A 60,948-nucleotide genomic window follows, 5' to 3' on the forward strand; every position below is an offset into this window, starting at 1 on the left:
GCCTTCCCGTGAGTTCGCAGCATAATCCCACCATGGGTACCAGCGTCATCCTGCCAACGGGCAAGCCCATGCTCGTGAAGTTGCCTGTGCCAACTCCGGTGGACATTGGTGCCATGGTCCTACCATTTAAGCGCAAGCGTGGCCGCAAACCCAAAGGCAGCAGCAGTAGTAGCACCGAGGCAGCATCTCAACCGCTTCCACCTTTGAAGAAAGCCCGTCTGGAAGCTGCAACATGGGAAGCGCAGGCTAGGCTGACTGAGACCACTGAGGTTGCACAGACGATCGTAAGCAAAGCGGTGTCTGTAGTAACTGCCGTGACTGCTCCTGTGACTGCTCCTGTGACTGCAGCCATAACTACGGTTCAACCCGTGGTTGAAGCTAGGTCCGAGAGCACCGTACAGAGTTACCCACCAGCAAGCCAGCCTGAGGACCGATTGCCCAAGGTAAATCTCAAGTTTTACAAGCAACGCTCGATAAGCAGAGACGTTTTGGCCGAGAAAGGTAAGAAAAGAGAGGAGCCAAGGGTCTTGGTTTCCCAACCCCAACAGCAGCCACTGCCACTGCTCTCCGCAGCCAAAGAACAGGCCAGGATTGAATCGCAGCCCTCGAGTCAATGGGCGTCGGATGGAAATAAAGCGAAGCCCGTCATCGTGATGCGTGCGCCTGCCACAGAGTCGGCCGTAGCAGTTCCGGACAGCAGTTCGTCTCCGTCGCAACCCGACCAGGGACGTATCGTCGAATCTCGCGCGTCTTCCGAGGGTGATTGAAGAGCCCCACAGCACAGGCACGGGTCGGCACACTTCAAAACTGAGCCCGGAGGGGCGTAAAACTCTCCTTTTTAGTTTTCCTTTTACTTACAAAGGCAACTGATTATTTTAGCCATGTTTGTTTGTTCGTTTTTTTGTTTTTGCAAGGGACCGCTCTCCCTTTCTTCCTCGTTGGGCCGCACGAGTCGAATCGGTCTGACCGACTCGCTCCACTTCCATGCTCCGTTGGTGAGCCTTTATCCCGCAGCACTTCCTGCTCGTGTGGTCTCGCAACTCTTCATCTGGAGACGTTCTCCACGCATCTTGCAGTGAAACGTGCCAGTGTTGCAATCAATCTTCCAGATTAACCCTGTACTTTTGCGATGCAGTTACCGGAAACGTTTCTCCATTTCTCCAGTGTCAATCTATTTAACCAGTCTTTCAGATATGTATGAAATTGCTTGAGAATAGCAACTGTGTACCCTGGCAGTACTATTTTAAGTAACGTTTTCAATATATATATATATAGCTCTGTTACATTTTATGTATTTTGCAGCTTTACGATAACACGTGCTAGTTGATGTCCCGCCTTCCATGTGCCGCACACCCATTGCCCGCGTCCCCCATGCCCAGTGTGGAACGCTGTGCATACTGTGGCCTTTTACGCGCGATGGTTATTTATTTGTGGAGGTTTTCCCCAGATCCAGTGGAAAAGAATTTTTTGGGGGGGATTTGGGGGGAGAGATTTTTTAAATAGGTCTGTCACTCGTGCAATGAAGAATGTTGCTTTTTTATGTTGCACTCCAAGGCGAAATTCGGCTTTGTTAAAGCTTCGTCCTGCCTATGTTAGTGAAATGTTTTAGACAAAAAGCACTGAATACAATATATATAAATATATATATATATATAATATAGTATCAAGTGATGTGTCCAAGTTTTCTGAAGTTTTTGGGCTTCGCTGGTACAGTGAAAAAATGCTGCTTTGTGTTTTGCTGTCAATAATCACCATGCAATGAAGTTGTTAATACGTGCTTGCTTTTAACAATCGTTGTCTTTTGTTTAATGCACCAGTTGGCGGTTCCGTTTTGAAGTAACGTGCGTTTCCACCTTAAATACACAAATATTTGCTTCGGATGATGTGTACGGTTGCTTTTATATCTTTCTGGCACATATGCCCATCGAGGACCGGTGGTGGGATGGAACACCGTTCAATAGCACGGGAGTGCCGTAGAGCGACGACGATCCCACGATGAATGGAATAAATGCAAACAGCAACTATAGTCCAAGCCATTTAGCCCAAATATGGGGCCAGATAGGAAAAAACTGCAACACTACATATCAGTGCGAAATTGTATGCAGTAATATATACCAGATAACATATCAAAAGTCTAAAGCTCTAAAAATATGGGGTGTCTGTCAAAATCACTGGTACATGGACCCCCCTTTTCATCCTTTTGCGGTACGATTTGTTCACATTTTGCGATACATTCCGAGCACATGGTATATAATTATACTTTTAATATCAGGAATTACAGCATGTTACAGCCCCAGTACGGCCCGTACGGAACAAAAAAATAAGCACGTAAACAAAATTCCCAATAGCTAAATACTGATCACTGATATGCAAATACATGAATCACTTGTCATGACTGTTTCAGAATTATGGCACATTTTGTTGATTAAAATCACAAACTCATAATAAAATCACATATAGAGAAACTAATAATACTGACTCATAAAATACTGTCGGAAGTCAAGGATTCGCTTAAAAGTAAAAAAATGTCCACAATTAACTAATTCAGCTGCATGTAACAGTCTATAACAACAGTCCACTATCTAATCATCATTTACTACCAAGAGGATCAGACAGGAGGAGTGCATTCAGGACAGCATCCAGGAGGATGTGTGCCCGTACAGCCCTGGAAATTGCTTTTCCTGTTAGGATGTGATCCACTGCATTTGGTGCGTATATGAGTTCTAGCAGCTCCTTCAACCCAGAACCACCCATGAGGTGCCCTATGCTGCCAAGGAAGCTCATTTCCATATGAAAGGCACCTAGCCTTACCACAATACGTCGCATGGGGCTTCCATCTGGCTCCGAGAGAATGATCGACAATGCCTTCCACCATAGTGGCTGATCAAAGGTGATGATGGTAGGTACATCATGTTGTTTAGCATGTTGCGCAATGTAGTTGAGAGTGGAGTAGATGCATGTAGTGTCGCTCGAGCTCAAATCAATCATTGGGAGAAACAGGACAGACGATTTTGAATGCTGGACACCACGATGTAAGAGTTGCATCATCCTGGACCATGCAGGTCTTGGTATCTTGAACAGCAGTGACGTCTTCCACAGTACATCAAGGTTGGCTGTGGGATCATGGGCTCTCATGATAGGCACGCTCCCATAAGTCAAGGTTGCAAGTGCCTGGTCGTCAGCTCTATGGTACTGTATCTGGATTCTTCCAGTTGTTTCTATGTCGCTGGCAGTGACCTGAGCTCTAGGAATCGGATGTCCTTGTGTTGTTCCAGGGGTAATCATGGCTATTATCCCCATGCCATGGAAGGTGTTGTGTCCGTCTAAGGTTCTAATGTTGTGGTCGACGTTGTCAGCTGCATATTGAACAAATTCTCCCTTGTGGTTGGGTATGTCCGTAGCCTGGTATACAGCTGCATTTTGGTTGAAACGTGTGACTTCCTTGTATGAGCTGCAGTACCCATGTGCATGCAGTGAATCAATAAGGAAACGAGAGGCGAAATGGTGCTGCAGCTGCACCCCTAGTGCAATTTGCAGTGGAGCAATCAGGACACGTGGTCGTGCAGCTTGCATTATAGCCTGACCAATTGAAGCTATCTTCAGCTCTACATCTTTTGCCTTCAAGATCTTTCCAAGAAAAATCTTCAGAGTATCAGGAAGAAAGTTGAGGCTGGCGTCTTTGAACTCAAAGTCTTCCGATGTTGGGTATGTTTCATTCCCTGTTTCCACTTGCTTTATGTCATCCAGTATGAATTTAGCGGCAGCTTCCAGGATTATTTTCTTCTGAATCATAGGATCCTTAGACTGGTTTGCATGAAACTCCAAAAGTACACTGTCAGCTGTTTGCCTCATCGTTGCAACATTCGATTTGCCATTAACTGTTTGTGACAATGACTCTGTCGCCAAAGTGTTCAATCAGTCTGTCTTTCATATATCTTTGAGAATAGGACTCGGCATTTGAGTCAGCAAGATACTCGGCCATTTTGTCCACCAGATCATAGATTGTGTTTTGTTCGTCGTCATTTTCCTCAAGGAATTCAGTCACCTTTATAAATGCCTGACATCTGTCATCCAGAGCAGGACGACCGCCTTCGTGTGGTGATTTGTATCGTCTACCCAATTTCTGTTTCTTCTGTACTGTTTCTTTATGTACAAAATTCAGAGGGATCAGTTTCCCTGTCCGGAAATTTGAACTGCATACCTGGTGATACACGGCATCTGCCGCTGGAAGGTCACACACAATGAGCAGTCGAGCCCGAACAGTATCGGCCCATGCATCGTTCCTTGTTGAGCACTTTTGCAGAAGACTATCTTTACATTCTGTAAATGTGATAGAGTGGACATCTCCTTGTTGTTTCCTGTTATCAAAGTTCACCTTTGTACCACAGAAGAGGCAATCTGCTTTGAAGTTGAAGGCTTCCTCTGCTGATCGGAGCGATACACTTGGGCCTGGTCTGTGTGTATCTCTGATACTCTGTGCTACCTTTATTGGATTGCAGTATACACGTCGGCATTCTTGATGAACAACTTGACCTGGAACAGTCTGTATTGGGTCACTGCGCTGGTCACTAACAACATTAATAGTCCGACTTCCCTTTTCACGAAGTGTCACTACTGGATTATCGTTGTTGGTGGATTCATTGCAGAACACACACGAATTGGCGCCATTCTTCAGGGTTGGATTACCTGCAAATATAGAAAAGTTGAATATACTATTACTGTATGTTATTGCCAATAGACCTAAACATACTAAATACATGTCATTGATGGGATTAAAAACTAAGATATATATGGTTCACAAACAAATAATGATGTACCGTCGCTTGCTGTGGAGTGAGCAGTCTTTGTAAAACGGGGTGTGGTTAAATAAGACACTAAAACAGTAAAAACTTCACTTATATATACAATATTTGTACAGTATGATATCCTTTATTTATTATATCGTGCTAGTGATTAGGTCCAGTGTATAAAATAAGCAATAGAAGTTCAGAGAGCGACAATAATCATAGCATGCGGCATATGTACGTCTTTTAACATGGGGCTAAATGGAGAAAACTTGATTGCATTATTTGAGAGTCACCCCATATTTTTAGACCTTTATACTTTTAGTATGTTATAAAGGTACCTTGAGGGTAATCAATACTAATGAGATCGGTAGTGTTGCAGTTTTTTTCCCCGTCAACATGCTAAATGGCTTGGACTACTAGATGGTATTCATAGAATACTTACTCCGCGCAGTCAACTCAGCTTGTTTTTAAGGGGTTGTTTTTTCGTTGAGCCAATATGGCTGCCCAGACCACGTGACTGATGACATCATAAATTTTCATTCTCCAATGTAATTGTTGCGAAGATAACGCTTGAAGAAATTTCAAACTGATCATTGTACAATGTACATTGTACTTGTTGAATTATGTCATGAATGAGGCACGTTTCAGTTTTTTCCATGGAGCGGTTTCGGAAATAGAGGTGCAACGGTTTTCGGTTTTTCCAAGATGGTGCCCGTACCACGTGACCTCTGACGTCATAACTATCATTACATATTCTTTCTACAGGAGGAGGTGCTGCTTTGGTGGAAATTTCGTGTCAATCGAACCAGCAGTTTTCGAGAAAATGATTTTTACTCCCGCCAGGGAGTAATTCATTCGATCGTGTGTGTGTGTGTGTGTAGTGTGTGTGTGTGTGTGTGTGTGTGTGTGTGTGTGTGTGTGTGTGTGTGTGTGTGTGTGTGTGTGTGTGTGTGTGTGTGTGTGTGTGTTCGTAAACAAGATATCTGGAAAAGTTCTGAACGGATTTGGATGAAAGTTGGTGGGATGATTGCCCTTGGGATAAGGAAGAATTTATTAGTTTTTGGTGAAGCTCAGGATATTATTCCGGATCCAGGAATTTTTTGGGGAATTTTTTTTCTGTTTTTACTGCTTTAAAGCTTTTATTCTTATTCTTAAATTAAATGTACTCATTTGTTATCAATTCTAAATGTTCTCATCAATTAAATGATCTCATTCCGAGATATATCAAAATAAATTCTCTGACAGTTAGGGCCTACTTTCTTTTTCATTTATTGTTTTGGGGAGAGGGGATGTTAAACAAAACGTATTATTCCAACTTGACCCACGGCGGGAGTATGCGCTCTACTGAGTGGCGTTCTAGTTTAAATTGCAGACACATGTATGACACAACACAACATGCATTTTAATGCCATTTTCCCTGCGAGAGCGGGGGTTAGCCTAGCGGTCTCCATGACGATCTTCTCCATCTTGCCCTATTTTCTGCATCTTCTATCGACTCCTCTCTGGCCTTGCCCCCCCCCCCCCCCCCCCCCCCCAGCTCTCTCTGGGCTCTGTCCCGCAAATATTCCTACAGGTCGCACAAGATCTGCCTGCAACCCTCTTATGGTTAAACTGCCAAAATCAAGACTCTCTGCTCACCTTCACTCCTTCATTCCTCTTTTCTCCCACCTCTGGAACAAACTCCCTCACTCTCTTCAATCCCACTCCTCCCTCCAGGTCTTTAAAACAGCTGTTCACCACCATCTCTTATCTTCCCCCATCCAAAACCTTGATCTTTTCTATTCCCGCTAATTTCACCCCAATTCCCACTTTTTTTGAAATACCAACTTCTGTCCTGGAAGTCCTTGGTGTCCTTGTGTTTTATACTTCTCCCCCCCCCCCCCCCCATTCCCACGCCTCCTCCCCCCAAGCCCTCTCCCTCCCACACATCTCCCTGCTCTTAAATGTTGTGTGCTCTCAAGTGTTTGTGTGCTTCCCCTTCTCTTGTCTTCCGCTCCCTCTTTTCATATATTTTGTTTGTCTGGTTGATTTGTTTGTGAACTGTAAATGTCAGCTCTTTCACGAGCCTCGATTCAGTATACACAAAAAAACAAAAAAAAAAATCTCCTTGTTAACCCCCTTGCCCGCATTTCTTCTTCCACCATCTTTAGCCAAGTCTTTCTTGGTCTTCCCCATCCTCCACTTCCTTCTACATTCCTTTCCATCACTCTTCTCAACCAGTCACTTTCATCCTTCCTCAACACATGACCAAACCATCTCAACCTGTTCCTCTTCACAGCATCAATCACAGGCTCTATTTCCATCATTTTTCGCAATTCATCATTTGTCTTACTCTCTCTCAACGATACTCCACACATCCATCGAACCATTCGCATTTCCACCCTTTCCAACCTTCGTTGCTGCTCTTCGTTCATGACCCATGTCTCGCTCCCATAAATCATAACACTTCTCACACATGCAGCATACACCTTTCCCTTCAGCTTCAACGACACTCCCCTCATCAGCACGCCACTCAGTTCCCGAAACTTCTTCCATGCACATCTCACTCTAGCAACCGTCGCAGAGTCTGATCCACCTTCTCCATTCAGCATGTCTCCGAGGTAGCAAAATGTTTTCACACCTTCCAGCTTCATGCCATCTCCAAGATCCAACTCAACATTTCCTCCATGTGCAGCTCCCTCTGTGCACACCTTACATTTGAATGAAGCTGCCACACTGGTTAATGACCCTCTCAGACCACTGCATTTTTGATGAACCCACTCAGCGCACATTGTACATTGAATGGAGTTCACTCCGACACCCTTCCTGCACACAGCACAGGGCCACTTCCAGTTATTTCCACCTCACCACATGCTCTTACCACTTGCCATCACCTTCGTCTTTCTGATATTCACCTTCAGACCTTTTGTCTCCATACATTCCTTCCACTTGTTCATTTTTTCCTTCAGTCCATCCGTACTTTCCGCAATCAACACCAGATCTTCTGCATACAACAACTCCCACGGTAAACCCTCCTTTACGTTCTGAGCCCAGCACCTCCATCACAGCTACAAATAGTAGTGGACTTAGTACGGACCCCTGATGCACTCCCCACCTTCACCTCAAACTCACCACTGTTCACCGTCCTTCGTCCTTACAGCTGTGCGCGCTCTTTTGTACATTGCCATCACCACTCTGATCAACAATTCCTCCACTCCTAACTTCCTCATTACCCATGTCAATACTTTGCGTGGAACCCTATCGAATGCTTTCTCCAGATCAACAAAACCAAGAAACAACTTCTTCCTCTTCTCCATGTACTTCTGCAACTGCCTCACAATAAAAAGCGCGTCTGTCGTTCCTCTTCCTGGCATAAATCCAAACTGCATTTCGTCGATCTTCACTTTCTTCCTTATCCTCCTCTCCAATACCTTCATCCCATGCTCCAATAACTTTATCGCTCGGTACGAGCCACACTCTAGAGGGTCACCTTTCCCATTGTATAGAGGTACGAGGGTACTCAGTTCCCAATCCACTGGAATGCGGCCTTCTTTCACCGCCAGATTACAGATCTCTGTCATTCTCTTCACACCCCAACCTTCCTGCTGCCTTCAACATATCTCCCACAACTCCTGTCGGCCCTCCCGCTTTTCTACTCTTCATTGCTTTTATCGCTTCCTCAACTTCCTTCTCAGTTATCTTCTCTGCCGGTCCTAAAACTGGGTTACTCTCTATGTTGCCATCCCATTCATTCTCTGTATTCAACAGCATTCCCATATATCTTTTTCCATCTTCCTTTAATTCCATCTGGGTCCACAACGATTTGTCCCACTTCATCCTTCAAGCACCTCACCCCCATCACATCACACCTCTCTTTTGCTATCTGCTTTGCAATCCTGAATACTGCTCTCTGACCCTCTTCCGAATCTAAGCGTTCTCCGAACATTTTCCTACATGCCTCCTGCGCCTTTGCTACCTCTTACTTTGCAGCCTTCTTGGCTCCTTTAAAACTTTCATGCTCTGCTGTTTCTGCTCCCGTATCCTTCGCCTTCTGCCACACCTTGAACTTCTTTCTCTTCTCGTCAATCCTCTTTCCAATTTCATCATCCCACCACCATGCTTCCGAGTGCCTCGTTGGTCCTTTTGTCCATCCACATACCTCACCAACGGCTCCCAACAGACTAGCTTTCATTGACATCCAACCACTTTCAAGCTCAACCACATCATCCTCTACCCTACTCAGCCTCTCTTTTAATGCCTCCCTTACTGTCACCTCTTTCAACCTCCACACCTTCATTCTCGGTTGGTACTTCACCCGCCGAGCTCTCCTCGCACCTTTCACCCTTATGTCGCAGACAACCAAGTGTTGCTGTGAAACAGCCTCCTCCCCCGGGATCATCTTTGTGTCCCGGAGATGCCCCCTATCTCGCCTACGCACCATCAGGTAGTCAACGGTTGTCGTCGACCCACCTGACGTGTATGTAACAAGCTTATTATCCGCTTTCTGGAACTGAGTATTGCAAATCAACAAATCAGCTCCATCAGCAAACTCCAAAATCCTTTCACCTTCTCCATTTCTCACACCATATCCGTAACCCCCGTGAACTCCCTCAAAACCATCGATACTCCTTCCCACATGTCCATTTAGGTCTCCTACCACAACAACTTCCTCATCTTTCACGTTTTCCATCAGCTTCTCTATCGCACATCAGAACTTGTCCTTCTCTTCATCGCTCCGACCAACCTGCGGAGTATATCTCGAGATGACATTCACCAACAGCTTTCCAATCATCATTTTCACCATCATCAACCTATCACTCACTCTAGTCACACTCACCACACTGTCTACAAACTCCTCAGAAAACAGGACACCAACACCATTCACGCCCTCCAGGCACCCTTGCCACACAAACTTGTATATCTGTCCCTGCCTACCCTTCACCATTCTCACACCACTTCCCTTCCATCTCGTCTCTTGCACACAACATATGTCCACTCTTCTTCTGACCAATACTTCCACCACTTCTCCTGATCTCCCTGTCATTGTCCCTACATTCCATGTCCCAAACCTCAGAAACCGATCTCCACTTCGGGCTGTACCTTGCCCATATGTAGTTGTCATTGTCATGGTTCTCTTTTTTGAGGCAATGTTTTTATGGCCGGATGCCCTTCCTGAGGCCAACCCTCTTAGTCGTCTCTTACGGCACGCAGGGATACGGTGTACCTATTCTAATCCAAGGTACACACTTGGAAACGTTTAAAACATGGAAATTCTGGGGGTCGGGTAAGGGGGGGGGGCATCACGGCTGCGGGGGCCCCGTCAGCACCACGCCACGTCGGCCCGGTCAGCACCACGCCACGTCGGCCCGGTCAGCACCACGCCACGGCGGCCCGGTCAGCACCACGCCACGTCGGCCCGGTCAGCACCACGCCACGTCGGCCCGGTCAGCACCACGCCACGTCGGCCCGGTCAGCACCACGCCACGTCGGCCCGGTCAGCACCACACCACACCACGTCGGCCCGGTCAGCACCACACCACACCACGTCGGCCCGGTCAGCACCACACCACACCACGTCGGCCCGGTCAGCACCACACCACGTCGGCCCGGTCAGCACCACACCACGGCGGCCCGGTCAGCACCACACCACGGCGGCCCGGTCAGCACCACACCACGTCTGCCTGGTCAGCACCACGGCGGCCCAGTCAGCACCACACCCTTGGAAAGGACTTCAATGCTGTGGAGAGATTGAAGCAAGCCTCCTTACTCGAGTGGACTGGAAGCAGAAGTCCATATATATAAGCACATCTATCTATAATTCCAGTAATCTCTGTGTGTTTGTTTGTTTGTACGTTTGTACGTTTGTTTGTTTGTCTGTGACCGCTGTTTCTCGACAACCACGGGTCCGATATACTTGCAACTTGCCAGGTATATTGCTGGGGACCCGAGGATGTGCCTTTTCAAGGTTTGAAATTAATCGGACAAGTACTTACCGAGCTATGGCGATTTAGCCGTTCGCCGTTCGCTTTGGCGTTGCGAATGGACCAAACCATTGCATGTAAATAGAGGGGGGGGTTCTGTGGTCGTTGCGAATGGACCAAACCATTCATGTAAATAGAGGGGGGGGGGGTTCTGTGGTCGTTACTGCCACGTGGTTTCAAAGTTTTTTTTTGTTGTTGTTGTTTGCACGCATGTTTTTTTGCACCCACGTACGGGCACGCCCTAGGATGTTGACACACACACACCCCTACACAAATTTTTTTTTTTTTTTTTTTTTGGCAAGGAACGGGCACCCACGTACGGGCACGTCCGAGCTTATATATAGTACGGGCATGCCCTAGTATATATAATGTGCACATATATATAAGGATATAATATATTGTGGGCTTTCACTAAAAAAATACTAGCAAATAATAACGGTGGGGTAGCAGAAAAGGAGGTGGGGTTGAGAGGTTGGGGTATTAAATCAAGCCTCTCAAAATATCAGCACCACACACACCACGTCGGCCCGGTCGGCCCAGAGCCTGGCGCTAAGTCCAAGGACATCAGCACGTCATCCGACATGACACACATGTATGACATGCACCTGTTATTCAAAGTTCATGAATGAACCAGGAAGCAGAGAAAGTTTCGTTTCGGTCGTGCTCGGAAACGCAAAGCTATAGTTGAAAAGGGGGCACGTGGCCTCATTTTGACCACACCCCCAACGATTGACACAAATAGATCAAGTCGCAGTTTGAAATGGGGTTGTGGTTAGCATGTGGTTGAAGTAGAAGTAGCCACAATGAACCCAGAAAGGATAACCGACTGAAAATATTTTTAACCTTACAAAGCACGAATAAATAGGAATAATATTTCCAATATTATTTATTTATAATACAACAACAACAGGCATTTTAAGGCCATTTTCCCTGCAAGAGCGGGGGTTAGCCTTGCGGTCCCCATGACGATGTTCTCCATTTTGCCCTATTTTCTGCATCTCCCCTTGTTAACCCCCTTGCCCGCATTTCTTCTTCCACCATCTTTAGCCAAGTCTTTCTCGGTCTTTCCCGTCCTCTACTTCCTTCTACATTCATTTCCATCACTTTTCAACCAGTCACTTTCATCCTTCCTCAACACATGACCAAACCATCTCAACCTGTTCCTCTTCACAGCATCAATCACAGGATCTATTCCCATCGTCTTTCGCAATTCATCATTTGTCGTCCTCTCTCTCAACGATACTCCACACATCCATCGAACCATTCGCATTTCCACCTTTTCCAGCCTTCGTTGCTGCTCTATGTTCAATACCCATGTCTCGCTCCCATAAATCATAACACTTCTCACACATGCAGCATACACCTTTCCCTTCAGCTTCAACGACACTCCCCTCCTCGTCAGCACGCCACTCAGTTCCCGAAACTTCTTCCATGCACATCTCACTTGAGCAACCGTTGCCGAGTCTGATCCACCTTCTCCATTCAGCATGTCTCCAAGGTAACAAAATGTTTTCACACCTTCCAGCTTCACGCCGTCTCCAAGATCCAACTCAACATTTCCTCCATCTGCAGCTCCCTCTGTGCACACCTTACACTTGAATGTAGCTGCCACACTGGTTAATGACCCTCTCAAACCACTACATTTTTGATGAACCCACTCGGCGCACATTGTACATTGAATGGAATTCACTCCGACACCCTTCCTGCACACAGCACATGGCCACTTCCCAGTTCTTTCCACCTCACCACATGCTTTACCACTTGCCATCACCCTCGTTTTTCCGATATTCACCTTCAGACCTTTTGTCTCCATACATTCCTTCCACTTGTTCATCTTATCCTTCAGTCCATCCATATTTTCTGCAATTAACACCAGATCATCTGCATACAACAACTCCCACGGTAAACCCTCCTCTACGTTCTGAGCCAGCACCTCCATCACAGCTACAAATAGTAGTGGAATTAGTACCGACTCCTGATGCACTCCCACCTTTACCTCAAACTCACCACTGTTCCCGTCCTTCGTCCTTACAGCTGTGCGCGCTCTTTTGTACATTGCCATCACCACTCTGATCAACCATTCCTCCACTCCTAACTTCCTCAATGCCCATGTCACTACTTCATGTGGAACCCTATCGAATGCTTTCTCCAGATCAACAAACCCAAGAAACAACTTCTTCCTCTTCTCCATGTACTTCTCCTGCAACTGCCTTACAATAAAAAGCGCGTCTGTCCTTCCTCTTCCAGGCATAAATCCAAACTGCATTTCGTCAATCTTCACTTTTTTCCTTATCCTCCTCTCCAACACCCTTCCCAATACCTTCATTCCATTCTCCAATAACTTTATCGCTCGATACGAGCCACACTCCAGAGGGTCACCTTTCCCCTTGTATAGAGGGACGAGGGTACTCAGTTCCCAATCCACTGGAATGCGGCCTTCTTTCACCACCAGATTACAGATCTCTGTCATTCTCTTCACACCCCAACTTCCTGCTGCCTTCGACATATCTCCCACAACTCCCGTCGGCCCTCCCGCTTTTCTACTCTTCATTGCTTTTATCGCTTCCTCAACTTCCTTCTCGGTTATCTTCTCTGCCGGTCCTAAAACTGGGTTACTCTCCATGTTGCCATCCCATTCATTCTCTGCATTCAACAGTATTTCCATATATCTCTTCCATCTTCCTTTAATTCCATCTGGGTCTACAATGATTTGTCCCACTTCATCCTTCAAGCAGCTCACCCCCATCACATCACACCTTTCTTTCGCTATCTGCTTTGCAATCCTGAATACCGCTCTCTGACCCTCTTCCGAATCCAAGCGTTCTCCGAACATTTTCCATCATGCCTCCTGTGCCTTTGCTACCTCTTTCTTTGCAGCCTTCTTGGCTGCCTTATAACTTTCATGCTCTGCCTTTTCTGCCCCCATGCCCTTCGCCTTCTGCCACTCCTTGAACTTCTTCCTCTTCTCGTCAATCTTACTTCCAACTTCATCATCCCACCACCATGTTTCCGAGTGCCTCGGTGGTCCTTTTATCCATCCACATACCTCACCAACGGCTCCCAACAGACTATCTTTCATTGACATCCAACCACTTTCAAGCTGAACCACATCATCCTCCACCATACTCAGCCTCTCTTTTAATGCCTCCCTCACTGTCACCTCTTTCAACCTCCACACCTTCATTCTCGGTTGGTACTTCACCCGCCGAGCTCTCCTCGCACCTTTCACCCTTATGTCACAGACAACCAAGTGGTGCTGTGAAACAGCCTCCTCCCCCGGGATCACCTTTGTGTCCCGGAGGTGCCCCCTATCTCGCCTATGCACCAGCAGGTAGTCAACGGTTGTCGTCGACCCACCTGACGTGTATGTAACAAGCTTATTATCCTCTTTCTGGAACTGAGTATTACAAATCAACAAATCAGCTCCATCAGCAAACTCCAAAATCCTTTCACCTTCTCCATTTCTCACACCATATCCGTAACCCCCATGAACTCTCTCAAAACCGTCCATACTCCTTCCCACATGTCCATTTAGGTCTCCTCCTACCACAACAACTTCCTCATCTTTCACATGTTCCATCACCTTCTCTATAGCACACCAGAACTTGTCGTCCTCTTCATCGCTCCGACCAACCTGCGGAGCATATCCCGAGATGATGTTCACCAAGAGCTTTCCAATCATCATTTTCACCATCATCAACCTTTCACTCACTCTCGTCACACTCACCACACTGTCTGCAAACTCCTCAGAAAACAGGACACCAACACCATTCACGCCCTCCGGGCACCCTTGCCACACAAACTTGTATTTCTGTCCCTGCCTTCCCTTCACCATTCTCACACCACTTCCCTTCCATCTCGTCTCCTGCACACAACATATGTCCACTCTTCTTCTGACCAATACTTCCACCACTTCTCCTGATCTCCCTGTCATTGTCCCTACATTCCATGTCCCAAATCTCAAAAACCGAACTCCACGTCGGGCATCAGACGTTTCGCCGTCATAAATGGAATGATTTCCACCCTTGCTTCGATCGGGTTCCCCACCTTGAGTTTTGATGAGAGGGAGTGGGGTCACCCACGGGGTACTTCGGGCTGTACCCTGCCCATATGTAGTCTTAATTGTCATGGTTCTCTTTTTGAGACAATGTTTTTATGGCCGGATGCCCTTCCTGACGCCAACCCTTTTAGTCGCCTCTTACGACACGCAGGGATACGGTGTACCTATTCTAAACCGGGGTACACACCGGTATTTATTTATAATAGATTTTAACTATTTATTTTAACAAATTTAAGAAAAAGTATTGTTATGTCGGGTGGGGTCGTGATATGTAGAGCCAGGTAGATCTGAGTAGGCAGGTCGCGTCTGTCTGTCTGTAAGTCTGTCTGTAAGTAGCCAGTCTGTCGCGGTAAGGAATCTGCCTTGTAATTTTCATGTGTCGGCGTTTTGTCCGGTAAGAGTATATTTGTGAGCATACCAGGATGTTCGTGTGATAAGTAGCGTGGGGATTAAAGAGTAGCGCCCCTGGCGTCACACCTGGTGTAGTGTGTCACACCTGGTGGCTAAACCTTTGTCCCTTATGGCAATGCACACCAACATAGACATGTAGTTCGGTCCCTAGTGCAACACTAAACAATTCCCTGCCCTGACATGACTGAAAGACGAACAGGCAAGGAAACCAGGCCGAAGCACCGCCGATGATGGCCGCCGCCAATTACACCTCCGACAGGCCTAGCCACATCGAGTGCCATGCGCTATGACCACGGAACAGGGAACGAGTGAAGGGGCCGCGCGGTAGGCACAGACCTCCAGCCGGCGAGTCGGTGGAGGGCACTGATTGGGTGGCGCGCCAGGGCTGACGCCACCACCGCGGGAAGGTTATTTAAGGGCGCGCCAAAGGAAATTTTCGGGTTTGCTCTCTTGCGTCTCTTGCGGTTCGTGCTCTGGAGATTCCTGGCCCTGGCAGTCCCGGTGCGATCCTGAGTGGACAGTCCTGTCCCTGGTTGAGTTGGCTTATCGATCGTGTGTGAAGATCGACCTCGTTGTGCTTGGAGTGGTGCTGTGGTGCTGGAGCGGGGGACCTCGTGGGTGCATCGGGGCCGAACGGAGCCGTGTTCCATGCCGGAGATTGAAGAAGAGGGACAGATAAGGCCAATCCCCATTACATTTTACACGACGAGACAATTATTTTCCTTTAATCTATTCCTGTGTCTGTATTTGACGTCTGTGTGGGATCCCAATCTCGGAACTTTATTTATTATCGCGTTTCCTGTCCCTGCGTTTCTTTTTAATAAACCCTTGTATTATTTTCCATCCCCTGTTAAACCTGTGCCCGTTTGAACTAATTTTCCTGCACGTTCGAAGCTGCCGTGGGTTCGTTGAAGGTAAGCGCTTGCGCAGCCTTCCATTTTCCTTCTTCCTCCCGCATTTGATAGTCAAATCCGTGTTTGGTCGTCGCCTCAATTAAAACCGTTTATGCCTATCCGTGGTCTCTGGTGTTAACCGGAGTCGCACGACAATATCTAATAATATAAATTTTTTAACCCTGCTGCCATTGATTTGTGAAGCTCACCTAAATATGGGCAATCTTTATGCGACCATCAACCAATAAATTCAGCTGCTGCCCCCAGGGGTGATTATATCTTCTTCTTTTTGTAACCTGCACGTGTCTACAAGAGTTGTGCCTGGTTGTTGTGGTGGTTCCTGGTGGGGTTTATTTTTGAAACGTGTACCCATTGGTCGGACAGCTGCTGGACTCTCCGCCTACATTTGTTGCTTGACTCCACCCACGATATCGCTGAGATGGTGATATGGCCGCCATCTTGGTTTTCTGATGGATCTAAGTCTCTGAGACATTAGGCCTGTAGGCCTCTGGTGATTATACACCGCCTGGGTTTGTTGCGTCAGATTTCCATTGGCTTTGGTCGAGTGTTATTCACGATGAGGGACCCCGAAAAATGTAATCGTATGTGGAATAAAATTATTCGTAAGGTTTAATCAGGCCCGGCAGGTACGTCAGAACGTTCGGTAATCCGGCGTTACGTTACGTAAATTACGAGAAAATATATCACGTAATTTTTTGAATGGCCACATGTGGGGCTAAAAAACATCCGTGTACCGTCGATCATGGTAACCATGTCCATGGTATCGGTTAGCATTCTCCCCGCCACAATCACGTGACACGTGATGTCGAGACAATGCAGATTCGATGGAAACATCCTTTATCCAAGGAATGTAAGAGGCGGTCTTACCCTTGGCACGTTACAACCACCTCACGACCCAACACCCGCGCCGACCTCGCAAACGAGTTTTGTTTGTAACGTCCAAGTTTAGCGTCCCTGTGACGCCTAGTCGTTGCGACGGGACATGGTGCGGGACAGGGCGACCGAGCATCCCGAACCACGCGAGCATCCCCGACCACGTGAGCATCCCCGACCACGTGTGCATTCCCGACCACGTGAGCATCCCCGACCAAGTGAGCATTCCCGACCACGTGAGCATCCCCAACCACGTGTCCCCGACGCTGCGCCCACCCATGGTCCGTGGCTGGACGAGCGTCTCGGGTCCCGAGAAACAGCTGCTCGTTGGCTTCATGGAAAACCCACCAAGACGGACATTGAGTGGAGAGTGTACCGAGGGCGAGGCCTGTTGCGTCCAACGTGAGGCGAGTTGGTAAGAGCTGTCTTCAGAATAAGATCCAAACGTTTTGTTATATTAAACTCGCATGAACACCAATGGTGTACCTTGAAACACTACTTCCGTGCGCTAAACACAATTTGGTCCTGGATGTGGGATCGCCCGGTTTACTTCCCAATGGATTCATGAAGATTATTTAATTTTTCAAACCTCCTTCTCTACCTCCTCCTCACTCCATCTTCCACATTCTTCTTCCTCCCTTTTACGCTCCTTACCCTCTTCTTCTTTCCCCTGACATGAAAATGTGACATTGATGTCACACGAGACCATATACGAGTTGTTATTGGGACCATGATACCTATATATCACCTTGCACAACGTCGTTCCCATTTAGACCATGATCTTCACCAACCACAGCTGGGTGCTGCTATGATCATGGAAAGAATGGCAATTCCCATATTAAACATCCTGCTGGGATATGTCTGTAACATGGAACACTAGCCAAAGGTCACGGATTCTCACAACTTTAAAAAAAAAAAAAAATTCGTATACAAGATCGAGGCTCATGTAAGAGCTGACATTAATCACAAAAAACAAACTGACATAAAACATATGATGAAGGGAGCGGGAGACAAGATGGGTGCAGAGAGGGAAGCACACAAGTACAACAGTAGAGAACAGGGACATCGGGAGATCTGTGGGAGGGAGAGGGCTTGGGGGGATGAGGCATGGGAAGGGAGGTGGAGAGTGAGAGAGAACTTTATGTAAACGTCACATGAGGAGTCATTTATTTATTACGTACACAAATAATGTCGGAATTTGTGACTCTCCCGACCTCGGTTTCACATCCTGTTACTTCATTCGCTCCAAACCTCCCCGTTCTCTACTCATTCCTACCACTCACCTACCATCTCTTAATGGTGAAGAATCACTTTTCTTTTCTTTCTTTTTTTTCTCGGACCCGGATCCAGATCTTCACCAAAATCGAATCAGCATGGTCTTGTCACACACCCAACCCAACCTTGGGTGGCAGAATTACCAAAAAACCTCCCCTCGCTCCTCTTTTCCTCTTCCTGTTTTCCTCTTGTATTTTTGTGAATAGAAGATAGTTCTTCACGGTTCTGTTTAAATATGTTTAAACTTTCCCCTGCAGTGTTTTATTCAGTGGTTTATTACAACACGCTGTTTTTCTTCCTATTTAAAAGGCTCCTTTCAATTTCCTCTTCAACTCATTCCATTTCAAAAAAATATTCAATCTCTTATAATTCTTTCTCAATACATGCTCTAAATTCTCATTCATTCCACCCCTCCTCCATCGTTCTTAAACGGATCGCTAACTTGAAAATCACAACAAACCCAATTTGTTATAAATGTTCATCTTTCATTAATCATCCACTTTCTAAACGTCCCCCTTGCGCCTCCCCTCCTTAACTCCCCCCTTGCCCCTCCCCTCCAAATCTCCCCCCTTGCTCCTCCCCTCCTAAACTCCCCCATTGCGCCTCCCCTCCTAAACTCCCCCCTTGTCCCTCCCCTCCAAATCTCCCCCCTTGCCCCTCCCCTCCAAATCTTCCCCCTTGCCCCTCCCCTCCTAAAGTCCCCCCTTGCCCCTCTCCTAAACTCCCCCCTTGCCCTTCCCCTCCTAAACACCCCCCTTGCCCTTCCCCTCCTAAACTCCCCCCTTGCCCCTCCCATTCAAAACTACCCCCCAACCCCTCCCCTTCAAATCTACCCCCCAACCATCCCTCCCAAATTCTCCCTCCTCCCACCTCCTTATCAAAGCCGCCTCCTCCCCACTTCGTCTCCCTTCTATCTCATACCTCCACCGCCCCCAACCTTCGACCTTCCTCTGCCCCCCCTCAAACAACTCCTCACTGTGCCTCATCCCATCACCATCAAACCTTTCGTCCTCCTCATCCTTCCCTTTCTTGTAACTCTTCTGTAATCTCTGCCACACTATCAACTGCTCTTCCTACCTCCCCCTCTCATCCTTCATCTGACCCTACCCCTCCCCTCCCCTGTCCTGTACCCGATGCTCCCCCTCTCTCTTCATTAACGGTATGGACCTCAAATATCCAGGGCCTTCGCTCAAACCTGATTGATCTCTCCATTCAGGTTGCTTCTGACAATCCAGACTTGATCTGCTTAACAGAAACTTTCCTCCTTCAAGATGTCTCTGATTCCTTAATATCTCTTCCTGGTTACTCCCTCCTCCGGTATGATAGACCTGAGCCTCGTCCTGGTGGTAGGGTGGCTATCTTTATCAAAAACTCTCTTCCTCACTCTCCTTGCACTGCCCTCTCTCCACCCCACCCCCAGGAGTACCTCCAAACCCATCTCTCTCTGTTCCCACCTTTCCCAGTCGAACTCAACTGCTCCTGGACTCTGTGTCCTTCTCTCCTGACAAGGTTGAGAAGTTTCTGTCAAACCTCGACTCTGATTCTGCAACTGGACCAGACGGCATCAGCCCACGGGTCCTAAAATCCTGCTCTGCCGCTCTATCTCACCCTCTCTCTGTTCTTTTCACCCTCTCTTTTGCTCAAGGTCATCTGCCAGCATCCTGGAAATCAGCAAACATTACCGCTTTACACAAAAAAGGTGCAAAAACAGATCCTTGCAACTACAGACCAATCAGCCTGCTCCCAATTATCAGCAAAGTCATGGAATCCATCATTGCTTCGGATATGAAATCTTTCCTCTTCTCCAATGGCTTGATCTCTGATCATCAATTTGGTTTCAGACCAGGTCACTCTACTCTGGACATGCTGCTTCTGCTGTCTCAACAATGGATGGAGGTCCTCAATGCCAAACAGGAAATCAGAGCTGTCTCACTTGACACATCACGTGCCTTCGATACAGTCTGGCACCCAGCTCTGCTCATCAAACTCTCCTCCTATGGTATCCATGGAAATCTCCACTCATGGCTTGCGGACTTCCTCTCTGGTCGAAGGCAACGTGTGGCCCTGAATGGATTTCTCTCATCTCCCCTTCCTGTTCTGGCTGGAGTTCCCCAAGGTAGTGTTCTGGGCCCTGTGCTATTTCTGGTCTTCATCAATGATCTCTCCGACTCTCTGGAAAATCCTCTCTATCTCTTTGCTGATGACTCCACTATCTGCCGCTCCATTCCTCATCCCTCAGTTCGGCAGTCTGCAGCCTCATAACTCTCTGCAGACCTGGAAAAAAAATCATAGACTGGTTAAACAAGTGGAACATGTCTTTCAATCCTGACAAATCGCACACTCTTACAATGTCTCTCCGAAAGGGCCGACTGGAAAAACCCTTCCATCTACTTTCTCAACAATCCTCTCCAAGAAGTTCTGTCGCTCAAGCTTTTGGGTCTCACTATCTGCCATGATCTTTCTTGGGAAAACCACATTTCCAAGCTGGCCTCCAAAGCCAGTCGCTGACTGGGCATCCTTCGTCGTATGAAGTCCTTCCTTGGCACACCTGAGCTCCTCACCACATACAAGGCTTTCATCCGCAGCTCAATGGACTACTGTTCCCCCCTCTGGGCTGGTGCTCCTACCTCATACCTAGCTCGGCTTCACGCTGTTGAAACCAAAGCTTTCAGAATCATTGGAATCTCCTGCGATGAAGTTAACTCCGAGGGCCTTTCACTCACTCACCACAGGCAGGTTGGTGGTCTTTCTGTCTTCTACCGACTCCTCTCCGGCCTTGCTCCCCCAGCTCTCTCTGTGCTCTGTACCCCCAATATTCCTTCAGGTCGCACAAGATCTGCGTGCAACCCTCTTATGGTTAAACTGCCAAAATCTAGGCTCTCTGCTCACCTTCACTCTTTCATTCCCCTTTTCTCCCGCCTCTGGAACAAACTCCCCCACTCCCTTCAATTCCACTCCTCCCTCCAGGTCCTTAAAACAGCTGTTCACCACCATCTCTTATCTTCCCCCATCCAAAACCTTGATCTTTTCTACACCCGCTAATTCACCCCAGATACTTTTTTTTTTTTTTTTTTTTGGGGAAATTCCAACTTCTTTCCTGGAAGTCCTTGCAGTGTTCATATATTTTATACCTTTCCCACCTCCCCCAAAGCCCTCCCCCTCCCACATTTCTCCTGTTTCCCACCTCCCCCAAAGCCCTCCCCCTCCCACATTTCTGCTCTCAAATGTTGTTTGTGTCCTTCCCCCTCTCTCCCCATCTTGTCTGCCGCTCCCCTTATTTTTTTGTTTTGTGTGTCGGTTTGACTTTTTTTGTGATTAATGTTAGCTCTTTCACGAGCCTCGATCTTGTATACAAAAAAAATTTTTTTTTGTGTAGATTAGTAAAATTGCATGCGTAATGGTAAAATTGCATATGTGATAGTAAAATTGCATACGTAACGGTAAAATTGCATACGTAACGGTAAAATTGCATATGTAACAGTAAAATTGCATATGTGATAGTAAAATTGCACACGTAATAGTAAAATTGCATACGTAATAGTAAAATTGCATACGTATAGTAAAATTGCATACGTAATAGTAAAATTGCATACGTAATAGTAAAATTGCATACGTAATAGTAAAATTGCATACGTAATAGTAAAATTGCATGCGTAATGGTAAAATTGCATGCGTAATGGTAAAATTGCATGCGTAATGGTAAAATTGCATACGTAATAGTAAAATTGCATACGTAATAGTAAAATTGCATACGTAATAGTAAAATTGCATGCGTAATAGTAAAATTGCATACGTAATAGTAAAATTGCATACGTAATAGTAAAATTGCATACGTAATAGTAAAATTCCATACGTAATAGTAAAATTGCATACGTAATAGTAAAATTGCGTACGTAATAGTAAAATTGCGTACATAATAGTAAAATTACGTATGTAACGTGACCCTTGTGATGCCACAGCGAATCACAGCTACCTGAGAAATATTTCTGAAGTGACAAAATACCAACAAGATAATGATGTGAATGTGAGTTTTTGTTGTGATGTAAACAGTGCCCCAAACCAAGGCAAATCCCAATGGCACATTTGTCCACATAGTTTAAAACTCTGGCATTGGCCCGATGTTCAACGCTTCCTCAAGGTGATTTTCAAAGAAAGTGACGCCCCGTGATATTCTTCTGCAGGTGTCTCAATAAAATCTACGCACTAGAAACACATGTATGTATGTGTCCTTGTGCATTTTATTGAGACATCCTGCGTTTGCTAGAAGCCGAGGTTTCCTCATAAGTTCTTGGTTTTGTTTGAGCCCTCTTTGCATAAAGATTTGCGATCTTGAAGGTTTCTTGTAAAAATACTCTCTTTTTCTTAGTTTCACGCAAAGAACAGTTTTCCGGACTTTTTTTCTAAACTCTTAATGCAAATGATTTCTAACTTGGTACATGGTTTCCTCATGATAAGTTACAGATCAAGTTCGAACTTCACGACGTTTCGATCATTTTTGACAAAGTTATGGCACTTTGAACTTTGGGAATTCTGATAATTCCGATGATCCTTAACTCAGTGCCATTTTAAGTTTTAATTTCCTTTAAAAAAGATTTTCTCTGCAATAATAGGACCGATTGAGATCAAATTTTCACCGTAGGGGGGACTCGGTCTGTAGAATATTTTACTGGTAATTATGACGTCACAGATCACGTGGTTCGGCCGACATATTGTTTTTCGTGAAAACACGAAAACCCATTTTTCTCTGCAACGGCTGAACAGATCGAGGCCAAACTTTGCAGGCAGAATCGCATACCCATAAAAAAAACCACCTTTAGAGGTCATTTTTCCTCGCAAAGCGGGGGTTGGCCTTTTTCAGGAACCGTGGTTGTTGTTGTTTTTTGGTCCCCTTTTTAGCCGCCTCGCAGACGCTGCTCATAGAGTGCCCTCTGCTGCTGCTGTTGTTGTTCTTCTTCTTCTTCTTGTTCTTCTTGTTCTTGCAGAGAAGACAAAACCTCAAAGCTCCACCCATTCTGGGAACCATAGCTCCACCCATTCTGGGAGAGCCTTCATATAAACAAATATCCACCATTTTATTAACTCGCATAGCTTTGAGGCCTGTTTTGTAGGCCCGTGGTGTCTTCCTCTCTCACACAGTTTTATTTCAAATCAAATTCGATATATCATTTCATTTTTCACAGTCGCTAACATAGTTTTAGACTCAGTTGAAAAAAAACGGGAAGAAAATCCGATGAAAGTTGCCCTTTATAGAACGAAATGAATTCTCAAAGGCCTGTAACTTCAAGTCCATTGCGATATATTTTTTTTCAATCGCGGCATGGTCAGTCATACACCGCCCGAAATAAGAGACGGGAAAATGCTGAGATATATATATATATTTTGTTTAAATCGCGGCATGGTCAGTCATACACCGCCCGAAATAACAGACGGGAAAATGCCGAGACATATTAAAAATTTGTCCATTTGATGACAATCGTCACGATGAAATATTTAATTTATACGTCGTCACAATAATGTGGAGAGAGGAGCATAGCTTCGTTCACGTGTCGCCACACACCGGAAATTGCCGAGATATATTTTTTTTTAATCGCGGCATGGTCAGTCATACACCGCCTGAAATAACAGACGGGAAAATGCCGAGATGTATTAAAAATTCGTCGCCACACACGGGAAATTGCCGAGATATATTTTCACTTTGCACAAAAATAACATCAAGTAATCGAATCATTAGGAATGTCCTGTGCCTATAACATCGACGTTATAGGCACAGCTGCATCTAGGCATTGTGTAACATCGACGCGGCTTTTGTTTTAATTAAAACTTTTTGTACTTGTTGAAGCAATGTTTTACGGCCGGATGCCCTTCCTGACGCCAACCCTTTTTGCCGCCTTTAACGACAAACAGGGAATTACCAGTGAACTGGTACTCAATTAGCCGACCTCGGAAGGATGACAGGCTGAGTCAACCCCCCTGGCGTTAATTCAGCGATCGACCCAGAATCGCATACCCATGACGAACAAAAAAAGTCAGCGAGCATGACGTCATGCATCACATGGTTTCAGAGTTATGACGTTTTTAACCATGAACCTTTAAAACCGAGTCGCTCCCTCATTTGTGATCCAATCGAGGGGAAACTTCACAGATTTGTTCAGCATGTCAGTCTACTAAAATGTCCTTTTGGAATTTGCGATGGGGCATGTGGTTTGGCAGATATCGTTAATTAAACGAAATTTTTTTTTTTTAAATGGATATCTCTTGTTTATTCTAGAGTTCTCCTCAAGCCCCACCGTGTTCTCAGCCTCGTCTCGCGAACGTCAAAAGCGCGACACAGTGCGCGCTTTCGGGAGGGGCGGAGCCAAGCCGAGCAACATATATATATATATACACATCGATCATTGATCGTGAACCGGAAAATATAATAAATTACTGATATTTAGCGACTCGAAAGGTTCTTTATCAACAACTTATTTTCTCGTGCTTCTGCTGACCTGTCTGCAAGGTGTATAAATCGAAGTCCCGAGTGCGAATCACAGGTGAGCCCGTCCTGAGGTAATTAGCGATTGGGAACGATTCAGAACCTGTGGGTAAATAACCCTTGGTAATTTCCCCAACAGTTTTCCGGAAGACAGACTGCCGGTAGTGGACATGTATTGCAGCGCAATACTCAGAATGCTTGTTTTCCAACGGTTCCACGAAACTCACTCCTTGCTGGGAAATGTGTCATTGGCTGCATGTTGTTGGGCAGGTGGAAATTTTTTTGACTTGCCTCTCGTAATGACATCGAGTAAAAAATGTAAATAATGAACACTTTTCATTCATGAAAGGTGTTTTGGGGGTTTAAGCTTAGGTTTTTATTGTCCCCCGTCGCACCGCAGAGCGAAAGGGAGACTATGGTTTTCCCGTCCATCCGTGCGTGTGGGCTTGCGTGCGTACGTATGTGTGTGCGTGTGTAAGCGAAGGACCACATTCGAATTTGTTGTGTGGGTGCAACCCACGTCAAAATCCAAGATGGCCGCCGCCATGTGCGTCTGATGCCATGTATGTCTGAACCTTGTGAGCGGAATATCTTGAAAAATAAGTGAAGTACCAACTTCTAATCTGGTGTGTGGGTGTATCTAGGCATAAGGAAGAACCCTATTGAAAATTGGGTCGCCACTTCAAAATCCAAGATGGCCGCCGCCATGTATGTCTGAACCTTGTGAGCGGAATATCTTGAAAAATAAGCGAAGTACCAACTTCTAATCTGGTGTGTGGGTGTATCTGGGCATAAGGAAGAACGCGATTGAAAATTGGGCCACCACGTCAAAATCCAAGATGGCCGCCACCATGTATGTCTGAACCTTGTGAGCGAAATATCATATCATAGCATGTTTTCTGCGTCTTCCACTTTGTCAACTCACATCACTTCCCCGACGGGGGACCTAGGCGTAACGCTTGTATATTGGGGGTTTAAGCTTCAGTTTTTATATATTGGGGGTTTAAGCTTCAGTTTTTATATATTGGGGGTTTAAGCTTTGGTTTTTATATATTGGGGGTTTATGCTTCCGTTTTTATATATTGGGGGTTTAAGCTTCAGTTTTTATATATTGGGGGTTTAAGCTTCGGTTTTTATATATTGGGGGTTTATGCTTCGGTTTTTATATATTGGGGGTTTAAGCTTCGGTTTTTATATATTGGGGGTTTAAGCTTCGGTTTTTATATATTGGGGGTTTATGCTTCAGTTTTTATATTGTTGCGGTTCTGAGAAATGTACATATTGATTAATAAAGGTTAAAGGTTTTGCCCCCATAGTTAGTCCACATGCAACATGTAGGCCACCTTAGAACATTAGTTATGTCATAGTATATGTGTAGAATAAGGCCATTCCCAATAGTGATACCTGCGTTGTGTAAAATAAATAAGAGTAGATCCCATTCATTTTGCAGCCCACCCTCCAATCGACCTCATTGTGCACCTTCCAGTCTGCGCCCTATTGCCCCTCGCATTGGGATTCTCAAACCAGCCAAATGCCACAAGGTAGGCCTGAAAAGGGGGAGGAGCGTGAGGTCGGGGTGTGGCCACGTCAAGCAGACGTCAAGGGTGGAGCCGGTAAGAGCCAAAACGACCAACCAGGGTGTAGTGAAATTATACCAAGGTGAACCCAGGGATGCTCGCCACGAAAAAGGGGGGCCGTCTATAAGACCCGGGACACTCGGGGCGTGCGGACACTCCGGCGGGACTCACTGTGACATTATCCAGTAGTTGAATGGTATGTACGCCCCAAAGGCTGCGCTGCGCGAACCATTGTTATATCGAAGCTACCTTTGCTGTGCTTGAAATGCTCTGATTAAATGCCTATTGTTGCATGTATTGTTACAGGAGATATTATCGATCTAAATGATATTAAAGCCTACACTGAGGAAAGTCGTGTCTGCGCTTGATTTTCACGACATTTAATATCATTTATTTCGCCATGGCTGACCACAAGATGATCGTGGTTCCGATTCTCGGTGCCGACCCTCTGGCTGAAGGATCTGCATCGGAGTTTGCTCACTGGCTCAACACGCTGCAGAACTACTTCGCTGCTCACGAGACGGAGCCAACCGCTGAGATACGGCTGTCCGTCTTACAGTCCAAGGTCCATCACACTGTGTACAAGACCATTTCTCGATTTGTGACGTATGATACGGCCCTGGCCGAGCTGAAGCGCCTTTACATAAAGAAACGGAGCGCTGTGCACGGCCGGCATCAACTCTCTCAGCGACGGCAGCAACCGTCTGAATCGATCGATCGCTATGCGCAGGAGTTGCGCTATTTATTGGCAGATTGTGTGCAGGACGTCCGGACTCATGAGCAAGTTCAAGACGATTTGCTCCGAGATGCATTCATATCCGGAATTAGTTCTGGAGTCTTGCGGCTGCGTCTCTTGGAGGTCGCGGAGCTGACATTTACAGAGGCACTACGGCTGGCGCGCGTTTATGCAGATGCTCGACAACAATTGACCGCCTATGATAACCCACGAGTCGTGGCGGGGACCTCGCAACTCGCGCGACCCGAGAGGGCCATCGCCGAGGATACGGAGGAGGACCCAACCACCACGACGGCCGAGTCCCTGGGTGCTCCGGAAGCGGACTCCGCATCCGGCCTCACTGCAGCTGCCGCTGCCCGGCCACGGCTTGCCCGGTATGCAAAATGTTATTTTTGTGGCAATCGGCAGCATCCCCGGACTGAATGCCCGGCCCGAGAGGCGACCTGTCACCTCTGCTCCACTAAAGGCCATTTTGCAAAAGTCTGCAGAAAGGCCGCCCGGGGCACGCATTCCCGAGCGACCTTGAATGTGCTCATCGCTGAACCAATGGATCGAGCACCGGACGGGGCGCCTTGCACAGCTTTGATGAGCCGCCCTCCTCCTCGCGGGCCTCTGGCTTCTCGCCCGACCTTGGTGAGATACGTCGGGCCGCCGAAACAAATGGCGCAAACGCGACCGGTCACAAAGCATCTAACCTTGACTGGCGTGCAAACGCCTCCTTCAAACAAGCGACATGCGCCCACTTTGGAATTGCCTCTCGAGGTGCGGCAAACGCAGCACGTGACTCGAGCGCCATCTGATGACAGCTTTTGCGAATTACATGCTTCCCTTCTGGCATGTCCAGCTGCTGATGGCAGAATTCTTTCTCACGTGGCTCGAGCGCCATCTGGCGGTAGCTCTTGCGAATTACATGCACCCGCTTTGGCATATGACTCTGCAGATGGCAGAATTCTTTCTCACGTGGCTCGAGCGCCATCTGGCGGTAGCTCTTGCGAATTACATGCACCCGCTTTGGCATATGACTCTGCAGATGGCTGTGAACTTTCTCCCGTGGCTCGAGCGCCGTCTGGAGGCTTCTCTCCCGACTACTCCACACCCACTCTGGCAAATGAAACTACCGAAGAGCCAACTGACTTCAATGCTCCTGCTGAGGCCCGAAGGATTGCAGCCGGCGTGGGATCCACCCGCGAGGCGCGATCTTCTCGCCCGGCCGGAACTATACCTGCCGGGTCTGCCGGCCTAGCGCAGGCCTTCATTCCGCTCATGGTCGCGGGCGTTGTTGCGCAAGCTTTAATTGATACGGGATCCACGGATAGTTTTATTGATCAGCGTCTCGTGCGACAACATGGGTGGCCGGTTCTCGGGACAACCCGCCGGATCTTCATGGCATCTCAGGGACTTCGGTTGAGCACAAAAGGGGCGTGTCGATTGAAACTTGTGATAAATGGGCGCACGTTCCCGGACGTGTATCTCATGGTATTACCGGCCTTATGCGCTGACGTTCTGTTAGGACTTGATTTCCTTAAGCGGCATGGTCGTTTAGAGATGGACTTCGGAGGGCCGGACACGCTCGCTGTGTGTGCCCTCGCTCAAATGGACATGGAGCCACTCTCACTGTTCCCCAACCTGACCACTGATTGTACCCCTGTGGCCATCAAATCGCGGCGCTACTCTCGCGCGGACGCGCAATTCATTGCGGAGGAAACGGCCCTGCTCTTGAAGGACGGTATCATAGAACACAGTAGGTCTCCGTGGAGGGCCCAAGTCTTAGTGGTGCGGAGTGAGGCTCACCGCAGGCGAATGGTAATCGACTATTCGCAAACGATTAATCGCTTTACACAGCTGGATGCCTACCCATTACCGGGGATGGACGCCCTGGTACGCCAGGTGGCCCTGTATTCCGTTTATAGCACTCTCGATCTACGTAGTGCGTATCATCAAGTCCCCATCTCTAGGGCTGATCGCGTCTTTACGGCCTTTGAATCGGGTCAGCGGTTGTACCAGTTCACGAGACTTCCTTTTGGGGTAACGAACGGCGTCGCTTGTTTTCAGAGAGCTATGGATGACCTCGTTGCGAAGGAGCATTTGACGGATGTCTTTGTCTATCTGGACAATCTTACGGTTTGTGGGTACGACCAGGCGCATCACGACGCTAATCTAAAACGCTTCCTCGAGGTTGCGCGGAAATATCGCTTAACCATGAATGAGGCGAAGTGTCAATACTCTCTACGCACGGTAGACCTTCTGGGGTACACCGTGACCCATGGCTCCGTCTCTCCAGATAAGGAGCGTCTGCGCCCTTTGCTCGATATGGCTCCGCCTAGCGATCGGGCTTCGCTGAAACGCGCTCTAGGGCTGTTCGCCCACTACTTGAAGTGGGTGCAAAATTTCTCTGCTAAGCTCCGCCCCCTCGTGGCCTGCGACACTTTCCCCATGGGCCCGGCCGCCCTGGCGGCCTTCGAGGGCCTTAAAGTCGACATTGCTGGCGCCGCTGTCGCAACGATTGACGAGAGTGCCTCTTTCGTTTTGGAGAGTGATGCCTCGGACCATGCGATAGCGGCGACCCTCTCCCAAGGAGGCCGCCCTGTGGCTTTCTTCTCGCGGACTCTCACCTCCGCCGAGCGGAGGCATTCGTCCGTCGAAAAGGAAGCGTACGCGATCGTCGAATCTATTCGGCGATGGCGGCCGTATCTGCTTGGGCGGAGTTTCCAAATTATCACGGACCAACAGAGTGTTGCGTTTATGTACGACACCTTACATGCTCAGCGCATTAAGAATGAGAAAATCACCCGCTGGCGTATCGAACTCGCCGACTTCTGCTACACCATCAAATACCGCCCGGGGAAGGATAACCTGGTCGCTGACGCCTTATCGCGGCCGGCCACTTGCGCGGGGGTCGTAACTTTGGAGGGGCTGCGCACTTTGCACAGCACTATGTGTCATCCCGGGGTGACGCGCTTCGCGCATTTTGTGCGCGCGGGCAATCTGCCGTACTCGATGGAGGACATCCGCCGCATCTGCCGTGATTGCGCGGTCTGTGCGGAACTCAAACCGCGTTTTTATAGCCCTCCCCTGGGGACACTCGTTAGGGCTACTAGACCGTGGGAGCGCTTGGCGATGGACTTCAAAGGGCCGCTGCCAATGTCGAGCAACTCTCGCTATCTGCTCACTATCGTCGATGAGTATTCCCGATTCCCCTTTGCTTACACGTGCGGGGATATGTCGGCTGCCACGGTTATTCGGTGCCTTCAGAATTTGTTTTCTATGTTCGGATATCCGGCCTACGTGCATACCGATCGGGGTGCGGTGTTCCTGTCCCAGGAAGTGAGGGGCTACTTGCTCCAAAATAATGTCGCTTCGAGCTACACCACCCCGTACCGGCCCCAAGCTAACGGACAGATCGAACGCTTTAATGGGATTATATGGCGGGCCGTCATGCTAAGCCTTCGGACCCTCGGCCGAGGCCTCGATAAATGGGCGTGGTCGCTGCCTGCCGCTCTAAACTCGATCCGGGCTCTCCTATGTACTGCCACCAACCAGACTCCTCACGAACGACTGTTCCACCACCCTAGAAGCTCCGGCAGTATCCAGTCTTTACCCAGCTGGCTCGCTGAACCGGGGCCCGCCTATCTCAAACGAGCGGTTCGCACTAGCAAGTACGACCCCCTTGTTGACAAGGTGCAGGTCCTCCAGGCTAATCCCGAGCATGCCCGCGTGTTAACGGCGGATGGCCGCGAGTCTACTGTCTCCGTTCGCCATCTCGCCCCATGTGGGGACGACGACAGGGATATCGACGAACCCGTCTACGAGTCTATGGACTCTATCGAAGCTTCCCCTATGGAACTACCACTGTTACTCCCGTCGTCCCCCGCTCCCGTGCCCGAAGGCGCAGGGGCGCCCCCTCCGACTCCGACCTCCGGCGGCTATTCCGACGCGGGGGACTCCGGGCTTGGGGACGCCGTGCCCGGTAGATTCAGAACACGAACTGGCAGGGAGGTTCGCCAGCCCGACCGCTACGGGTGGACTGACTGACGTGGATTGACGTGACCCTTTCATTTATTGCTGATGCTTGCCTGCGAACTGCCGAGCGGTAGTCTTGTTTTAACGACGGGGAGAATGTAGTGAAATTATACCAAGGTGAACCCAGGGATGCTCGCCACGAAATAGGGGGGCCGTCTATAAGACCCGGGACACTCGGGGCGTGCGGACACTCCGGCGGGACTCACTGTGACATTATCCAGTAGTTGAATGGTATGTACGCCCCAAAGGCTGCGCTGCGCGAACCATTGTTATATCGAAGCTACCTTTGCTGTGCTTGAAATGCTCTGATTAAATGCCTATTGTTGCATGTATTGTTACAGGAGATATTATCGATCTAAATGATATTAAAGCCTACACTGAGGAAAGTCGTGTCTGCGCTTGATTTTCACGACATGGCGTGAATGGGTGGAATGGCGTGAGGGGCGTGGTCAGTGTGCGTCTGGCAAATTCGAGAGGGTTCGCTGGGCGGCGCTATATAACCGTGAGCACAAAGCCCTTACAGAGGATTGATGCGCTTTATCGAAAGGACTTGAGGATATTCGCGCATTACAGAGGACTTGCACAATTTGCGCGTTGCATAAGGACTCGTGAGAGAAGCCAAGCCTTGGAATTGTTGTGTGGAGGACTTATGCGTTGGTATCAAGAGGTGAAGAGGACTCTCATGCGAATGAATTGATAAGGACTGAAGGAATATAAAGTGGGATTCAGCTAGACGGGCCTCATTAGTGAAACATACGAGGGGGTTCAAAGCTCTTATGCGATAATGGAGAAGTCCGGCCGTCAAATAACTTGAAGCAGTGACTACTGTTCTGGTTCGTGCTTTGGAAAATAGTATATTCCCGAAAGATATCACGATGCTTCCTCCCTCCGTAAACAAATTGGATCCATTTGCTGACTTTGATGGGTTACGACATGTTGGCAGATGCCTGCACATTGGGAACTTCAACATTTCAACAAAACACCCCATCCTGCTTTCTCAAAACCACCAGTCTGTACTGCTGGCCAGATATCACCTGAAGGGAAACCTGTGCATCTGGGAATTTAGCCCTCCCCTTGCTTCAAGCGTTTCTGGTGCTTGGGAGAGGGACATCACCACCTTCCATAAAGTGCTGAACGCCATGTTTCTTGGGTTCAGTCTGGATCAGCACACCCACGAATCACTGGCTCCATTCGTTGCAGAAGTCAGTAGGATCAACTCAAGGCCTAGCACGACTAAATTGCCAGATGTGAATGACCTTCAACCTCGTCTCCAACCATGTTATTGACAATGAAGACCACACCTGTCGCACGCACTACCTCCCAAGGAATTTGTACCATGATGACTCGTACCGATGGACTCGTGAAAACTGTCAAAGTCGGCATTATTCCAAATTCATGTCTTGAATTTACTACTGTCTCGAGTTTTTCCTAAGTTGTACTGTACATGTGTATAATTCTGGGGAGTATATCTATCATTATTTAAGTCAGTGGGACCCGTCATTCTCTTTAACTTTCGCTCTCAAGTCCTGTGTCTGTGCTGCAAAAAGTAAAGACGTCAACTTGGTAAAGTCATGTCACCATAATTTTTTCGGTGGGGAGTATCATCACACCTGTATGCTCTGGTACTGAAGGTCCTGCCTTTTGGGTTTATCCCATCGATTTTTGTGGAAGGTCACTTCCGGTTGATGCACATCTGGTTCACGATGCATGTGTTGTTTTCACCTGCTGATTAAACTGGTCATTTATCTGAAATGAACCTTTTTATTCGACATAATCTTACTATAATTCACCAAATGTCTGTCCGTCTGTCCGTCCTTCGAAGGTACCGCAAAAACGGCTGAAACGATTGCAACGATATTTTGGGTGGGTAATCTTGGGATCTCCTGGAGTAAAATAGGCTATATTGTTTTCCCAATTTCAGCTTTGGCCTCCGGCATTTTCAGGTTTGGACTCCCGCATAACATTATTTTCCCAGGTGCCGCAAAAACGGCTGCACCGATCGCTGCACAACTGCACCGATTGGCTGCACCGATCGGACTCGGTGACCTCGGACAAAGACCTTTTATAAGGACATGGGTTGAATCCCTGCTTGAGAGAATGCCAACCCCCTCCCCGCCATCACGGTCGTCTCTCCAACTCACAATCCCACGAGATATGCGGAAAGGACAACCCAAAACCAATTATCTTCTTTTTTATTCGTATATAAACATCATTAAAAGTAAATAATGACCTCGGACAAAGTTCAAACGATGTGGGTTTAATCTCGACCCGAGAGAATTCCACATAGCTACTTGGGCGATGTATAAGCCAACAGATCGCTGTCTCCATTGATCTTGCCGAGGCCGTAACACCTATTGGCTCAATATCCTTTTAACTGTTGACTTGGTAGTTTTTACAATGAAGGAAACATTAACAATGTTGTTAAAAGTTTATTTTGTGATTAATTTGTGATTGGAGATATGTTGTTTGGAATGAAAAAAGAGATATCGAGTTTAAGTGAATGACGACATGCCGTGATGGTTTCTATTTTCTGAACGTGAACTTTGCGGATCGCCATATGCAGATTCGCCGACTGAAGGTGCTTCAGAAATGTGGAATTTATTGGTTTCATGCTTTAGCATTCGCCTGGTGTTGGCTTAGCGGTTGGGGTGCAGGCTTGGGATCCTAGAATCCTGGGTTTGAATCCCGGTCGACTGCTGAATTAACACCAGGAGGGTTGACTCAGCCTGTCATCCTTCCGAGGTCGGCAAATTGAGTACCAGTTCACTGGTAATTCCCTGTGTGTCGCAAGAAGGTGACCAACAGGGTTGGCAGCAGGAAGGGCATCCGGCCATAAAACATTGCTTCAAAAAGGGACCATGGTGCCCAAAAAAGGCCAACCCCTGCTCTGCGGGGAAAAATTGCCTCTAAAGGTGGTCTGTCTCTCTCTCATGCTTTAGCATTCGCCGTATCGGCATTGTCTGTTTGCTTCTGGCCTCCCACCCGTGCATAGCACGGGTATCTAAATAGTATTAATTATATGTTTCCTTGCAAGAAACTTCGACACAAGACGAGGCCATTCGGCCCATCAAAGCTTCTGCTATTATTCCCAACTTACGATCATTTATCCGTGCTCTATCCTTTTTGAGGCTGAGCGTCAAGATAGAAAGCAGCACATACTATTTTTAGTCTTTGATGTGACTTGGACCAGGGTTCGAACCACCGACCTTCCAGACGCAGAATGAACGCTCTATCCATCACCCCACCGAGACTGCGGAAACTTAGTGTTGACCAAGTGGGCCAAACACGCCACGACACCCATTAAAAATCATTTTGTCCCCAATGAGCTGTTTAATGTGAATGTGATCGACAGGCAACTATCATCATAGTACGATGTGCAGTGTAAATAAAATGTATGCTGCCTCTGTACAGCTAGTAAAATTATCAGTCAACCTCCTTCCTTTATTATCTCATTTTCCACCATCTTGATATTCAGCACTTGAATCTTGATGCAGGAAACATGTGATTATGGCTATCTGTTACCAATGGCATGAAGAAACGAAGAGTTCAGATGCAAAAACAGATATATCCATTTTTGCTGAAATGAGAAAATCAAGATTTTCTGCTGTGCATTCCAGGTGAAACCCATCAAAATGACATGGGCTGTATCTTAAAATACGTGGACGCGATCGGGTTTTGGGAGAAAATGATTTGCCTACTGAAACGGAGGTATTGAAACATATTGTTATGAATTTGGTAATGCAACATCTAGAGCTAGGTAGATCTGAATAGGTAGGTATTCGGCTGTCGTGACAGGGACTCTACATGTAATAAGTTATTGATGTTCAGGCGGTTGTCGGGGTAAGATGTATGAGTGTGGATCTACCTGGAGATTCGAGTGTTAAATAGTGAGGGATTAAAGGTAACGCCCCTGTGAGTCTCACCTAGTAGTCAAACCTTTGTCCATTATGGCACTGCAAACCACATAAACATTAGTTAGGTCCTTAGCGCAACATTAAATAATCCCCTTTCCCTGACAAGGACTTCGTATTAAGTTGACAGGAAACCAGGTCAAAAACACCACCACGATTGGCCGCCACCGTGTACACCTCCAAAGGCCTACAAACCTGGCCGGCACGTGTTATGCCAGGACCGCAGGGTCGCGTAACGGGGGAGATGTCAGGAGTCGCGGGAGGCTTTGATTGGCTGAGGAGTGCGCGAATGTGACGTCATCGGCCACCAATATAGGCGACGGTCGGACGCCATTTCGGCAGTTGAGTCGCAAGTCACACGAAGTTAGTTCGCCAGTACGAGTTGGAGAGGACACGCCATTTCAGGAGTTGAGTTGAGTTGAGTTCGTGGCAGGCACTGGGAGACGCAGGCAGGCACCAGAGAGTTGAGCGGTGGTGGAGAGTTGGAGAGGACACGCCATTCCAGTCGCAGTTCGAGTGCAGTTCGAGTTGTAGGGAGTCGCAGGAGACACACGAGAGCACACCCAGTTGGCACTGAGCAGTTCGTTGGCACTTGGCTGCCAGCACTCCCGCGTCGAGTCGAGTGGAGTTGAAAGGAGTCCTTCCTGTCCCTGGTCAAGTGGAGCCGCTGGCCTGCGTCGGACGCGTGGTGCTTGGAGCGAGGGGCCTCGTGGTGTGCGATCGGGCCGGAAGGAGCGGTGCTGGACACCAACAATACAAGACGACAAAGACAGATAAGCCCGATCTCCGCGTATATTTTGAACGACGGGACGTGTTATTTTCGTGATTAATCTCCCTCGTTTGTGTTTGCTGTCAGTCGTGTGGGGACGTCCCGATTTAGGTTTATTAGAATTATTAGATTTACCGGCGGGCTTTTTCACTGGCTTTACTTTTCCTAATAAACCCTTATATTACTTTTTGTACATAATATCTGAACGCAGTTTTCCTGGGTGTTTGATTTTAATAGATAAGGTTGCGGAGCCTTCGCTGCGCCCCGCCATTCCGCGCGTTGGTGTTGAACTTGAGTCCGCCATTGAGTGTTCGCCTCGGGAGTTAAAGTCTCGCAAATCGGTCATCCGTAACTGTGGTGTTAATCACGGTTACGCGACAAGTGGTGTCAGGAGTGTAGGATTTGAACCCGTCGGACAAATTTTTTTGTCCGCGGCGAGACATCGACACGGTCGGGCGTACATTGCGTCCGACGTTCGAACGCAAAATTTGGATAGGCGAGGCGGAGAAATTTAATAATCAATTGGGCATACGGAGCGCGATATCGCGTCTTCGTCAAATTTAAATTGTGTTTTTGGAATTGAAATAAATACGCGCGCGGGGAACGACCTTCCGAAAAGCGGATGTCGGAGGTCGACGAAATGGAGGTGCGCAGCGAGGCCTCCGTCAGCGTTGGGAGTGAGCCGGAAATAGGGGAATTAGATGCAGAGGTGAGCCTTGGAACCTCCCTCGTCCCGAGCACCAACTTATCCCCCTCCCCCACCGGGGAGTCGGGAGCAGTAGGAACGGCCCCGACAACCGACCAGATGTTGGGGCAATTGCTTCGAAAAATTGACGGGCTGGAAAATAAAATGAGTAAGGTATGGAGGGAAGGAATGAAGGAAATGAGTGATCGATTGAGTATTAAAATTAATGGGCTGGCAAATAAAATGGGGGATGATGGGGAGACCGTAAGTGTACAGGTGAGCGGAGAATGTCCACAGTTCGATGGGGAATGTGTACAGGTAGATGGGGAATGCCCGCAGGTAAACGTGGAATGCCTGCAGGTAAACGTGGAGTGTCCACAGGTGAGCGGGGAAGGAAATTTGGAATGTGAGAGTTGTAATGGGGAATGTTTCCCACATTCTGGCCTGGTTGTTTATCGGGACCGTGTGGATGTCACAACACCCCAACCGGGGGATGAATTTGGAATTGTGCAGCACCAGGGCGGTGGTGCGGAGCAAGAGGGGGTAGAGTTTTTGGGGGTCCATGCGATAGAGCCGGACCGGGTATTTATTGGGGATATTGATCAAAGCCTGGCGGGGCCAGGAATGATTTCTAATGATGAGGATGAGTTGATCCAGCGGCTGGAGACCTGTGACAGTCCCATGGAGGTAGAGCTTGTTCAGGCCCAAAGGAGTCTGGGGGAAGAGGTGAGTTGGTCCGAGGAGGTGGTTGGAATGACCGAGGGGACGCTCACTGTACACTGCTATTTGGAAACAGAGGCTCCAAAATTGGACAACCAGTTGGGGGAGTGTGTTGGCTCCGGGCTGGATTTGGATCTTGGAGGATCGGGAGATAGAGCTTCTGGAGATTTGGTCCCTGTAGGGAATTTGGATCAACTGCAGGGAGGGGCAGAACAACCGGTGGTAGAGGTTGTTCCCTGCAGCTGCGGTTTGGCGGTGGGAATGAAAATTTGTAAAATAAAATTTAAAATAAAATTACAATGGGAACTTGATTTGGAGCAGCCATGGTTGGGATTGGTCCCCGGGCTGCGGGATCTGGATATGGAGAGGTCATGGGTGATGGCCTCGGGCAAAAGTTGCCCCTTTCAAAATTTGGGTATGCCAGCCAGCTGGGGGGCTGTGATGGCGAGATTTGGACGTGGGGTCCAGCCTTGGGTGTCGAGGTACGAGCTGGGTCCCACGGGGGGTCTGGTGGAGTGTGGCGTCCCTTGTCCGTCGGGGCGCCGTCCGAGCTGGTGGCTCGGGCCGGCAGGGTCACCGGACCCTGGTGGGGGTTAAGACCTCCAGGGAGGTCCGAGGTGGTTTCTCAAGCCTGGGATGGCAAATATTGAGGACCACTAGGGGGAGGTGTTGTGGGTCGCGCTTTGGTGGTGGCACTGCGGACGGCCAACTTGGGACTGATGTGGTGACCACCCGGGCATGCGGCCTGGCACTCTCCTCCAGGGACTCTGGGACAACCAGCATGTGGTGACCTGGCATGGTGGTTGGTCTATGGACGCGGGTCAAACCGAATGGACAGGGATGGAGATAGCCTGCCGGACAACCATTGGGGCATCTGTGGAACGTGATGGTGTGAGCGACCTTCCACAGATGCTCCGTTGTGATTTATGGACTCTCGGGTTGGGAAGAGAGCCATGGGGATGTGAATCGGGAGATGTGTAACGACGAGCCGAGCATATGGGCCATGCTCGGCTGGCATGTGTATGGCAAAGCATCCTTCTTTGGTGAGGTGAGTGAAATGTGACAAATGGTTGGCATGGGTAATCTGTGGGTTAGATGGAAATTTAAGGGTGGATTTTGAAATGCCATGGTGGACACTGTATAGTGACGCCATTATTGATCCAGGTGTGTAGACCAAAGTGTTGGAGGCTGTGATGAAATTAATAGGGTAGCAAGACACAGCTTTCAACTGGTTGCGGGGGCAACTGTGCTGATATTTGGGACGCGGGATGATGGGGATGTAGTTGTGTAGCCTGAGGGTCAACGTGGTGCTGTGCGTGTCCGAGGTGTGTGGACCATGTCTTCTGGGTGGGTCTCCTGGTGGAGCATGGCTGTTGACTGGACCTTGGTGTGGTCAAGTGTGGGTGAGCACTGGGGGGCTGCAGTTCTGTAGTCGGACTGGGGGATGATGGGGAGGTGCAGGGGACGTGGCTGTAGGGATGCCACGCACTGCGACCGTGCCCCCCAGGGCCGAGGTTGTGTGTGCGGTAGTGGGTGTTGTGGCAGCAAGTGCTCACCACATTGGCCAGCTGGGGCTGCTGCAGCTGTGTTCCTCGCAGGGGGGCCGAAGGATGGATGGTGGGTCGCACCCTTATGGACACTCATGGGCCATGTTGGCGTTTTGACTGCTCACCTTGTCCCGGTGACCCTTGCACGGTAGAGGTGCAGAGCTGTCGTGGCCACAGGTAGTTGTGTAGTGATGATCACCGTTGGATGCGGATCCACATACCTGCCAGTGTAGTGGGGACAAAAGAGAAATTTGGAAGTATTTGGTAGGCCCAATGTGAAATTTTGGGATTGTGAAGGGTGGATGACGCTCTTGGACCTGACCAACCTGCAACTACCTGCACTTGAGGTGAGTGTTTTGAGGAGTACTGTCCCAGGCTTCAGGATTTGCTTTGGAAATTGGGGACATGTAAATTGGAGTTGGGAGGCGGGTGTGAGTGATGACATGGCCGGTGAGGGGATGGAATGGGAGCCACAGTGTCTTGTGGGTGGCGTATGTTTTTGTATTGTGGTTACGTGTTTTGATGTGGTCGTGAGAGTGGAACCTGGAGAGTGTGTGATGATTATTGGAGATAATGAGGGGTGATAATTGTGCTTTTTGGAAATGTGCTAATGGAAAGGTGTAAGGATTTAATGATTCGAACTGTGAATGGGATTTCACATTGGCAGGCCATGGCAAGCCTTGTAACACCTTTTACACCATCTATGGAATTGTACTGAATTGTGCTGAGTTGTGTGGAGAATTGAATGGCAGTGGGGGAGGAAGTGTGTTTTGGGGTCTTGTGGGTGGGGAAGGTGTGTGTGTCCGCAGGTACAGAGCAAGCTCTGAGGAGCGATGCCTGCGGGCCCCCCTCTGCGGCAATTACCCCTGGCAGCCGGTGGTAACTGGAAATTGGAGCTCGTCGGTGGAGGGTCTGGTTGGGCGCCGCGGGGTGAGGAAGTCCCCCGGTGACCCGTGTTGCTGCGTGAAAGCAGGAGGCAAAGGAGCCTGGTGTGTGTGGAGACTCTCACCGGCGAGGTAACGGCGGAAAGGGGCTGTTGGGCTGTCACGGGGCCAAGAGGTAAAGGGGGGGGGGGGCAATGAATTTGTAAGTCGGTTGACTTGTTTTTGGGACTGCGGGCACCACAGCCTGATGCGCCCCCACCATCTTTTGTGCGGTACCTCCCCGCTGCCTAGTTGAGGAATGCACACACACGTGAATGACATCAATGCCATGGTCCTGCAGGGGGTGTATTGGGAATAAGTGCTTTGTTGATTTTTGAAATGCCTTGATGACCTATGGAATGAGAATGAGTGGTTAAGGGGTCTGTGTTGCATGAATGTGGGCGAAATCCACCGAGCCGTGTCACTCACCTGTAACATCTGGACAGGGCCCGTGGAAATTTAGGGGGGATGCATTGGGGATGGCCCCGCAGGTAAGGTTGAGTCTTGTGGCATCCACCGGGGGACGCGGTCTGTAGACCGGGGTATGTACAAAGGTTAGAGTTTTGAGTTTTGGAAAGATGGTTAAGTTTTGTGGTTAAGTTAGTGTTGTGTGTTGTTGTTTCCTCCCTCCACAGGAACAACGAAGAAGATGTACATACTTGCATGATGGTTAAGGGGTTCAGCATGTTAAGGAAGTGTAGGTAGGTAGTCCGACTCACTTCCCACAGCCCTTCCTGATTTATTTCATAGGTTAATTAAGTGTGTGACAGTAAGTGTTAAGGCTGGAATGGTAGCCCTGCGGTGAACCTTGCAGGAGCTACGGTTCCAGGGGGGGGGCTGTGTTATGAATTTGGTAATGCAACATCTAGAGCTAGGTAGATCTGAATAGGTAGGTATTCGGCTGTCGTGACAGGGACTCTACATGTAATAAGTTATTGATGTTCAGGCGGTTGTCGGGGTAAGATGTATGAGTGTGGATCTACCTGGAGATTCGAGTGTTAAATAGTGAGGGATTAAAGGTAACGCCCCTGTGAGTCTCACCTAGTAGTCAAACCTTTGTCCATTATGGCACTGCAAACCACATAAACATTAGTTAGGTCCTTAGCGCAACATTAAATAATCCCCTTTCCCTGACAAGGACTTCGTATTAAGTTGACAGGAAACCAGGTCAAAAACACCACCACGATTGGCCGCCACCGTGTACACCTCCAAAGGCCTACAAACCTGGCCGGCACGTGTTATGCCAGGACCGCAGGGTCGCGTAACGGGGGAGATGTCAGGAGTCGCGGGAGGCTTTGATTGGCTGAGGAGTGCGCGAATGTGACGTCATCGGCCACCAATATAGGCGACGGTCGGACGCCATTTCGGCAGTTGAGTCGCAAGTCACACGAAGTTAGTTCGCCAGTACGAGTTGGAGAGGACACGCCATTTCAGGAGTTGAGTTGAGTTCGTGGCAGGCACTGGGAGACGCAGGCAGGCACCAGAGAGTTGAGCGGTGGTGGAGAGTTGGAGAGGACACGCCATTCCAGTCGCAGTTCGAGTGCAGTTCGAGTTGTAGGGAGTCGCAGGAGACACACGAGAGCACACCCAGTTGGCACTGAGCAGTTCGTTGGCACTTGGCTGCCAGCACTCCCGCGTCGAGTCGAGTGGAGTTGAAAGGAGTCCTTCCTGTCCCTGGTCAAGTGGAGCCGCTGGCCTGCGTCGGACGCGTGGTGCTTGGAGCGAGGGGCCTCGTGGTGTGCGATCGGGCCGGAAGGAGCGGTGCTGGACACCAACAATACAAGACGACAAAGACAGATAAGCCCGATCTCCGCGTATATTTTGAACGACGGGACGTGTTATTTTCGTGATTAATCTCCCTCGTTTGTGTTTGCTGTCAGTCGTGTGGGGACGTCCCGATTTAGGTTTATTAGAATTATTAGATTTACCGGCGGGCTTTTTCACTGGCTTTACTTTTCCTAATAAACCCTTATATTACTTTTTGTACATAATATCTGAACGCAGTTTTCCTGGGTGTTTGATTTTAATAGACTAGGACGTGCCCGTACGTGGGTGCCCGTTCCGTGGCCAAAAAAAAAAAAAAAACAATTTCCAAATTTAAATCAAGTGTACCTCCCTGTCTTTGCTAGCCATGACATTCGATGCCATTGACCATTGCCACTCCTACGCCACGGTGAGGCGACAGGGTAGGATTTGTAGGAGACCTGAAAGTGCAGTGTCAGTATGTATTCCATGTTCGAATTGTATTAGTTTTAAAATAGTTAAAAAAAAAAAAGGTTTGCAAAGCATATCAGCAAATTGAAACAGAATTGAAACAGAGCAGAATTCGTTATTATTATTATATCTATTACTACAAATTATTACAAATTATTACATTACAAATGTTATTCGTTAATGTTAATTCCCTGCCATCACCCTCTGCCATCACCCTCTGCCATCACCCTCTGCCATCACCCTCTGCCATCACCCTCTGCCATCACCCTCTGCCATCACCCTCTGCCATCACCCTCTGCCATCACCCTCTGCCATCACCCTCTGCCATCACCCTCTGCCATCACCCTCTGCCATCACCCTCTGCCATCACCCTTCCATCACCCTGCCATCACCCTCCCATCACCCTGCCATCACCCTGCCATCACCCAGCCCCATCACCCTGCCCCATCACCCTGCCCCATCACCCTCCCATCTCCCCCCCATCACCCTCCCATCACCCTCCCATCACCCTGCCATCTCCCTCCCACCACCCTCTGCCACCACCCTTTGCCATCACCCTCTGCCATCACCCTCTGCAATCACCCTCTGCTATCACCCTCTGCCATCACCGTCCCATCACCCAGCCATCACCCTCCCATCACCCTGCCATCACCCTCCCATCACCCTCCCATCACCCTGCCATCTCCCCCCCACCACCCTCTGCCACCACCCTCTGCCATCACCCTGCCATCACCCTGCCACAGCACCCTGCCACATCACCCTCCCATCTTCCCCCCATCACCCTCCCATCACTCTCCCATCACCCTCTGCCATCACCCTCTGCCATCACCCTCCCATCACCCTGCCATCACCCTCCCATCACCCTGCCATCACCCTCCCATCACCCTCCCATCACCCTGCCATCTCCCCCCCACCACCCTCTGCCACCACCCTCTGCCATCACCCTGCCATCACCCTGCCACAGCACCCTGCCACATCACCCTCCCATCTTCCCCCCATCACCCTCCCATCACTCTCCCATCACCCTCTGCCATCACCCTCTGCCATCACCCTCCCATCACCCTGCCATCACCCTCCCATCACCCTGCCATCATCCTCCCATCACCCTGCCCCATCACCCTCCCATCTCCCTCCCAAACAAAGAAAAATAAAAATTGTCTACATGTACATTGTACACACCTTTATGTCGTTAGCACCACTTCATAAGGCACCACGTACGGGCTTCTTCTTTGTTTCCTCGTCCTGGGCAAGAATGCGGAGGCTGCTGGAACTGCCAACCCTAGAGGTCGCCACGTAGAACTGGCAATGGCTGAAGAAGGCCCTTGGGCAGAAGATCCCAACATGGTGTAGCGACTGCCAAAAGAAGTTGTGCACTTATTTTGATGAAATCTTTTCGTAACAATTTTTCTTCAAGTAATAAATAAATAATAAGAATTGTCCACATGTACACACCTGTATGTCGTTAGCAGCTCTTCATAAACAACATTGCTGAGGAAACGGCACTTCTCCAGGAGATCCTCACATGGTGTACAACTGCCAAAAGAAGTTGTGCACTTATTTTGATGAATTCTTTGCGAAACAATGTTTCTTCAATCAATAAATAAATAATAAGAATTGTCCACATGTACACACCTGTATGTCGTTAGCAGCTCTTCATAAACAACATTGCTGAGGAAACGGCACTTCTCCAGGAGATCCTCACATGGTGTACAACTGCCAAAAGAAGTTGTGCACTTATTTTGATGAATTCTTTGCGAAACAATGTTTCTTCAATCAATAAATAAATAATAAGAATTGGCCACATGTACACACCTGTATGTCGTTAGCAGCTCTTCATAAACAACATTGGTGAGGAAACGGCACCTCTCCAGGAGATCCCAACATGGTGTACGACTGCCAAAAGAAGTTGTGCACTATTTTTGAAGAATTCGTTCGAAACAATTGTTCTTCAATAAATAAATAATAATAAAAATTGCCTACATGTCCATTGTACACACCTTTATCTCGTTAGCACCTCTTCATAAACAACGTTGCTGAGGAAACGGCGCTTCTTCTTTGTTTCCTCGTCCAGGGCAAGAATGCGGAGGCTGCTGGATCTGCCAACCCTACTGGCCGCCACGTAGAACTGACCATGGCTGAAGAAGTCTCGTGAGCAGAAGATCCCAACATGGTGTAGCGACTGTCCTTGGGATTTATTCACAGTCATGGCAAAGCAGGGTCGTACCGGAAACTGCCGACGCCGCAGAGTGAACGGGAACATGTTGTCAGATGGACTCAAGGTTATGCGTGGAATGAGCAATGTGCGTCCAGAATTGACACCCATCACAGATTGTGCAACCAACAGATTTGGAAGGATCTGAAGTATGATGTACCTTGAGCCATTGCAGTGCCCGCTCTGCTGGTCGAAGTTTCGCAGCAGCATGATGACCATACCCACCTTGAGAGAGATACGATGAGGCGGCATACCAGATGGACAGAGGGTGTTCAGGAACTCAGGCGGATACAAATGATCACCCTCAGATTCCGCTGTATCGACGCTACAGCAAACATGTTCCTCCCCTGGAAATATGGTCGTCATGTAGGCATTTACCTGATCGACTTCAGAATTGGTCGGACATAGTATAACACGCTCGCAAAGCCACTTGGGGTTGCTAATGTTGTTATGCAAGTCTTCGTACACCCAAGTGACAATATCCTGAAGTTTTTCACCAGGAAGAATGAGCGGTTCCCTGAGCTCAATAGCAAATTCACCCTCTTCTGGATTGACAGGAATCTTCCCTTCACCCAGATCCAGCAGGAATTTTGCAAAAGCAGATTCGTCCTGTTGTTCTCCAGCACCCTGCATGATCCTCATGTTTACTCTGAGACGAAGAATCTGCACTTTTCTCCACAGGTATGAGCTCTTGAAGCACCTTCCAACTATGTCAATACGGCTACCGTGTGGCACAACAGTAAGGATTTGCCTCCAGTCACCACTGAAAACCATTGCGATGCCGCCAAATGGTTCCTCGGAGCCCCGAAGCCACTGGAATGTTCGATCTGCTGCTTCCAATGCGCGACGATCCATCATTGAAACCTCATCCACCACCATCAGATTAGTCATGCGTATGAGTGCTGCAGTGGTGTCATTTTCACTGATGTTGCAAGTGGACTCATCAGTGAGAATGAGAGGACACTTGGTCCTACTATGGAAGGTGGCCCCTTTAGGCAGCAGCGTAGCTGCAATACCACTTGCAGCAGTTGCAAGAGCCACTTTGCCCATTGCGCGCACTTTGTTGAGTATATGAGACAATGTGAAGGTTTTCCCAGTCCCACCACTTGCATCAACAGCAAGCATGCAGCCATGTCCGTGTTCCACACTCCACATCACTGTATCGACAACAACGCGCTGCTCGTCATTAAGAAGGCACTCTGTTTGAGCGATGTGAGCCTCAAGTTCTCCTATATTGTGCACTGTTTCGTGCTCGATGACGCGCGGAATGCGAGACTGGAAATGAACTGGGTCAGGCTCAGGAAGGCCAAAGGTCCTACTGAGCGAAAAGCCGTGGCACTCAACTTTGTTCCTCAGCTCTAGTAGCACTGCACTCACAATGCGTCCATTTGGAACATTCACACCTGCAGCACGCATGAAGTCCTCGCACAGCACATACTTGTGCCTTTCCCAGAACTGCACGTGGTTGCCTCTGAGAACGAATATGAGCATGTTGGCAAATACTTCGCGGACTGCAGGGCCAAAAGCAATATTTGCAGCCTCTTCCATAACAGAATCCACCTCCTGGTCATTGTCAACGATGCCATATGCAATGCAGGCTGCCAGATAGGTCTCCATGACCCTACCACCAACACGACGGAGATCCAGAAAGCATGTGGGGCCAGGCACGCGGTACAGTAGCATGCGGAGATAGTACAACTCGGCAGTATGGGAGTTGACGGGAATAATGGGGAGCCGCCCAACCGTATCAGCCTTACGGTTATCCTGGAAACTCAGCCTTCTCTTCCGCAATTGAAACCTTTTCCTCAAGTAGGTGAAGTGCTGGAATACATCTGGATATAGAACATGACGCATGTGTGGATGGAGATTCATGGCTTCGAAAAAGGCGGTGAGGGTTGTTGCAGGGGGTCCTGACTCTGCCACGTTCTGTATGGCACCTTCGTCAGTGAACGTGATCACCTGCTCATCCTGTAGATGGAGTGCCAGCATCTCGACTGGTGGGTATTTGCGTTGAATGGGGAAATCGTATATGCGCCAGTATCCCTCAGATGCGGTGATGTAACGCCCTAGTTCGTAGCGTGCCACTTCATCATGTCGTAATGCCTCTCGCATCCTCTCATGAGGCTCTAGTCTGACCAGGCACTGGTCCGGGCCCTTTTCAAGGTATTTGTACAGGTACTTGACACAGGTGACAGCACAGACGATCTCAAGGTTGATGTGAGCATCGTACCTGAGGACAATATATGGATTGTAAGGCACAACCCATGCATTGTTAACTAATACGTTAGCACCGCCTCGTATTGTCTTCATGATGGGATCACCAGGTGCTGCTTCTGCCCGTCTTCTGTACAGGGGATAGGAGTCATCAGAGAAGCTTGTCGTTTGACGTAGGGCTTTGGGATAGTCCTTTGTGCACTTCCGGTCTGCCATGCAAGGGCTCAAGATGTTCCATTCCCCACAGGGGCCGTGAATCATGTGTGATGTCACAATACGGTGTAGTTCCGGATTTGTGAGGCTGTCAGGAATCTCAGCAGAGACCACGCGATCGACATCTGCAGGTGTTCTGGGCTTGTCGCGAGGTACCACGGTCAGGAGCATGTGTATATGGGGAAGGTGACGCTTTTGCGTTTCCTTCACCATCACGTAAGCGTCCACATGCCCCAAGATGTCATGCTTGAGGAGGTCTGCGAGGAGTGCTTCCACCTTCATATGAAACACCCGGGCGATGATATCAGGTCTTGCATTGGGTGGCTGACCCTCAAAAACCGATGCTTTAATTTCTGGCCACTTTGGGTTGCAGGTGAAAGTTAGGAAAAAGTCTGGTTTTCCCTTGACTCGGACTAAAGCCATTGCATCCTGAAACTCTTTGGCATACCAACGTGGCGACCCATAAATTGACGGAGGCAGAATGGTGAGGCGTCCAGGTAGCACCTCAGCATCACTGTTTAACGCATCAACGATGATCTTATACTTTTCTGCCTTAATTGACTTCTGGTTGCAGCGAATCCAAGTGAGACGGTGTGACTCAATTTTTGCCATCATGTCGCAAACGTACTGCTGTGTCAACCTTCCACCACGAAGCAGTAGATTGAAGTGATGAGTAGGATCACGTACTTGTAGATGGTAGCGGTAGAAAGTTGTTGGCGTAGTCCCTGCCAACTCAGTGTGGTACCCCTGAGAGCCGCAGGGTAGCAGAAGTATGTATGATAGTGGGTCATACGCTGGATGCATGGCGTCTATTGTCTGTAAACCTCCTCCCCTGAGGTGAACAGCGACTGCCAGCCTGCCAAACTGCTCAGTTGTCATAGCCCCTGGAGCAATGACAGCCACATCGCTGTCTGCTGAGGGAAGGTTGACGGTACCATGATGAAGGTCTCGGCGCCGCGTGCGACCTGTTAACACAATATTCAGTTCATTGGCGCTATCATTATGAACCACATACTCAATGGCTGATTTGAATTGCTGGACGTATGGGTTGCACTCATGAATGGCCTGTTGTGCTCTTAGCAAAAACTGTTCATTCAGGCCACTGTTCGAGGTGTGGGCACGACGATAATCCAGCTCATGGGCTGGATCGTGAAAGTAGATCTGAGCAAAGCGTGGGGTACAACCCAGATCGGCAAGAGGAGCACCAATGTAATGGTAAACCTTACCTTGTATGCGCACTCCAGGATTGAAGCCAGGCATACGTATCTCTCGGACACCGATACTTGCCATTGCCAGCGCGTTGTTGTACTGTTTCGCGTGCTTCACAAAGTCCTGGTTAAGGAAAAGGTTTTTAATAGCATCTGGAGGTTGTGATGGAATTGAACCGGGTTTTGGATTCGTAGGATCATGCATAAGAACGACCTTGCCGTGGTTGCAGCAAAATCCTCTTCTCTCCTCATGCCACACCAAAGCAGCACAATGCGAGCATTTAGGGCATTGAAATATTGAGGTCCTGCTCAACGCGTGCCTGTACTCACCATGAAGGACCTCTCGGAAGAAATCGGTATCATCGAATCGAGCAAGGTTGCGATTGTCATGGTGAGCCTGCTCCAGTCGCACACGGTGTACAGCCTCATGACGCAGGGCATCCCTTACTTGCCGGTCTTCTCGCTGGTGAGGGATTTCTTCAGCACGACGCCTTGTCATGCGTCCAGTGTTGTCTGCCAAGCGAGCAGTCCGATCTTCATCCGTTTCAGCTGCACGACGCCTTGTCATGCGTCCAGTGTTGTCTGCCAAGCGAGCAGTCCGATCTTCATCCGTTTCAGCTGCACGACGCCTTGTCATGCGTCCAGTGTTGTCTGCCAAGCGAGCAGTCCGATCTTCATCCGTTTCAGCTGCACGACGCCTTGTCATGCGTCCAGTGTTGTCTGCCAAGCGAGCAGTCCGATCTTCATCCGTTTCAGCTGCACGACGCCTTGTCACGCGCGTAACGTCGCGTGTCAAGCGAGCAGCGCGTTCTTCAGCAGTTTCAGCTGCACGACGCCCAGTCACGCGCGTAACGTCGCGTGTCAAGCGAGCAGCGCGTTCTTCAGCAGTTTCTTCTGTACGACGCCTTGACATGCGTCCAGTGTTGTCTGCCAAGCGATCAGTCCGTTCTTCAGCCGTTTCAGCTGCACGACGACTTGCCACGCGTCCAGTGTTGTCTGCCAAGCGATCAGTCCGTTCTTCAGCCGTTTCAGCTGCACGACGACTTGCCACGCGTCCAGTGTTGTCTGCCAAGCGATCAGTCCGTTCTTCAGCCGTTTCAGCTGCACGACGACTTGCCACGCGTCCAGTGTTGTCTGCCAAGCGAGCAGTCCGTTCTTCATCCCTTTCAGCTGCACGACGCCGTGTCACGCGCGTAACGTCGCGTGCCAGGCGAGCAGCTCGTTCCTCGTCAGATTCCATTGCGCGTGCACTACGTGCAGCTTCGTTCCTTCGTTCTCGTAAACGACGACTCGATTGGGGCATTGTCTTTATCTACAATCTATCTATAAGATAGACAGTAAGTAATAAGTATATAGCCGGTAAGTATAGAGCACTTCCGTAAGGCCGGAAGTGAAGTCTACACTGTCCGGAAGTTCGCATATCGCATATCTATCTATCTATCTATTAATGCCCAATTATTCAATTATCGCCAACGTATTTTGGTTTTTTGCAATTTAATCGCAAGGAAAAGTAGAAAGAGAAGAGGGGGAAAAAGAAAAGCCTTCCCTTGCTGCAAACAGCTGCTGCAAACAACAACAACATGGAAGGCTGCACTGTCCGGAAGTTGGCATATCGCAGTTACGATTATTTTAGTGTTAATGGCCAATTATTCAATTAGCGCCAACGTATTTTGGCTGTTTGCAATTTAATCGCAAGGAAAAGTAGAAAGAGAAGAGGGGAAAAAACGAAAAGCCTTGCATTAACGCATTAACGCTTGCATTGCATTAACGGTTCGGCACACGTGATAGCTCGCTGCTCTCTGATTGGTTGAAGCGTTTTTTGGACATATCTCGGTAAGTAATTGTCCGATTAATATGAAACCTTGAAAAGGCACATCCTCGGGTCCCCAGCAATATACCTGGCAAGTTTCAAGTATATCGGACCCGTGGTTGTCGAGAAACAGCGGTCACAGACAAACAAACACACACACAGACAGACACACACACACACACACAGAGATTACTGGAATTATAGATAGATAAGGTTGCGGAGCCTTCGCTGCGCCCCGCCATTCCGCGCGTTGGTGTTGAACTTGAGTCCGCCATTGAGTGTTCGCCTCGGGAGTTAAAGTCTCGCAAATCGGTCATCCGTAACTGTGGTGTTAATCACGGTTACGCGACAATATACTTCGGTAAACATAGTTCAGTTTCATCAAAAATGGCGTTTATCGGTTTTTGCGCCTGAACTCTTCCCCGTTCCCTAAAAAAGTATTAATTTACATCTATACATCCCTCCGCCTTTTATAAACTACTAGCAGAAGTACCCGGCGTTGCTGGGCGGGGGAGGGGGACAGGGGAGGAAGAGGGGGAAGGGGAGTGAAGGGGAAGAGGAGGGGAGGGGAGGGGGTTCATATATATATGCTGGTAGGTGCATGTGGCGTTCATCACGTTTCTGAGTGAATGTGGCTCACGTTTCCGAGTTAAGTGTGACGCCGATCAGGAAGAAGAAGAAGCCGTACTACCAACTTCGTACATTTCCAGAATTGTTTGATTTATTTACATTCAAATGTCTGGTGATTGTTTTGTATTTGTTTATGTGAATGTGACTTGTATATAACTGTCATCAATTAAAAAGGCTTAGACACCAGAGAGCGATATTTTTTATTTTTTAACTCTTAAAAAAAGGAACTTTTTTTTTTTCATTATTTTCTAAAACCTTTTCTAAAAATAAAATAAATATTTTTTAAACAATCACTGACCTAGGACAACATCGTTGTTTCGCAACCAGTTGCAGAAAGAGTTGTTGGCATGAAGATGACTTGAAAAATTTAGCAATCCCTCATAATATAATACGGATTGAAATCGCTCGGACTCTAGTATATGCAGCAAATGAAAAACGATGTTCCAGGTGCTTTTTTACAGTAAATATGTAGTGGAACTGCTTGTTTCAGGTAAGCTGCCTCCAACTGAAAGACATGTGTTGCCTTCGACACGGCATGGAAAAATAGCATCCAACTTGGCAGCATTTCGTCAGCTTACATTGCAAGAGTATTTTAAGGCCGTGGATCTTTGCAAGCAGCATGGATTTACCATTGATCTGCAATCATTTGAAAGAGGTAATTTCAATTCTTGTTTTAATCCCTGCTTAAGATGAACGGTGATGCAAGATGATAAAAAATATACTACAAATTGGTGACTGTTCATGCCAATTATTACATGATGTAGCAACTACTTCAACTACTAGTCATCTTTTAGATATGAGAGGTGCACAGTTCCTTGCAACGGAAAATGCCAACCCTAATCACCCATGCACAACATGTACAACCACCCACAGGCCCCTGCACACATTAAAACTACACCACAAATACACTACAGTGACATAACATCCCCCCCCCCCCCCCCCCCCCACCAATGGAAACTTCAAAAAACACATTCACACCACCATAAATGCAATAAACAACCTGGGCCCAAAACCCCCACCCATCGATGACACAGAGAAAATACCGTTCCATATACATACATACCAGGGACACCCTGCGGCGAGACCAAGATGGGCAAGGTGTGGAATTTTACCCTAGAAAAAGCTCTACCTTCCCCCAAAGAGACAAAAAAAAGAGCCAGGTGGGCTTTTTGTAAGGCTTCGGGATGTGCGGAAAAGCTTATGAGAAGAGAAAGGGTTTTTCACGTAAAAAGCATTTTGAGGAAAGCATTTGACTTTGAGTTGAGGGAAGTCATTTGTACCTGTGAAGACTGCTTGGCGAGGGACCGGGGCAGTTTGCCAGGAATTATTGGAGGCCCCAGAGTTGCTGAAAAGATCGCGTTTCCAGTTACAATTCCGAACCCCATAATCACCAGTGATTTTGTTAATCCCTCATGCCTTTCCCCTAGTGAAGGGACACATCTGTCCGCTTTGGATCAGGAAGATGGACCAAGCCACTATCTTCACCAAATCTTCTTTGCTTACCTAAATGTATTCGTTTGTGTGTCTGATTGGCGCCATTGTCTTGTTTTGGAAAAGGGGTCTTTATAGAATTGGAAAAGAGATATTTATAGAATTTTTGGAAGAACACAAAAAGAATTTTTTGAAATTATTCTTTATATAATTTTTGGAAAAACACATTTTTGGAAAAGGGATCTTTATACCGGGTTGAGAACTGCACTTTACTTTGTCTTGTTGCTTGTACATTGCCATCTCCTCATAAATACTCCCTTGCATTTTTTTTTGTTTGACCATCCCTCAATAAAACTACCTGTATAAACATTCCCCATGACCCTTCTTCGCCCACTTGTAAATAAACCCCATTGAATCGTTCTTCCAATTTGTCTGCGGTGTCTTTTCATATTGAGAGAGCATGAGAGTCCGCACTTGTTCGGTGGATGCGAATGGTTCGATGGATGTGCGGAGTATCGTTGAGAGAGAGGAAGACAAATGATGAATTGAGAAAGATGATGGGAATAGAGCCTGTGATTGATGCTGTGAAGAGGAACAGGTTGAGATGGTTTGGTCATGTGTTGAGGAAGGATGAAAGTGACTGGTTGAGAAGTGTGATGGAAATGAATGTAGAAGGAGGTAGAGGATGGGGAAGACCGAGAAAGACTTGGCTAAAGATGGTGGAAGAAGAAATGCGGGCAAGGGGTTTAACACGGGGAGATGCAGAAAATAGGGCAAGATGGAGAAGATTGTCATGGGGACCGCAAGGCTAACCCCCGCTCTAGCAGGGAAAATGGCCTTAAAATGCATGTTGTGTTGTATCGTTTTTTTGCCTTATCTCCCAATGGTGAAAAATCACTTAGCAAATTCTAGTAGCCAGATCCGAATCCGGATCTTCACCAAAATCTAATCATTTCGTCTTTTTCACATACGCTAAATGTCTGCCAAATTTCATCCGAATCCGTCGACAACTTTTTGAGATATTTTGTTCACAAACAAACAGGCAAACGGATAGACAGGGGTGAAAACATAACCTCCATCCACCTTTGATGGTGGAGGTAATAACAATAAAAATCAAGCAAATTGCTGAAAACCTTTATTTGAATTCTGTGCATGAAGGAACACCCTTCTATATTTTCATATGATTCGTCTTTGAAAAATTAGGTTAATACCTAAATTACATCTTAAAACCTTCATTTATTAAATAATATGCTCGTCCCTTTATTTGGGCGGTGTATAATGCCACAGATCGCTGCTGAGATCATCCCAAAAAATAATTTTAAAAATAACCATTATACCTGAAAATGTTCTGAAGACATCATCCTAACTGAATATCAAGTCAAACCTGGTGCAGCGTGTGCTACGTGACCAAATGTTTACCTCTTCAGCTCCTCAACTACAACACCCTGCCTGTGAAGCATGAGTCAGACAGTTTATATTGTTGTGGATCTGCTGGTCTGGGTTACAAGGGGCTTCTCTTTGACCCTAAAGGCGAAGAGCCTCATAACTCTGTGGCACAATGGGTTGCTAAGCAACCACAAACGTCACCTGAGACGATTGATTTAAGAAGGGTCCTCACATCCAATTCCCGTGTTACCTTACTGGCAAATTAATCCCCCTTAGATAGGGAACCATGCTCTCAACACTGCACTACTGCCAATCAAGAATGGCCAAGTGATACCATAAGTGGGACGTTGGCTAGTGACGAACCGTAGCGAAACAGCGGAGCACAACGCCCATTCACTATTCACACACAAGCATCTAACCAATGGAGAAAAGACAATCAGGAAATTTAGCAGCTGTTTATAAAAACCAAAAGGACACGTATTTACAAGCAGAACAGTTCACAAGATAAAAGACCTTAACATTAAGCAGACCTTAACAAACTGTTATCATCTCTGCAGTTTCTTTAACTGAGAAGTTAAATGTCAAAAATAAGCCTCTTATTCAGTCAACTTATTATGACTCAATGCACACACGCGCCTCAGTCACTCCGGGGAAATGAGATTAGAAAGAGGCATAGAGAGAAAGGGATGAAGAAGGTGGGGCTTGTTGGGGACTCCTCACTCACAAGACGTAAGCCTTTGGCCTTAAGTTTGTCCAACGTAAAAGAGGGGAGGAGGAGAAAGAACAGGGGGTGATGATGTGTGTGGAGAAATGCATGTGAATGCTCGTGGTGTAACAGAGGAAATTGTGAATGTGTCAGTAACCCAGACCCGAACAGGTCGAGGGTGTAATTGTTGAATGCTCTTTTGCGTTCCAAGTGAACGAATAGGAAATAGGGATAGAAAGAGAGTGTGAGTCAGTGTGTTGGCCGGCTTGTCAGGCAAAAACCTCCACTGCATGACAGCTCTCGCTTCACGGCACACCAGCCCGTTTGTACCCACAACGGCTCGCTCTCGCAACTGCTTGCTCTCGAGGGTTCAGCTCATCTCTCGATGTTCCCTGGATGCGTACTGTCATGGAATTATCCGCCCTTATAAAGCCCCTGCTGGAGGGGCAGTCCGGGAACTGCACAGGTCTTCATGCAGCTTCCTGAATGTTGCGCTCTCATTGCCATGCAGTTCTCATTGGTTAAGCCCATGGTCCTGCAGCAGGGTCGACAGCCAACTGCACCCATATGCGGTGCTTTGTTGAGGAGATTCTCAATTCTGATCTGCACCACTTTATGCTGATGACTTTTGGATTTGTAATGAATTGGAATGCAGGTTTTGTAAAGTTTAATGTTGTGCGTTGCAAACTCGTGTTCTATTATTATTTGAAGTTTCATAAAAAGGGCCATGGGACATTCACAACTAACATTGTTGGGGTTTTTTTTTTTATAGTTGCAGCAACTTTTAAAACATTATATGTTTACTTCCAACACCGAAGGTGGATTAAGGTTATGTTTTCACCCATGTCTGTTTGTTTTGTCTGATGGTCTGTCTGTGAGGATATACTCAAAAAGTAATGGATGGATTCGGGCGAAACTTGGTGGACAGGTTGAGTGTGTGACAAGGAAGAAATGATTCGATTTTGGTGAAGATCCGGATCCGGATCCGATTTAAAAAATTTTTTTTAGTGATTCTTCACCATTGAGAGATAGGGCCAAAAATGATATATAGCAGGACATCTCAAAAAGTTGGGGACGAGTTATGACAAAACTTGGTGGATGAGTTGGTTCGGTGACAGGAACAAGCAGATTCTATTTGGTTCAGATCCGAATCATATGAAATCGTAGGCGGAGGTATGTGCTCTACCGAGTGCCATTCTACCTTTCTATTTAATGCCATGCAAGAGAGTTCACATTTCACAAGCTTTACAATTGTTTTGCTTAAACATTGATTTCATGCTGACTCTTTGCAGGAGATCAACAAATGGAGATCAACAAATGATTTCTGGCCAACAAACACCCCAACTGCCTGGATGTCACCTGCTGTCTGCCCTCTGTCATCTTGAATTGAAGGGGTGGGCTGCCTTAGTCACAGCATCGAGTGTTCATAGCGTCATGGTTACCACATGGAACTCACTCTATTTTAGTTCAGCATCTTAATGTGGAGTCGAATCTACATTGCTGATGTAGATACCACGGTCACTTATCCTCTCCACCAACGGTTCCCAAACTTGGCTTGCAAGTGTACAACCATTAAAAAAGGGAAAGGCAATTCTTTTTTATTAATCAAATATATGAACAACTCCTCCCTCCCCACCCACTGAGAAACTTGCACTGAATGACATCAGAAATATCAGTATTTGTAAAGCCAATGGTTACAAGATCACAACAACAAATTTTATTTTTTACAACTTCATCGATTTTTATATATATATTTTTTTCTTTTTTGTGGATACAGAATCGAGGCTCGTGTAAGAGCTAACACATTGAACATGAAAACATGCACAGACACGTAAAACATGCAATGAAGGAAGTGGGAGACAAGAGGGGGAGGGAGAGGGAAGCACACAAGCACAACAACAGAAGAGAACAGGGACGTCGGTAGATCTGTGGAAGGGGGAGGGCTGGGGAGGAGGGAGGGGTACATGGTATAAAGCAAACTAACTACTAGAAATTTCAGGAAAGAAGTTGAGGATTGAAAGAGGTGGATTTGGGGTGTTTTAACGGGGGCAGAAAAGATCAAGGTTTTGGATGGGGGAAGATAAGAGATGGTGGTGAACAGCTGTTTTAAAGACATGGAGGGAGGAGTTGGATTGAAGAGAGTGTGGGTGTTTGTTCCAAAGGTGGGAGAAAAGAGGAATGAAGGAGTGAAGGGGAGCAGAGAGTCTTGATTTTGGCAGTTTCACCAGAAGAGGGTTGCTGGCAGATCTTGTGTGACCTGTAGGAATATTTGGGGGACAGAGCACAGAGAGAGAGCTGGGGGAGCAAGGCCGGAGAGGAGTCGGTAGAAGACAGAAAGACCACCAACCTGCCTGAGGTGAGAGAGAAATGCCCTCAGAATCAGCTTCTTCACAGGAGATTCCAATGATTCTGAATGCTTTGGTTTCAACAGCATGAAGATGAGCTAGGTGTGAGGCAGGAGCACCAGCCCAGAGGGGAGAGCAGTATTCCATTGAGCTGTGGATGAAAGCCTTGTATGTGGTGAGGAGCTTAGGTGTGCCAAGGAAGGACTTCGCACGACAGAGGATTCCCAGTCGGCGACTCGATTTGGAGGCCAGCTTGGAAATGTGGTTTTCCCAGGAAAGATCATGGCAGATAGTGAGACCCAAAAGCTTGAGTGACAGAACTTCTTGGCGAGGATTGTTCAGAAAGTAGATGGGAGGGTTGTCCAGACGGTCTTTTCGGAGAGACCAAGTGAGAGTGTGAGATTTGTTGGCATTATTGATGTCTTTGGCAACGCCTTTAGCATGAACGTTGTGTACTTGTTTGACTCAACTCAGTTGATGGATGTCAGTTAAACTCTTCATTGATTGCAGCCGAAGGTTTCTTTTCAACTTCAACTAAACATGAGTCTGATCCTTTTTTTTCACAGGATCTAAAGCTCATAGTGGAACTGCCCCACACACGCATGGACACACACACACTGACATACAGACAAATACACGAGACACAACACAGGACTGTTAGACGAGAAAAATACAGCCACTGAGCTTGGGAGAAGTGTGGTCACTTCCTGGGGTACTCTGGGTACCAGCGATGTCACAACAATTGCGCTGCCTTTCTCAACGCACTCAACCGGGAATTTCCAAAGGAGGTACCTCCTTCTCCCCATGGATGCCAACCCATGGCGATTGTCCATACGCTAGTCCTTTTAGATGCTGAACGTCAGGCAAGGAAGCAGCACGTACCGTTTTAAAAGGCTTTGGTATGGTTCGGCCGGGGTTTGAACCGCCGAACTTCCTGACTCGGAGTGGACGCTCTAACAACTATAACGGAAATATTTCCTGAAATTTGAGATCACCCTAACATAACATTTTTAGTAGCAGCAATCAGGTTTGGATGATGTTTCATTTTCTGTCGAAACCCTCTCAAGTTGGGAATAGTTGGCAGTTACGCCTTTGTCTTTCTGGAACTATAAACTGAGGTTTCTTTACAAATGCCCCTGGTTTGTTATTAACTTTAAAAGTATCGGTGCCCAGACCTTGCACACCCACATTCAGTTCCTGAAGATGCATGAAATGAGTTATATCTGTGCACTCAATTTATTCTAACGATCAAAACTTCCTTTTCTTTCTGCCTTCAACAGGTTTTTGTTTAATTTGATGAGGGATTTATTCAATTCTTCTTGATGCTGTTTTCAGATAAAAGGAATGACATCAAGTTGTTTTTCCAGTTCTATCTCCAATAATTGAGGATACAATAAATCTGCAGGTAGCCTGAGAGACGAGCCGAAGGTACGCGCATTACCCCAAAAGGTTACTTGTAGGATGCTTCCAGTGTCTGACACCAATAACTCTTGGAACTGATTTTGTTCTCCTTTCATCGAAATCCAAAGGCTCGTCTTTGAAAGATTTGTGCTTTCGATCTTTGTGACACTGAAGAAGTTTCATCGAGTGACATGATAAATTTCTTCACAAACAACGCACTGAGGAACTGGGTTCGCATTCTTCACCTCTCCAAGAAAATCATATCAGACGACGTAACATGCTCGATACAAGGCGTTGCAGTCCTGTAGGGGCTCACCATGCCGACACAGGAAGTTAGGGCAGGAATTTGTAATTTGTTCAGGGTGCCGGTGATATCTCATGTACTCTTCCCGAAGGACAAAAAACCACCTTTAGAGGCCATTTTTCCCCGCAAGCGGGGGTTGGCCTTTTTCGGGAACCGTGGTTGTTGTTGTTTTTTGGTCCCCTTTTTGAAGCAATGTTTTACGGCCGGATGCCCTTCCTGACGCCAATCCTTTTTGCCGCCTTTAACGACAAGCAGGGAATTACCAGTGAACTGGTACTCAATTTGCCGACCTCGGAAGGAATGAACAGGCTGAGTCAACCCCCCTGGCGTTAATTCAGCGATTGACCGGGATTCGAACCCAGGATCCTAGGAATCCTAAGCCGGCACCCTAGCCGCTAGCCCAACACCAACATCTTCCCGAAGGACAGTTGACAGTTTATAGCTGCACCAAGATGCGAACCCAGGCTAGACAGCTTAGAGGCCAGTGTGCATACCTCTCGGGGCCTAGGCCATCCTGCCAGCCCCTCCATGAAAATCCAAATGTGAAATAACTGGGATCACATCTTCGTGCAATCTTGCATTTACTACTGACTTTTCTGGCAGGATACTTATCAGAACTGCCAGAAACAGGCTGGATTTTTATCACTGACATGCAAACTCAAGTTTGGAAAATCCACAGCTCCTTCAACGTCTGATTCACTGCTTGATCCATCAACAGGCCTTCATTCTGTCTTTTATACCTTCTTTTCAGGGTACCAGAAGTCAATTACTTACCCATTGTAGACAATTTGAACTTGCATGAAATGGAAGAATTATTAACGAGTAACTTCATTGCACACTCTTGTAACAAGAGGCAAAAAGCGGCACATGTTAGAGCATGTTCCGCACATGTTGTACTGTACGGAAGCCGCTAGGTGGTGGTAAAAACAAGAAGGAAGAATGCATGCACAGATTCCTGAACGCAAACTATCTGCGTTGCTGTGCCAGTGGCAGAATGTTCGTGTATCACTTAGACATTGCTCACATACCACAGCACAGATGGTACGCACAGCACAGTTTGGGAAAAGCCGCTCTCCAGTTTTAAATCTGCACTCTTAACTATTTACTGCTTCTTTATACAGTACTGACATTCTCAGTGGGACCATTGCATGCAGCTCCTTTTGGCTAGTGGTCTATGGTAATGCCCTGGGAGATCTCAGGTAAAGGTAAAGGTTTATAAAAACTTTTTCTTAAATGTCCAAAATCGCTTTGTCCCAACAAAATGCCAAAATATCGAAATCATATTTATATCTTCCTGATAGGATGGAGCCTGAAGAGAACGTTAAGACTAAAATAATGGAGAGAAAGGAAAGGTGAGTCTTTGTTTTGCTTTCACAATGACAACTCATCAATAACATCGTTTCACCATTTGAATGACATTTTTGATGTTTGAAACAAAAACAGGCCTCACACAAAAAACGATGGTGTTGGTGAAGGATGCAGCATTCCTTGAAATCCATCTTCAAACTCTGCCATGCTTTTTCATCTCCTTTACTCATTTATAGGAGGAGGTTGCTGAAAGTCTTGCATTTCTTGTACTAAAACGTATCTATAGCTTTTCTAAGATACATTGGAAAATGATGTATGGACATAAAACTGAGTATCATCTGTGAATAGGTAACACTCCGAACCTTAAAGATTACAGTTTAGAGTCACAGCCTGAAAACTCCAGTCTTTAGGCTCCAGTATGAGGGAAATGGGAAGCCTATATAGCACCTCATGAGGACTCGTTGTTCAAGTTGAAACATCAGACTTTGTTTCATTGTGTTTTATCAATATGCACATACCTATTGCTGTACCTCTCTTGTAAACGCCCCACAGAGCCATTCACCTCTGGGACCCAAATATCTTCTGGCCAGGCCGATACATGGACAAGTTGTATATCCCAGAGGTTCACCGACCCCCAAGTTCCCAGCACATACACTTCTCCCACGTGATACGCAGCGAAGGCAAAGTTCCGTCCGTCTGTCGGTGGGGCCGAGATGTTCATCCACTTGGTGGGAAAAAATATGTCAGCTTTGCAAGGAATGGCGATCGAATACTTTCCGCTCTTCCACTTTTGTAACCTGCAATCGGAGGAATAAATCTTGTATAAAAGTGTGCAAGTTGCATCGCAATAAGAAACCCATGAAATGCAACAAATCTAGTGATGATTGTGATATGTCAAAGCAAGGTACACATTCTCATCATACGTTGTGACTTTAGTTGTTTTGCTATAGATTTATCGACTGCTTGCTGTGTAAGTCGGAAGAGGTATGCACTCACCAGGAACCACATAGGTTTCACAAGCTCCCTCAGAATTTCCTCGTCACATATACACAAACTACCTGGAATAGTTCATTATTCTGAACACACAGTTCAAGTGAAAAGCAAATGACTCAGCATCATTAACCACAGTTAATGTGCACTAATCAAGTGGACAAACTGTTGTGCTGCAGTAATTATCACTCTATTTCTCACGTGTCATCATTGTAATTCTGACCTTCAACCTTGACAAGCAGAGTTACACATTTGCTGTATACAAGTTTTTGAGAAATAATTGTTATTCCAGAATAATCAGTGAAATGTCTATTATGGACACTTATGTTCTTCTCATGGTTCTCCAATATACAAACAAAGATTTATATAATAAAATGTACAACACATTTCAATCTGTATTGTGTGAAATATACTGACTCCTCGGGGGTTAACATTGCTTCGTATCGTTTAGTTATTTCCTTAGTAAATGTCTTAAGAGTAATCATAAAGTAATTAATTGTGATATTAGAAATGCGTTCTTATATGTAATAGATATATGATGTCCACCCCTCCTAATGAATGAATGAATGAATGAATGATCGTTTTAAGGCCATTTTTCCCCACTAGAGCGGGGGTTAGCCTAATGGACAGTTAGCCTCCTAATGGATGTAGCTTAAAAATCACCATTCCTGCAAGCCTTTGTTTGATGTTCTACCCTTTGGAATCTGTCTTTTACGTCCTTTTTAAGTATTCACTAGGCCGTATGTTTTGTCTGGAGAGATCGGCCTGACGGCCAAAGCTGAGTGTTTCACCAAAGCATCAGGATGAGTGGTCATGAAAGGGTCACCCTGCCCCATACGGGGCCAAAGGACCAATGGTGAGTGAGAGGCGAAGGGCGCAGTATGTCATGGGTGACATGGGCACGAGAGGTGATAAAGGCAAGTGCGACATGTG

General features: G+C 47.5%; 2 protein-coding genes across 5 annotated transcripts in view; both read left to right on the forward strand.

Annotated features, from left to right (window-relative positions):
- Positions 1 to 1,880, forward strand: part of LOC137437928 (uncharacterized) — a 71,660-nt gene extending 69,780 nt beyond the window's left edge. For all 4 annotated transcript variants that reach the window (XM_068132679.2, XM_068132680.2, XM_068132682.2 and 1 more), the window contains one exon: positions 1 to 1,880. This exon is cut by the window's left edge and continues 266 nt beyond it. In XM_068132679.2, coding sequence (XP_067988780.2) covers positions 1 to 767 — 767 coding nt within the window. In that variant the 3' untranslated portion in view covers positions 768 to 1,880.
- A 15,223-nt stretch (positions 1,881 to 17,103) lies between these two features.
- LOC137437385 (uncharacterized) lies at positions 17,104 to 60,405 on the forward strand. Its single transcript, XM_078766298.1, has 4 exons — positions 17,104 to 17,420; positions 54,960 to 55,061; positions 59,019 to 59,069; positions 59,578 to 60,405. Exons 1-4 carry the CDS (start codon positions 17,284 to 17,286, stop codon positions 59,819 to 59,821), a joined length of 534 nt encoding a protein of 177 aa, XP_078622424.1. The 5' UTR covers positions 17,104 to 17,283; the 3' UTR covers positions 59,822 to 60,405.
- The last annotated feature ends 543 nt before the right edge of the window (positions 60,406 to 60,948 follow it).

This window comes from Myxine glutinosa, chromosome 12, assembly GCF_964187855.1.
Source record: "Myxine glutinosa chromosome 12, kmMyxGlut1.1, whole genome shotgun sequence".
Lineage (NCBI taxonomy): Eukaryota > Metazoa > Chordata > Myxini > Myxiniformes > Myxinidae > Myxine > Myxine glutinosa.

Excerpts from the sequence above, each read along its gene's own strand:
- LOC137437385 (XM_078766298.1), top strand. The coding sequence starts at position 17,284 with ATGGTCCGTGGCTGGACGAGCGTCTCGGGTCCCGAGAAACAGCTGCTC. Across the intron at positions 17,421-54,959 it reads GTCCAACGTGAGGCGAGTTG|GAGATCAACAAATGGAGATC; the intron begins GTAAGAGCTGTC and ends GACTCTTTGCAG. Across the intron at positions 59,070-59,577 it reads ATAATGGAGAGAAAGGAAAG|AGCCATTCACCTCTGGGACC; the intron begins GTGAGTCTTTGT and ends AACGCCCCACAG.